The sequence below is a fragment of the Nicotiana tabacum genome, chromosome 3, assembly GCF_000715075.1.
Source record: "Nicotiana tabacum cultivar K326 chromosome 3, ASM71507v2, whole genome shotgun sequence".
Lineage (NCBI taxonomy): Eukaryota > Viridiplantae > Streptophyta > Magnoliopsida > Solanales > Solanaceae > Nicotiana > Nicotiana tabacum.
The window spans coordinates 122,320,411-122,392,499 of record NC_134082.1 but is presented as its reverse complement, the minus strand read 5'-3'; the positions used below and the strand labels follow the sequence as shown (position 1 = coordinate 122,392,499).

The 72,089-nt window shown below is 37.7% G+C and overlaps 1 protein-coding gene across 2 annotated transcripts; it reads right to left on the bottom strand.

Moving 5' to 3' along the window:
• Nucleotides 1-27,727: 27,727 nt before the first annotated feature.
• Nucleotides 27,728-50,654, bottom strand: LOC107810941 (protease Do-like 7). Of its 2 annotated transcripts, XM_075249834.1 has the most exons (24): nucleotides 50,140-50,654; nucleotides 49,980-50,050; nucleotides 45,776-45,910; nucleotides 44,426-44,484; nucleotides 43,839-43,875; nucleotides 42,647-42,772; nucleotides 41,595-41,684; nucleotides 40,531-40,596; nucleotides 40,394-40,450; nucleotides 40,246-40,311; nucleotides 39,702-39,809; nucleotides 37,437-37,517; nucleotides 35,499-35,548; nucleotides 35,108-35,273; nucleotides 33,615-34,130; nucleotides 32,504-32,686; nucleotides 32,322-32,427; nucleotides 31,348-31,518; nucleotides 31,168-31,247; nucleotides 30,836-31,063; nucleotides 29,488-29,703; nucleotides 29,175-29,332; nucleotides 28,493-28,604; nucleotides 27,728-28,338 (listed from the first exon to the last, which is right to left on the bottom strand). In XM_075249834.1, exons 1-24 carry the CDS (start codon nucleotides 50,426-50,428, stop codon nucleotides 28,162-28,164), a joined length of 3,348 nt encoding a protein of 1,115 aa, XP_075105935.1. In that variant the 5' UTR covers nucleotides 50,429-50,654; the 3' UTR covers nucleotides 27,728-28,161. The 2 variants fall into 2 exon arrangements, with proteins under 2 accessions (XP_075105935.1, XP_075105936.1); XM_075249835.1 differs by lacking the exon at nucleotides 37,437-37,517 and having other exon boundaries at nucleotides 50,140-50,653.
• Nucleotides 50,655-72,089: the final 21,435 nt, after the last annotated feature.

Sequence of the window (72,089 nt, the reverse complement as noted above, 5' to 3'; positions counted from 1 at the left end):
TTTAATTCATGATTTTACATGTTATTTTGATGATGTGATCGCACGAGTAGGTCCATATGATGTTTTTGAGTTAGTATGACATTTGGTTTGGAGCCCCGAGGGCTCGGGTGAGTTTCGGGATGTTTTTACAATAGTGAAAAAGTTGCAGACTCAGAGAAGTTGCAGGTCTCTGAAGCCAGGTCTCGCGGTCCGTGGTGGGAGCTTCGCAGCCGCGGTGGGTACTCCGTGACTGCGGTGGCATATGTACGGTCTGCGGTGAGCAAGGCCAAGCCTCCGCATCTGCGCTCGATTTATTGCGGTCCGCGGTGGAGCTCCGCGGTCGCAGTCCTTTTTATGCGGTCCGCGGAGAGGGTCTGAGAGGAGTATATTTAAACGGACATTTCAGTTATTTTTCACCTTTCAAACCCCAAAAACATAAGAGGCGATTTTCAAATAACCTTTCTTCTCCAAATTAATTGTGAGTCATTTTTAACTAGTTTTCTTCAATCATTAACATCTTTTAACATGATTTCAACTTCAAATCAATTATTTTCACGGGGGAAATTGGGTGTTTTGGGTAGAACCTAGGTTTTTCAAAAAAAATGGGGATTTGGACCTCGATTTGAGGTCCGATCTCAAAATAAATTACATATTTGAGCTCGTGGGGGATGAGTAATCGGGTTTTGGTCCGAATTTCGGATTTAGACCAAGCGGTCCCGGGGTCGATTTTTGACTTTTTGGGGAAATCTTTTTAAAACTTATTTTCATGCATTAGAATTGATTCATTTAGCATTTATTGATATCGTTAAGCAAATTGTGGCTAGATACAAGTGATTTGGTGGTGGAAACAAGAGGGAAAGCGGTAGTTGAGGCTTGAATTGTGTTCATTACATCGAGATAAGTGTTTGGTCTAACCTTAGCTTGAGGGATTAGGAATTGAGTCTTATTTGCTACGTGATAATTGTTGAGTACGACGTATAGGCATGGTGACGAGTATCTATACGTTGGTGTCTAGCATGACCGTGAGTCTTTAAATTTTGAAGATCTTGATTTCGTTGTATCTTACATGCCTTGGTGATGATTTCTAATTGTTGTGGAAAGTTTGTGGAAGGAATTGTAAACTTTGAATATCGAGGAGCATTGGCTCAAGTTATATTATGAATTGTGAAAGTATATGAGATGATTGAACCCTTTGAAGTACTGGCTCAAGTTATATTATGAATTGTGAAAGTATATGAGATGATTGAACCCTTTGGAACATTGGCTCAAGTGGTAAAGTGAGTTATGAAATAAAAGTGAAAGAAAGATAAAGAGTTAATAAATTGTCCCCTTTCCCGGATATTGTTGCTTTGTTGATTATCTCCCTTGTCGGGATGTTGAGATTATTGATGTTTTTCCCTTGCCGGGATTTAATTATTTAACTGTTGTTCCCTTGTCGGGATCTCTATTACTATTTTGTTTATTCCCTTGACCCTTTGTTTGTGATTGTTGTTTGGGTGAGGAAGAGAGTTAAAGCACGAAGGGTGATGCCGACATTATTTGTTTTGTGAGGAAAGAGTGTAAAGCACGAAAGGTGATGTCGTACCGCACAATTTACCATAACGTGCCTATTATATTGATTCTTATGGTGTGGGAGAGAGTAAAAGCATGAAGGGTGATGCCGTGCATTTGTCCTTGATTTCCCCGATTCTTACTGATAATTGAGTTATGTAGTCCTTTACGTTTATTTATTGATTTTCTGTTGTTGCTTGATTTTATTTCGAGATTATAGATTCCCTTACCCTATTTGCCTTGTGATTGTTGTTTGGGTGAGGAAGAGCGTAAAGCACGAAGGGTGATGTTGTGTATTGTTTTGGTGAGAGAGTGTTAAAGCACCAAGGGTGATGTCGTCTATTGTTTTGGTGAGAGAGAGTAAAAGCACAAAGGGTGATGTCGTGCACTTGTCTTTGATTTCTTAATTTTATTGATAACTATGTTACGATTCTCTACACTAAATTGTTGGTTTCATGTTGATACTTGTTGTACCCCGCAGCATGATTTCCCCTTCATATTTTCCACTTAACTGTGGTGATCCTCATATTTATTTGTTGCTCTTCTGTTACTATTCGATGTTTCCCCGCAGCATGATTTCCCCCTCCCATACTTGACTGTATATGACTGTTTCTTTCTGTACTTCTTTTCCGATGTATATAGTTAAATTGCACAGGTTTATTTGGTAGTCTGGTCCTAGCCTCGTCAGTACTTCGCCGAGGTTAGGCTAGGAAGTTACCAACACATAGGGTCGGTTATGCTGATACTACACTCTGCACTTTTTTGTGCAGACCCCAGTGTTGTAGACTTCGGACCGTAGTGGGATTGTTGATTCTTGCTCATCAAGCGACCCGAGGTAGTCCTGCAGGCATCCGCAGGCCTTGGCGTCTCCTTCTATCTACTATTCCTATTTCTTTCATGTATTTCTAGAGACAGTGTTGTATTTATTTCTTTCAGATCTTTAATTATAGTATTCTTAGACCGTCTGTGAAACTGTGATACCAGTTCTGAGTAGTCGAGACTCAAACAGTTGTATTGGATTCATGTTTAGCTATCTTATTACTTTTTCTTCCGCTTATGTTAAATTCCGCTATTTAAATGTTATTATTTCGCAATTGTTAACGAATATAAAATGGGTAAAAAAAGGGTAAATTGTTCACATAATTGGCTTGCCTAGCTCACCTTAGTAGGTGTCATCACGACTCCCGAGGGTGGAAAATTCGGGTCGTGACAAGTTGGTATCAGAGCTCTAGGTTACATGGGTCTCACAGGTCACAGACAAACTTAGTAGAGTCTGAGGGATCGGTACGGAGACGTCTGTATTTATCCCCCAGAGGCTACAGAGTTAGGAAAAACTTCACATTCATTCGTTCCTGTCGTGCGATTTTGTTCTCTCAGTGATAAATTGAAACCCCTACTTTTGTCCTTTCGCGAATGGCGAGGTCATGTACCGCTTCTTCAGTCGAGCAGCAGCACAGACTGGTGATAGATCAGCTACGTCTTCGGAGGCTTTGTGAAGGTTGGATAAGTTTCACCAAGCTCTTCACCATTACTTTCAGCGGTGCATCTTCTAAGGATCCCCGAGATTATCTAGGCCTCTATCACGAGGTTCTCAGGAACATGGGGATCATGGAGACTAACGGGGTTGATTTTGCTACTTTTCGCTCGTCTGGATCTGCCAAGACTTGGTGGAGGGATTACTGTTTGGCTAGACCAGCCGGATCGCCAGCTTTGACTTGGGAGCAGTTTACTAAGCTATTTCTGGAGGAGTTTCTCCACATCACTCAGAGAGAGGTCTATTGGAGGCAGTTTGAGCGTCTCTAGCAGGGTTCTATGACTATTATTCAGTACGAGATCAGATTCATCGACTTGGCACGTCATGCTCTTATCACACTTCCCACTATGAGAGAGAGTGAGGAGGTTCATTAAGGGACTCGTCCAGCCCACTCAGTTTGCTGGAGGTGGAGGTAGAGGTATTAGAGGTGGAGGTAGAGATGCTAGAGGTAGAGGTAAAGGTATTAGAGGTGGAGGTGCAGGTATTGTTCTGGTTTGTGGTAGGGAAGCTTCGGTTTTATTTTGCACCATATCTAGTCATGCCTAGTGATTCATTGAGTGCTTCTGTTTATGTGTTTACACCGGTGAGTGATTCTATTATGGCAGATCGAGTCCATCGCTCTTGTATAGTTGTGATTGGGGCTCTTGAGACTCGTGAATATTTGTCGTTTCTAGACATGGTCGATTTCGATGATATATTAGGGATGGATTGGTTATCACCTTACCACGCGATCTTGGACTGTCATGCCAAGACTGTGACCTTAGCTTTACCGGGTTTGACTCGTTTAGAGTGGAGAGGGACTCCTAGTCATTCTACCCGTAGTGTTATCTCTTATGTGAAGGCTCGACGTATGGTCAAGAAGGGGTGTTTGGCTTATTTGGCATATGTACATAATTCTAGTGCTGAGGTTCCTTCTATTAATTTTGTGCCCGTTGTTCGTGAGTTCTCTGAGGTTTTTCCTTCAGACCTGCTAGGTATGCCACCCGATAGGGATATTGACTTTTGCATTGATTTGGCTCCGGGCACTCAGCCCATTTCTATTCCGCCGTATCGTATGGCTCCGCCGGAGTTGAAAGAGTTGAAGGAATAGTTGAAAGACTTGCTTGAGAAGGGTTTCCTTAGGCTGAGTGTTTCGTCTTGGGGTGCGCCGGTGTTGTTTGTTAAGAAGAAGGACGGATCGATGAGAGTGTGTATTGATTACCGGTAGTTGAACAAGGTTACAATCAAGAATAAGTATCCATTGCCGAGGATTGATGATTTGTTTGATCAGCTTCAGGGTGACAAGGTATTTTCGAAGATTGACTTGAGATCTGGCTACCATCAGTTGAGGATTAGGGCATCTGATGTCCCTGAGATAGCTTTTCGCACTCGGTACAGGCATTATGAGTTCTTGGTGATATCATTCGGGTTGACAAATGCCCCAATAGATTTTATGGATTTGATGAACCGAGTGTTCAGGCCTTATTTGGATTCATTCGTGATAGTTTTCATTAATGATATTTTGATTAATTTCCGTAGCTGGGAGGATCACGAGCAACATCTTAGAGTGGTTCTTCAAACCTTGAGGGATAGTTATATGCTAAGTTCTCGAAGTGTGAGTTCTGGTTGAGTTCAGTTGCATTCATAGGTCATGCTGCATCAGCAGAGGGTATTCGGGTTGATCCGAATCAGATTGAGGCAGTCAAGAACTGGTCTAAACCAGCATCAGCTATAGAGATTCGGAGTTTCTTAGGATTTGGCAGGCTACTATCGTCGGTTCGTGGAGGGGTTCTCAACTATCGTAGCCCCGATGACCAGGTTGACCCAGAAGGATGCCCAGTTCAGATAGTCGGATGAGTGTGAGGCGAGCTTTCAGAAACTCAAGATAGCTCTAACTAGGGCACCGGTGTTAGTGTTGCCCACAGGTTCAGGGCCTTATACAGTTTATTGTGATGCATCTCGTATTGGACTTGGTGCAGTGTTGATACCGGATGGCAAGGTCATTGCCAATGCTTCGCAGCAGTTGGAGATTCATGAGAAGAACTATCCGGTTCATGACTTGGAGTTGGCAACCATTGTTCACGCGTTGAAGATTTGGAGGCATTATCTGTATGGCGTGGCATATGAGGTGTTCACGGATCACAAGAGTCTTCAGTATTTGTTCAAGCAAAGAGTTGAATTTGAGGCAGAGAAGGTGGTTGGAGTTGTTGAAAGATTATGATATCACTATCTTATATCATCCGGGGAAGGCCAATATGGTGGCCAAAGCTTTGAGTAGGAAGTCAGCCAGTATGGGCAGTTTTGCCTATATTCCGGTCGTGAGAGGCCGATTGCTTTGGATGTTCAGGCTTTGGCCAATCAGTTCACGAGGTTGGATGTTTCTGAGCCCAGTCGTGTGTTAGCTTGCATACTCGCTCGTTCTTCATTATTGGAGCGTATCCATGATCGGCAGTATGATGATCCCCATTTGTGTGTCCTTAGAGACACGGTGCAGCGCGGAGGTGCCAAGCGGGTTACCTTAGATGATGATGGAGTTTTGAGATGCAGGGTCGCGTTTGTGTGCCTAATGTGGATGGGCTCCGAGAGTTGATTTTAGAGGAGGCTCATAGCTCCCGGTACTCTATTCATCCAGGCGCCGCGAAGATGTATCAAGATTTGCGGTAGCATTATTGGTGGCGGAGAATGAAGAAGGATATCGTTGCATATGTAGCTCGGTGTTTGAATTGTTAGCAGGTTGAGTACGAGCATCAGAGGCCTGGTGGTTTATTTTAGAGAATTGAGCTTCTCGAGTGGAAGTGGCAGCGGATCACTATGGATTTCGTTGTTGGACTCCCGCAGACTCGGAGGAAGTTCGACGCAGTATGGGTCATTGTTGATAGGTTGACCAAGTCAGCGCATTTCATTCCTGTGGCAGCCTCCTTTTCATCTGAGAGGTTAGCTGAGATCTATATCTGGGAGATTGTTCGTCTTCATGGTGTGCCTATATCTATCATTTCGGACTGAGGTACGCAGTTTACCTCACGTTTCTAGGGACCAGTTCAGCGAGATTTGGGCACCCAGGTTGAGTTGAGTACAGCATTTCATCCTCAGAAGGACGGGCAGCCCGAGTGGACTATTCAGATTTTGGAGGATATGCTTCGAGCTTGTGTCATTGACTTTGGAGGCTCGTGGGATCAGTTTTTGCCTTTAGCAGAGTTTGCCTACAACAACATTTACCAGTCGAGTATCCAGATGGCTCCTTATGAGGCTTTATATGGTAGGAGGTGTCGATCTCCGGTTGGATGGTTTGAGCCAGGAGACGCTCGATTGTTGGGTACGGATCTGGTTCAGGATGCCTTAGACAAGGTCAGGATTATTCAGGATAGGCTTCGTACAGCTCAGTCCAGGCAAAAGAGTTATGCCGACCGCAAAGTTCGAGATTTGGCATTCATGGTAGGTGAGCGGATATTGCTTTGAGTGTCACCTATGAAGGGTGTGATGAGATTAGGGAAGAAGGGCAAGCTTAGCCCTAGTTTATTCGCCCGTTTGAGATTCTTAATCGAGTGGGGGAGGTGGCTTATAGACTTGCGTTGCCGCCGAGCTTATCAGCCGTGCATCCAGTGTTTCATGTGTCCATGCTTCAGAAATATCACGGCGATCCATCCCACGTGTTAGATTTCAGCACTGTCCAGTTGGACAAGGACTTGTCTTACGAGGAGGAGCCGGTAGCTAATCTAGACCGGCAAGTTTGTCAATTGAGATCGAAGAGTTTTCCTTTTGTTTATATTCAGTGGAGAGGCCAGCCCGCTGAGGCATCGACCTGGGAGTCCGAGTCCGATATGCAGAGCCGTTATCCCCATCTTTTTCCCGACTCAGGTACTTCCTTCTTATGTCTGTTCGAGGACGAACGGTTGTTTTAGAGGTGGAGAATGTGATGACCCAAAAGGTTATCACTTGTGTTGCAAGTGCATTCAGTATTCCGAGGCCTAAAAACCTCCCTTTTTACCCCAACTTGATTTATGTGTGTGGTCCAGACCTATATTCGGAAAGCCTTCTATGTGAAAATATGAGAAATAGAAATTTTAGAGTTAAAACTTTGATTATGGTTGACTTTGGTCAACATTCTTAGCAAATGGACCCGGATCCGTGTTCCGACAATCTTGGGCGGTCCGCAATAAAATATGGGACTTGGGCATATGCCCGGAAATGAATTATGAGGTTCCAAGCCTTAGAAATCAATTTTTGAAAGAAATTGTTTTACTGAATTATCTAAGGAATAAAGAAAAGAATTAATATTTGAAACCATTGTTATCGGGCTCGTATTTTGATTTTGGAGCCCGGTACAAACTTATTATAGTATTTGAAAGATAACTGTGAAATTTGGTGAAAACGGAGTTTATTTGACGTGAGTTGGACTTCCGGTGGAAGAGTTATGAACTTTGAGAGATCTTGATGAAAATGTTGAGTTTTGAGGTTTAATTCATGATTTTACATGTTATTTTGATGATGTGATCGCACGAGTAGGTCCATATGATGTTTTTGAGTTAGTATGACATTTGGTTTGGAGCCCCGAGGGCTTGGGTGAGGTTCGGGATATTTTTACACTGAGGAAAAAGTTACAGATTCAGAGAAGTTGCAGGTCTGTGAAGCCAGGTCTCGCGGTCCGTGGTGGAAGCTTCGCGGCCGCAGTGGGGACTCCGCGACCGCGGTGGGATTTGTGCGGTCCGCGGTGAGCAAGGCCAAGCCTCCACAGTCGCGCTCGATTTCTTGCGGTCCGCGGTGGAGCTCCGCGGCCACAGTCCTTTTTATGCGGTCCGCGGAGAGGGTCTGAGAGGAGTATATTTAAACGGACATTTCAGTTATTTTTCACTTTTCAAAACCCCAAAAACAGAAGAGGCGATTTTTCAAATAATATTTCTTCTCCAAATCAATTGTGAGTCATTTTTAACTAGTTTTCTTCAATTATTAACATCTTTTAACATGATTTCAACTTCAAATCAATTATTTTCATGAGGAAAATTGGGTGTTTTGGGTAGAACCTAGGTTTTTCAAAAAATGGGGATTTGGACCTCGATTTGAGGTCCGATTTCAAAACAAATTACCTATTTGAGCTCGTGGGGGAATGAGTAATCGGGTTTTGGTCCGAATTTCGGTTTGGACCAAGCGGACCCGGGATCGATTTTTGACTTTTTGGAAAAATCTTTTTAAAACTTATTTTCATGCATTAGAATTGATTCATTTAGCATTTATTGATATCGTTAAGCAAAATTGTGGCTAGATACAAGTGAGTTGGTGGTGGAAACAAGAGGTAAAGCGGTAGTTGATGCTTGAATTGTGTTCATTGCGTCGAGGTAAGTGTTTGGTCTAACCTTAGCTTGAGGGATTAGGAATTGAGTCTTATTTGCTACGTGATAATTGTTGAGTAGGACGTATAGTCATGGTGACGAGTATCTATACGTTGGTGTCTAGCATGACCGTGAGTCTTTAAATTTTAAAGATCTTGATTTCCTTGTATCTTTCATGCCTTGGTGATGATTTCTAATTGTTGTGGAAAGTTTGTGGAAGGAATTGTAACCTTTGAATATCGAGGAGCATTGGCTCAAGTTATATTATGAATTGTGAAAGTATATGAGATGATTGAACCCTTTGAAGCACTGGCTCAAGTTATATTATGAATTGTGAAAGTATATGAGATGATTGAACCCTTTGGAGCATTGGCTCAAGTGGTAAAGTGAGTTATGAAATAAAAGTGAAAGAAAGATAAAGAGTTAATAAATTGTCCCCTTGCCGGGATATTGTTGCTTTGTTGATTATCTCCCTTGCCGGGATGTTGACATTATTGATGTTGTTCCCTTGTCGGAATTTAATTGTTTAACTGTTGTTCCCTTGTCGGGATCTCTATTACTATTTTGTTTATTCCATTGCCCCTTTGTTTGTGATTGTTGTTTGGGTTAGGAAGAGAGTTAAAGCACGAAGGGTGATGTCGTGTATTATTTGTTTTGTGAGGAAAGAGTGTAAAGCACGAAAGGTGATGTCGTGCCGCACAATTTATCATTCTGTGATTATTATATTGATTCTTATGGTGTGGGCGAGAGTAAAAGCATGAAGGTTAATGCCGTGCATTTGTCCTTGATTTCCCTGATTCTTACTGATAATTGAGTTGTGTTGTCCTTTACGTTTATTTACTGATTTTCTGTTGTTGCTTGATTTTATTTCGAGATTATAGATTCCCTTACCCTATTTGCTTTGTGATTGTTGTTTAGGTGAGGAAGAGCGTAAAGCACGAAGGGTGATGTCGTGTATTGTTTTGGTGAGAGAGTGTTAAAACACCAAGGGTAATGTCGTCTATTGTTTTGGTGAGAGAGAGTAAAAGCACGAAGGATGATGTCGTGCACTTGTCTTTGATTTCTTAATTTTTATTGATAACTGTGTTACGATTCTCTACACTAAATTGTTGGTTTCCTGTTGATACTTGTTGTACCCCGCAGCATGATTTCCCCTTCATATTTTCCGTTGAATTGTGGTGATCCTCATATTTATTTGTTGCTCTTCTGTTACTACTCGATGTTTCCCCGCATCATGATTTCCCCCTCCCATACTTGACTGTATATGACTGTTTCTTTCTGTACTTCTTTTCCGCTGTATATCGTTAAATTGCACGGGTTTATTTGGTAGTCTGGTCCTAGCCTTGTCACTACTTCGTCGAGGTTAGGCTAGGCGCTTACCAGCACATGGGGTCGGTTGTGCTGATACTACACTCTGCACTCTTTTGTGCAGACCCTAGTGTTGTAGACTTCGGACCGCAGTGGGATTGTTGATTCTTGCTCATTAGGCGACCCGAGGTAGTCCTGCAGGCATCCGCAGGTCTTGGCGTCTCCTTCTATCTACTATTCATGTTTCTTTCATGTATTTCCAGAGACAATGTTGTATTTATTTCTTTCAGACCTTTAATTGTAGTATTCTTAGACCGTCTGTGAAACTATGACACCAGTTTCATGTTCAGCTAGCTTATTGCTTTTTCTTCCGCTTATGTTAAATTCCGTTGTTTAAATGTTATTAATTTGCAATTGTTAACGAATATAAAATGGGTAAAAAAAGGGTAAATTGTTCACATAATTGGCTTGCCTAGCTCACATTAGTAGGCGTCATCACGACTTTCAAGGGTGGAAAATTCGGGTCGTGACATGCAACAAGAGTTGTGGTTAAGGCAGAGCAACCAAAGTATTCGGGGGAAACATATACGGGAAAAAAGAAATTATCCACAAAGAAGTATTCGTTAATATGCAATCACGTTAAATAGTTTTAAACTATAATACATAATTATCTAACTAGCGTGACAAAATTGATTATTTGTGCAAGTTTTGATGATGTTCTTTTATTTTAAATTCATGTATTATGCTAATGTAATACGTAATATTTTTTGGCATTTGATGATTGTTGTGTTATTAAACATAAAATTTCTCTCATTATTAAATTTTATTATTCCTTCATATAAATAAATGTTTAAATCATCACGTGTCATTATTAATGTGCAACGCACGTTTATAGATACTAGTTATTATAAAAGCATGAATACGATGTTGGTTGACCAAAATAGCCCTATACATAAAATTATAGATTATTTTGGTAAAAACAGAATAGAAATAGAGTTTTAATCAAGTACTGCTTCTTGTTTTCGGTACCTAAAGATGTGCTACTAATCATCTAATTAGAAAAGCACATCCTAATTTTACGAAACTTATATATTCTCCCATTACATCTTTCACCCAAGTTGATTTGTATTTTCATTAAAAATTAGAATTTAAGGTCGATACAAATTTATCATGTTGTCCCGCGCTATTGTAAGCTCTTATGATATTAATGAACTTTTGTGAAGATTAAGTTTTGGTTATGCATAAGTTACCATTTTTCTCCTTTGCTTTATTTTCTTTTTTTCGGTCGATCATATTAATGGATTTTACGGAAAAAGTCTAGAACTATCAGGTGAAAATTTCTTAATTTGGTTTTATATTTCATTCTTTTAAAGCTCGAGTGATTTTGACTTAGACACGGGCGATTTTGTGGAGGAAGATACTATATAAGGAAAAGGGCTAAAATTACCCATCTACTTTGGTATATTGTTCACATCTATGCTTTGTTATACTATTGAGTCATATCTACCCTTACCGTTAATCAAACTTTTTAAAAATACCCTCCACCTAATGGAAAGCTACAAAATTAAAAAAATGATCGTTTTCTTTTTCAAAAAACCCATTAACCTGAATGACTTGAATCAACACCATTTTTGTGAAACTTCGGCAAGAGATAGAAAATACTACATTTGCAAGAACAAAGTCGAAAGAATCAGCCCCATAATTGATAAATCCACACATTAGAAATCAATCATAATTATAGATGGTTTCTTCTAATTCAGATTTGTGTATTATATTAAAATTTTTAGTAACAATGAGAAAATGCTACAAGCACCTAAACTTCCTACGTCATGTTAAGGTGGCAACCAGAGCCAGAGAGGAACTTATTTCTACATTTGAATATTGAATCTGAAGAATCCTTAGCCCTCATGGATAAGATAATAAGAAGTCCATATACAATTAGTTGAGTCGTGATTCAACACCATTTACAAAATGAAAATAATTTCTAATCTCCCCATATGATAATGCCCTCAATTTACTAATATATATAGAAATCCAGTACCACCATGCGTTGAGCTTTAATTTTCAACATTATGATTTGGGAATGCCTATCTTCAGGTCGAGCGCAATGTCCATTCCATTGTATGCAATGGAAGCATATATTCATAAACCATCAGAGCATGAGTTAATGAGCTTTTAAAAAAAGAAAGTGGGTCCTTTTTTTAATCTAGTAACTTTTCGTTAGGTGAAGGGTATTTTTACAAAATGTTTGGTTAACGGTAAAAGTAGATTTGACCCAATAGTATAAAGGAGGATAGATACGAATGGTATACTAAAGCAGAAGAGTATATTTGGCCATTTTCCCTACTATATATTATCATCATTGGCATAGGTCCTCGCCCCTTATGTTTGTTTGTGATGGCAGTGATGATAATTGTGGTCTAGCTGGCATTATTTTTTTTCCATTATGCAGTTAGGCTTTACCCAACGCTTTTTTTTTTAATCTGCCATGTTCCTCTTAAGTTTACTTTTATCTTATCTTTTTTTCCTCTTTGTTATTTAGCATCGATTTAAATCTAATAACTAACTTTAAATTGGCTAAATTGTGAAAATGATGAATTTGAATCAAATTTCAATATGAATTGCTTTCAGGGATGTCATCGATTACTACTACGAATCTAGCATTTTTAATGTAATAGTGATAATAAAACGTTTATATTATGAATTATCTACAAATATGATTTTTTTTATATCTTCATAAGCTATAAGTCGCATGAAATTAAAATAGTTCACTATTAATCTAAGTGTAATTGTATTGTACACTTCTAATTTTATTCTCTTACTTTACATATTTCTCTTCTTAGTTGGGTGCTACGTGTGAAACACGTACATAGAAACTAGTAGCAACAATATTAAGAAACATAAACAGCTGCCGCCTATTTATTTATTTTTATTAGTTTATTTTTTATTGTGGACATAAAAAGTCATGAACGTGGCAAAAAGTGACGCACGTGCATCGAATATTTGAATCTCCACAACCAGAGCTCTAATAATGCTGGTTCAGCCATTAATATAATAGCATGTTTGGCCAAATTGGAGTAATCAGTTTATTTTGAAAAGTACTTTTTCTAAAAGTGCTTTTGAAAAAAGTATTTTTGTAGAGAAATAATTTGTATTTGGCTAATCACTCTGAAAAACACTTTTGAGCAATAATTTGTGTTTGGTCAAGCTTTTCAGAAAGTATTTTTAAGTATCAAATTACGAATAAGGACATGAATAGATTTACTTAATAGTTAATATTATAAGTAAATAAATAATCTCAAAAATTTATTATTACAGGCAATAATTTAAAAAAATTATCTTATTTAAGTAAAATATGAAAATAAAATTAAAAAGTATTTAATTCTTTTAATATAAGTTAAATATATTAAAATTCATTCAACAAACATAAAAGCATTCACCACTAAAGACATTATATATTAGAAAGCTATCCTAAAAATAAGAAGAAATACTTATACATTAATATCCTAAGTATTGGGTTTAACGGTTATTTTGGTATATCCTATATTTTGTTAAGAGTATTTTAGGTAAGAAGAAAAGTCAAAACTGCTTCTGCTTCTGCTTATGAGAAGAAATTATTTTTTTCTGCTTCTCATAAACTGCTTCTGTTTCTTCCCAAAAACACTTTTTCCCCCAAAAAAGCTTGTCAAACACCTCAAGTTAGGGGGGAAAAGTGTTTTTAGGAGAAAAAAAAAATATTTTTGATCTCTTGAGAAGCTTGGCCAAACGGACTCTAAAAATCTGCTTATTTTGAAAAGTACTTTTTTTAGAAGTACTTTTTTTAAAAGTACTTTTGGAAAAAAATAATTGTGTTTGGCTAATTCATTTAAGAAATACTTTTTGAAACATTTGGTAAATAATTTGTGTTTGGCCAATCATTTCAAAAAGTACTTTTGAGTGTCAAATTATCAAAAAGGATAGTATCGAGGTCGTACAATTCTTTTAAACATAAATATGAACTTAAATATTTATCGTAAGAGACTTTTATTATTTTTTATTTTATTTAACTAAAATATAAAACATAAAGTAAAAAAATATATTAAAGATTTAAATCAATTTTACATATATAGTTATACTAAAGTATATGATATTATCTAGGATAATTACTTATTTTTATATGATGATTTGAATCATTAAAATAACATCATTCAGTATAAATTAGAAGTCTATCACAAATTACTATATATTGATAATCCATCATGAAATAATAAGTAAAGTCACTTACACATCATAATACTTCTCAACAATTTCATTTCTACTTCTATCACACAACGCTTCAATATTAGTAGAAGACTTGCTTCGCATTTCTAAAGGAATATAGAAGGTTGATCTCCTTCATCAATCTTTGCAATAATATCTTCGTTAGCATAATAGTTAAATTCTTTATCGGTAAAAGAATGTTGTCGGATGAAATTATGTATAGCCATGGTAGTTGTAACTAGACGATTTTGAGTGTCAAACTTTAAAGATGGCATTAAGCATAAAATAAAAATAATTTTAAATATATAAAAAATCGTAAAAGAAATAGTTAAGTATGTTTAAATTCTAATTCAAAAAGAGTAACTAATATTAACAACACATAATGTATAATTTATTTATTTTTAAATTTAAATTCAAAAAGAAACTAGTTATTACCTAACCTTACTAACTTTGTCCTAAAATGTCAAGTGGTCTATTGCGAGGCTGTCACTTGACTAAATATGGATGTATTTTATTCTTCTTTATAATATATAGATAGATTATGCAATGCAATTGTAAATTTATTACCTATTTGCAGGTCATTTTCACAAATCAGATTTGATAACTATTTTAAAGATTCGGGAACTAATAGCTTATAATAGAAGAAATTATAAATAATTATTTGTAGGAAGAGAATCAATAATCCAAAGAAGATGCAGATAATTTACTTTAGTGTGAAAAAAAAAGAAGATAATTTGGAAAGTTACGAGACATTACACAAAGAAAAGATAAAAAAAAAGTCAATAAAAATTTAAAAAAGTTACAATATCATTCATATATATGATATCTTTAATTTTAAAAGGATGGTAAAAACTAGAAACAAAAATGAAAAGAAAAAACTTAAATTAATAAGGAAAGTTCGAATTTCTATCGTTGTCTTTTTACTTTTTTTGTATTAACCGTAAGCTATTTTTTCTTTCTTGTATTCGGCATTGATTTGAGTCTGATTTGGTTCATGAAGGAACCGGACTTTTGACGGGCTAGCCCTTTTTTATGCGCTGCTTTACCCTGAAAGGAAAATGAGCTTTGCTCCTCAGCAAAGTGTTCCCTTCTTTTTCACCAGGTTTCATTCGATTTGTTGTGGATTGGATGATGGAAAAACCAGCAAGCTACGGCTTGAAAGCTTACCTTATTTAGAAAAGGCATACGGTCTTGGACACTTAACCAAGCTCTTGATGAGCGGTATCCACCTTCACCTTATTTTGCTCTCCTTAGCCGCCGGCTTGGGTGTGGTGAAGCAAAGGGTCAGTGAGATCGAGCCCGATCGATATGCCTCGGTTCTCTTCTTGAGGTACATCATGCACCTCTATCTGGTGTACATGGGGTGCATACTTATCGGCTTCTGATAGAGCCTTGACACTTGTCGGATGTTAGGTGACAAACTCAACACTCGATAAGAAGCTTTTTTTTTATCTGGGTTAATCTCGTCTTCTTGAAAAATTACGGATTCCTAAACCTAGTAAGGGAAAAGCAATTCTACTCTAATTGCATTCATCAATCGGATGAGAGTGAGAATAGAAAGGAAGCCGGGAGGAAGAATGGAGTATAGCATTACCTCTAGAGTTCAAAAGCAATGAGAAAATTCTTGCACATTTTTAGGATGGACATATCATAAAAAGGTATGGTTGATGCTAAACATAAAAAAGATAGTAGTAGCTTCATTCCCACACGTCTGTTAGGGTAGCCTAAGAATTCTCTAAAATGAAGATTCATTTATGAAATTTTACTTTGTACTATTTATTTCTATTTTAAAACACTTGTACTTAGAGATTTTTTACTAAACTCAGTAGAGCTTATGACTTGTACTACCAGAAATAATCTACTGCCTTAATGAAATCAGTATAATAGTAACAAGACAGCTGAAGAGAGGATGATGTAGACAAGAATCAACCTTTTTTCCGGTGAGGTTTTGCTTATGTAAAGATGGGGTGAGTCTCTTATAAGATCTTCCTTTCTTCTCTTTTCTCCTATTAGTTAGCTTGGATTAAGAAAACCTGGCTGGATCCGGGCTGGGATAGTGTCGCGCATTCTTAACCAGTTCCGAAAGGGTTCGCTCATGCTGGAGGGAGCATCCCCACTTAGTGATCGGTTCGCTAGTTCACACAAATCCGAAAAAGTTATCATGGACGAGCCACATGCAGGGAAACTTGCACGTGCGGTTCTGGTCGGGCTTTCTTGAGGTATCTAATAACCTTGCTTCTGTAGCGACTACCTTACTTAAGCAATTCTTCTTATTCTTATTCTTTCTTCCCGAAAGCACTATGCATAGTCAGTCTAGGGCATCGTTCTACTCTTTTTCTTCTTCCGTTTTGAATTTCTCTTTATTTTATATAAGCCCTTTCCTTAAGGTTATTTTTGAATTGTGTCCACTGCAGTACTCTAACTCTCTTACAGTGTACTACATTACATCAAACGTAGTTCATGATTTCCCCTTCGCTCTCTTTAGCATTTTGGTTTAATACCATGTAGGCATAGAGAAGGAAGAAGTTATCTCAATATCCTTCACACAGATGACATTTATCTTTCCCATGACTACTTAGTGTGTCTCAACAACTGTGTCGGCTCCCTGGGTGAGAGTCTCTGGGTTTGTAGGCGCTGTCGTACGAATTCTACCCATTCTGGATCCTTATCCGGTTTATTCATATAGTGAAATAGTAGCCCCAGCTCATATGGGAGAATACCAAAGAGGGAATGAAGTAAAACAGCATCAAACAAGTTCGAATAGATCCTATTTCTTTTCTGAAAAAAAAAAGAACCTAATGGATCGAACTTGAACTCCGGGTGACTGGATCGCCCCGGCGGGGTCACTCTGACGCAGAGGGCCTTGAGAAGCGCAGTACTTCTGTAACTGATCTTTTGTAGGTGATGGGAAAGTTAGGGATTCACTATCGCTTTCCACTTGGAGCGGCTTACCCTTTTGTCACTTAGAGGGCGAAGTCGCCGAAGCGAGTCTAAAGGCCAAGGAGTCATCTTTGAAGGCATCAATGCACGGTGTTCTTCGACTCATTGTTACTCTAGATGGTAAAGATGTTGTCGACTACGCGTCCATGTCATAGAACCTTTCTGTAGCCAAGAATCTCATTATTGATCGACTCGGGGCGGATCCAATTGATTGGCAAAAGAAAAATCTATCGGAGGGCCCTTAGGAGAAAGAAGGAAGGTCTTAAGAAATGGAGCTCGGATCAGTTTCCCCCGCCCCCAATACTAGCTGATCAACCCAGTTGCAATCCTCCCCGCCAATGCCTATTTGACCTCTCCTATTCCTTCGACACATTTCCATGGAAACAGGGGAAAATGGCTTATTCCACATCAACCTAAGCCTGTTTATTCCGACTAAGTGATCCATTGGCAAAAAGAGGGCATTCCTCCTTCTTGCTTGAAGCTGTCTGGATTGAGTGGTCCTTTCTTGGGCAGCTACTGAGACATAGGTTGGCCCGAGCTTCCCTTGGCATACCTTCGTTACCATCACTAAGAAAAGTAAGTAGGAATTTACTTTTGGTGTTCTATGATTCACCTCCGAATAATGAGTAGGTAGTTCGATCTTTTTTATTTTGATCTCTTCAGTAAACTGATGGGGGGTTTGATTCTTTTAGTGTGGGCTAAGACTTTTTGCTTTTCTTTCTATTGATTGAGACCTAGCCTCTCTCCTTTGGTTCGTAGCCTTGGGGTTATACACTTGTCCTTAAGGCTTGTTGTATTTAGTATACAACATCAAGCAGTTCCGCTTTCCCTATCGATGATGTGCCGAGAAGTGCATTGTTGGAACTGGGTTGGAACCTCATTTTGATTTCTGGTCTACTGGAAATTTAGTTGATAGTATAGCTTCAAAGTGGAATTGATGTGCACCCAATTCCACGGACACTGTTGATATAGTTTGCTATTACTTGTGTAGCTTGTTTTTTTAGTGCCACTTACTCTACTCTATTGGGTAATTTTAGAGTGTCTTTATTGATGTCCGCTGAGAAAGACGGTAAGGCAAAGAGAAAGTACCACTTTTCTTAAGTTAAGATGAATCTAATCTATTGAAGAGTCAAGGTTTCCAAAGAGCACGGATGAGGCGAAGCTTCGATCCAACTACATAACAACAGAAAGACATTACGGGCGGTCGTATCCCATCGTACCTTACATCAGTGCCTAGGGCCTACTGAAACGCTGTAGATCCTAGCAGAGTATCATGATGAAGGCCTAAGTGATGCTCATCAGCGTCGGGACAACGCCAAAAAACGAAAGAAGGGCTCTTTGAACGACTCTGGTGCTATAGAATCTATTTCCAGAAAAGGGCTAGTCTAAAGGCCTTGCCTTATGAAAGAAAGGAAGGATAAGAGGAGGGGAGCGTAGAGAGTAGGCTGCACGTGACAAACTATAATTTGGAAAATATAAATTTTTAGTGAGGATAGTTTTGTCTTGAATAAATTAATTTTCTACCTGCTTCTGCTTCTTGGAAGAAGCTAAAATTTTCTACTTCTTCCCAAAGTAAAAAAATTGCTTCTGCTGCTGGCAAAAAGTACTTTTCTGTATTGGCCAAACAACTCAAATTTTTTTAAAAGTATTTTTTTAGGGGAAAAAAAGTACTTTTGGCCTCCCATGAGCTTGGCCAACAGGCTCTAAGCTTGGCCAAGCTTATGGGCGGCCAAAAGCTTATGAAAAAATTTTCAATCACTAACCAAATAATGCCCTGAAAATTATTCCTATGACATTCCCAATCATGATTTTTCATAAATTTTTTGTAAATTGTGATCTGTGTACCTTCTTCAAAAGGAAACGCTTAGGTTTTAACCAAAAATACTAGAAAATCAAAGCCCAAATAAATCCAGGAAGAAAAAAAAACAAATAAATTAAGAACATATACGTTTCTCATTGCTCGTTCTTTCGATTCTACATGTATCCCTACAAAATCTTCTATTTTCCGTCTTTATCTTTTCGGCGTACGCATAAACCCAGGGGCGGATCCACCCCTTCAAGAAGGAGGTGGCATGGCACAAGGTAAGATGATAAAAATTTTATATACTTATGTTAAGGTTTTCTTAAATTAGGTCAATTATCTGATCTTGTCACCCACAACCGTAAACTAGACAAAGGTATCATGGCTGATAGACCTTTTTGAAAGCTTTTCTTGTGTGTAAAATTCAAGTTGAATTTATCTTAAATCTTGTCTGACTTTCTTTTTTCTTTGTGCTTTTATTTCCTTTTGCCCTAGTCATTTCCCTTTTCGGCTATCGCCAAATTTTCTGTTTGTCGTTTTATTATTTTTTTTATATTTTTCTTTTCTCTATTCTATTATTTTATATGTGATCTCTAGCAAGAACACTCAAAAAAGAGACTCTTAAACTTTAAAATTATATAAAATAAGCAATCCTCTTAATTAAATTTATGAGTTTTCTTCTTTCAAATCCGAAAAACTTGGGTCTTAATGAGAATTCTGGATTGAGATCAATTTTTTTCCATTTTTTTTGTTATATCATAAAAATTTGTATTATGCGATGGTTGTTAGATATAATTTAAATCACTTTATTATAATTTCGTAACCATTGCTTAAAAAATATGTGATTTATGATAAATTGTAATTTATCTAATTTATGCTTATGGAGTATAATTTATCTATGAAAAATATTTTTTAAAATTTTCTTATTCTGATTGATGTAATTCTCTTTCAGATGTTATCTTACTTGCGTAAATTAATTTTTAATATACAGAAAAGATGTAATTTCCCAGTGAAAATATTAATTTTAGCTATATTGTTATAATAAAGGTGTGATCCTATTTTAAAATTCTAATCACGCTTGCTTTTTCACATTTGAAATGTAATTTTAAATTTTCAAATAAAAAAATACCTATTAGGTTAACCCAAATCAATTCAAAAAAATCGATTAAACGTTTCTAACAAATTTTGTATTAGTCATTACAAATTATACATTAAGCAGTTCACTTTTTAACTAGTACTATATTTCGGGCAAATGCAATATATAAGAACTCGACCATAATAAAGATCAACTCTTATCTTAATCATAGAGACGGATTTAGAATTTATAAATTCAATCTGTAACATTTTTAGCATTGAACTTTTAATTTAAATATTAAAATATTAATAAACTTTTATATATAAATTTATGCACTGCGCCAAAAGTATTGTGTTCGGGTGAAACCGATACCTTGCATCGGAATCATCTGGCCAAACAAGCCGAACGCTCAAAATTAGTGGATATATGACGGGGATTTGTTCATTTTAGTTTCTCGCAGGGAAACCAATTGACCGTGGTATGTCTTCACGTAGTCCAAAAACACGAAGCCTTTTAATTCCTATGCCCATATATCATAGTGCATTAATATCACCCAAGACAAATAGCGCATTAAAAAAGCAACGCACTTATTTATTGTGCTGCAACAAAGTAAAAACAAGTGACACAAGGACCTGGAGAACAGGAGGAACAGAAGACAAGACAACCACTACCGTATGTGATTCACAAACAAAGCATACATTATCTTTTATTTACTAGGTAGTATTAGTTAAAAACTGACAAACGTACAACATGAAAATACAGGTTATGGTGGGGAAAAAAACAAAGTCAAATGCAGGCAACATTTCGCACATCATTATTAAAGGTGGGAAAAAAAAAAGATAAAGTTAATCTATATCTATTTATATATATACTATATTAAAAGCACAAAGGTCTTTAGCGAAATGTCGTTAGCCTTTTTTACCTCTTAACAATAGAATTCATATTGAATAAAATTATAATTTAAATTATTTTTCTAATATTTAGAAACTAAAATCTTTATCATTAAATCATTCCTTATTTGAATATAGTAAAAGGTTTCTAGGACACTAAAGTTAGATTAAAATTTTACTTTAGAAGGAAGTTTCGTTTTTCAAGAAAACTCCGCGATAATATTTGCGTTTCTTGTCATTGAGTTATAATCTACAAGGTCAATTTGGTCTCAATATTTACTTTCACACCAAATTATTTGTAATTCTTAAGCTTCAATCCATAAGTATTTACATATTTAAAAACTTGGTTATTAAATTATAGGGATAATTTTAGAGATACTATTATGTTTGCTCTGATACACTGACCTGTCTCATATCATATAATGTTACATTTATCTCTCTTATTTTTTTCGTAATAATTTGTTTACTTATTTTTCTTTAATGTAAATAAAACAAAATTTGAAAAATATGCATTTTTTCAGTATTAGCTCTTAGAATTAATTGATTTTATGAATATTCTCTTTAACAAATAGGCAAATATTTCTACAAATGATATTTATAAAATAGTCTTCACAATAGACAAAATTATAAGTTAGTTTTTATTTTTCTAATAGTTAGGACTTTAAAGTCAACAAAAATTTTCGATATTAAATCTTTACTTATTTTGAATTATAATTATTGTCTTATTATATTTGAACTACTATCCTTTTATGTATGCACTACGTATTATGTATGAACTACGTATTATGTAAGACTTTTTCGTTTCCTTATAGTTTTTCACGGCAATTTTTTTGTTGCCTTATAGTTTCTCACGGCAATTCCCATAAAAAATTTGTTTAGACATTCATTCTTTTTATATGGAACTTATTCCTATAGGAGGAGACTTCTATAGAATGTAACTATTAAAAGTAAGAGTTTTGTACTTAATTAAATACTTTTAAATATTGTATGTAATTTTGAGGTATTATTCAAAAATTAATTAAGAAAAAATTTCTTGTTCAAGTAGGAATGGAGTTAAAAATAATTATCTATATTTAACAGCACAAAGCCCCAATGCAAAAAAAAAAAAAAAAAAAAATCTTTGAATTAATTAATTAGCAAAAGAATCTAATTCAATTATTTTTCAAAATCTTCATGTAAGTAAAATTATTTTTAAGTTGATAAAACTCCTGAGTTACATAAATTTATTTTCACAAGCGCACTAACGGTGAAAGAAATTAGAAAATAGAGCAAAATTAGCTATTTCATAATATTATTTGTTACTTATTTTCAGTATTAGGTAACAAAAATAGCAATACTCTTCATCATATATTCCTACATAAGTCATCAAAAATCACAATAAAGTATAAAATGAATTTTATAGGGCAGTATTCTTTATTTATTGAACTAGCTATTGGATCAACGTTTATCAATTTTAAGAGCTTTTATTTTCTTTTAACTTTTGTTCAATAGCTCAAACACATTATGTAATAATAATTATTTAATTTTTTTAAGATCGTATATTCACTTATATAAGGTACACGCGCAAAGCGCGTACCCGAAGACTAGTATATAAAATAAATGAGTACATATATTTTAGAATTCTTTGTCATTATTTTTTGCAAATTAGTACTACCGTATGTGTTTTAATCTTCCACATGATATTGGCTAGTAGAAATTCACCCAACCTCCTTTAGCAAGTCGCAGGGATTTTTTCTACAAAACTATCGAGCAAGTTTAATTTTATTGAAGCTATTAATTTGCAGATATTTCGAGCAATAGCTTTGATAAAAGCCGTAAAATACTGCTTGTATAGTAAAACGTGAAAAACCCTTTTGCCCGCAGAGATAGTTAAATCTGAAAATTAATTGCTTTTTACCTGATGTATTATTTATGCCAAAGTTTGAGAATTGGGTTTACATCCCACTTCGGCGCGAGAGCGCCCGACTAGTGAGCTATTATGCACTTTTTTTAACGGTGGCTGCTTCTCGACAGATTTCTTGGTTGTCTCTGCATCCCTACCTCCTTTATCTAAACGATCATTTAAAGCCTTAGCTGATGATCCGGGCTATTTCCGTGATAAAGCTTATCCCCTATCGTCTCACGAGCCAACCTTGACCCGTGTTATTTTGAGTTGGAAATAGCATTATTAACGGGAACAAAAACAACTGCCAAGAATATTATTAGCATCATCTAGCTAGGAGCCTTTCTCTTAAATTTCTCCGATCCCTGACTCGCTAAACCAACTTAAGTTACCTTTAATTAAAGAGTGATGTTACTGTTGGAGCCAATATTATAGTACAGTTTGTGTATTACAAGTGTTGTATGAAGTACAATTTGAACCCAAACCCATCTAATTCGTCCAATTCGTCCAAAGATTAATGGTTTGGGCTACAAATATTTTAGCATATGGGTCTATTTGGGCTGAACCCGACCCATTATTTTTTAGGAATTTTTACCTCCTTTGCTAAAGGTTAACACCATATTTATTTTAAATAAATACCATTTAAAAAAATTATATTTTATAGATATCTTTTAACGTTTATAGCAAAATATTTAATTTTGGTTACCTCCTAGCCCTAAGCCACTAAATACGCTAATCAGTTACACTATTTTTTTTCTCTCTCTACTTTGATACATCTCATTCTCTTCCCCCATCCCACTAAAATTTCAAATCTCTTCCTCCGATCAACTTTCACCAATGGCCGCAACAAAGAGTCCCCTCAATCCAGAGCTGATTCGTGGAGTGGGAAAACTTTCCCATTCCAAGTTGTACCACAAAAAGGTTCTATGGGTAATCAAGAAGAAAAATGGTCGCCGACACTAAACTTATTTGTGTGCAAAGCCCCCATCCTGTTATAACAGATGCACTGATTCTTGAAGATTACTTTGTTCAAGATTCTCACCAACAATCTTTATGCTAATAAAATTGATTTTCTCCTCTCTCCCTTTCTCTGTCCCTTATTTCCTTGATTTGTAGATATATTAATTATCAGTCAAAACTAATTCTTGTGCAAAGCCCCCATCCCATTATAATAGATGCACTGATTCTTGAAGATTGCTATGTTCAAGATTCTCACCAACAACAGTAGTCGCCGACATTAAATTGATTCTTGAACAGCAGCCGCCGACATATAATCCGATTAGTTTGTTCTTGAATAAAGACGATGGAGTTTAGGGCTGAGCAACTTGATTTTCTATTAATATATTTCAATGTTTTTTCATGTATTTCATTGTATTCATTGTCTTTTTTTTCATTGTAATTCGATGTGTCTCGTTGTATTCCATGTATTTCATTGTATTCACTATTTTTTTCTCATTGTATTTCAATGTATACCGCTATATTCTATGTATTTCATTGTATTCACTGTCTCGTTATATGCCATGAATGTATTCATAAGTTTTTTTTAATTAATATAATTTATGTATTCAGATGTATTATATAATTTCTCTGAAGATTGCTATGTTTTTGGGGTGTTTTTCGGTTGAGAATCTTTTTTATAACTAAAAATACAAAATTTGTGTGTTATAATTGAGTTTGTTGAGTTATATTAGGAGTCTATTATGTTAATTGATTCACTTTCCGTTTTAAAAACAGTGTAATCCCCTGTTTCATGCCGTGAATACAGTCGAATACAATAATCTATCCAGTTGTAATCTCATGTTTCACTCCATGAATACAATCGAATACACTCGAATACAACAACTGATTAACTGGACTTCCCTGATTCACGCCTATTTTTGCAACTGTATTCATGAATACAATAGCTTAAATATATTAAATACATCTTATAACCACATAAAAGGTATCTATAATCCGTAATATAGTAAATGGTATCTATAGATGGCTAATTACTACTAAAAGATAGTGCTTTATGAAAATTTCCCTATTTTTTATAGCATATTCTGACTCATTAAGCAACCTAAATACAACACATGAAACTCACTCAAAACAAAGGGATTCCAACCCAACTTATCTAGAAATTTACTTAGCTACTATAATTTTACCTTCTTTTTTTTTTGTTTTTGTATTTTCAATTTTCTGTTTTTTTTTTATTTTCCTGCACCACCCACCCTACCACCTACCCCTGTGCTAACCCCCTCAAGATTTTTATTTTATTTTTTTTATTTGTGTTTTTAATTTTCCGTTTTTTTTATTTTTCTGCACCACCTATCCCCGCGCAAACCCCCTTAAAAAATTTATATTTTAATTTTCTGTTTTTTGTTTTTTCGTTTACTACACCACCCACCCACCCCCACCCGCAAAATATTTTTCAACTTACATATTTTAAGGTAAAAGGCTTTTTTATGCAAGATGAGCATAGTTCTAAAACATGAGTCAAGTTTGATGGGTTGGTCTATGACCCATTGTTTAGCCCATCTTAGCCCAAGTACACTTTGGACTGGGTTGGGCAATGAACCATTTATTGACACAACTCATCTTGACCCGCCCAAATTCAGCCCAACCCGTCCATTTGTCACCCCTAATTACAAGTTACAAAGCACTTTACACAAAAATTTTTCCAACATTGCCAACTTTACTTTCACATTATATACCGAACTAGTCCTACTTATTAATCGGTCACTGCAGTTCAATAAAATAGTTATATACACGAAATGCATGGTGTAATTTAATTTATGGAGTGGTACGTTCAAATGAAGCAACTTTTGCGTTGATATAGGCTGAAATAGACAATACATGAATTTTAATTTGATAAAGAGCAAACTATCTTTTGAGCAGGAAACTATATTTTAAACCCAAAAGTAAATCCAGAAGCTGTAGATCAATCTTTACAAGCTAATAGTACTTCTTCATTTACTAATTACTACACAAAGAAGTAGCTTTTTTTCTTGATAATACGAACTTATTACTCAATTCAAATTAAGCATCCCACTCTCAAATGATTACATATATAAGCCAGGATTAATCAACTCAAACAGTTTAGAATTACAGGTGAGGATAAGGAAGTGATTTTCTACTTTTGTACATGGAAATTGACATATCACCTAAAGGTAGATTCGATTCTCGTGAATTTTTTACGTGCATGCGTATATAACTATAATATATACCAACTTGATGAACTTGAGAAATTCAAGGATATATGAAGATTATAATAAAACTAAAGAGATGGACCCCATACGGCCATACATGTGGCAATCTGATTATAAAGGGAGTCTTGCGGTTTCAAGTGACAACTAATTGAGTCAATAATTCCTTCTTTGTTTCGTTATAACAAACAAAGAAAGTCTCATTAACACTTTAAGAAAGTCCCTTCTCAAAAAGAAGTCTATAAAGATTCAATCATTGTTTGCCTTGGGTTCCAAAGGCAGACTAATACACAAATTCGAAGCACTTTTCAGCCACATGCAGCCAAGCTCGCATTGATGCCCATGAACTTTATCTGTTATCTCTTCGCCTTTTTTTTCCTTTGAATATTCATCTTGATATAAATTTATGAAATAGAATGTACACGTATTTTATATTTTACGGTGTTAAGAATATTAATTTCAAATCTAGAGCTACATATCATTTTTCATGGTTTTGTATTATTTAAACGAAAACGAATTGTTTTTATGACTTTGGAATATAATCGAAAGCTAGCGATATAGGGGAAAAGAGTTTTCATCAAGATCAACATGATAATTCTTGCTTTGGGGTCTAAATAGTAGAATGAATAAATTAAATACGGTTGAGGGGATAGCTAGAACGACATTTACGTTTGCATCAATTCATACGTTGTCACATTGGCGAGTGCAACCTAGAAGTACTAGTACTATGATAGAACAGGAATAAAACTGCTATAAAAAGGACTCAAGGATGCATTAACAGTGTTTTTGACGCTATCAATGTAGTTAGCATGTAATAGCGAAGTTAGTTATCATATTTACAAGGTTATCAGTTAATTTATTATACAATTTACATAAAATGACCCTATAAGTCACATGATACAGTAAATTTTCACATTGATAATGCATGTAATTTTAACTCAGAAAGGGAAAAAGGGAAGCCGCTGATTGCATTTTTACGTAGATGCTTCAAAAGTAAGAGATTCAATCAAATATTTACTCAAAGTTGCTTTCAAAATTTCCAATAATAACTCACTTATTCCAACCAACTATATCGCTGACAAAAAAGGTACCCTCCTTATATTCCATTACAAAGGCCACCATCTCGAATGGATCCCTTCTCCTTTTTGTATATATATCTACCCAATTGTCATCCATTACTCCATTTCTGAAAACACCATGGTCTCAAAATTCTGCCTTTTTCCTCCACTAATGATCCTAACATTAACTTTCAGTTATTCTTTTGGAAAGGCTCAGTCTGAAGTAAAAAGTTCTAATGAAGGCATTCTCTATGCTTCACCACCACCACCAAATGAATGTCCCTATTCTTGCCTTCCTCCACCCACCCCTACCGACTGCCCACCTCCACCACCTTCACCGCAGCTACCAACTCTCCCTGCTGCATCACCGCCGCCACCTTCAGGGCCAGTTTACTACCCTCCACCATCGGGGTATTATTTGCCGCCGGGTGGATACTTTTTCCCTCCACCAGTGTATGAGTATGGCCCTCCACCTCCTAATCCAATTTTGCCTTACTTGCCATTCTACTACAAGAATCCACCACCACCATTCGATTACTCATCGGCTGCCAGTCATTATGGGACAATCAAAAGGATGAACAGCAAGTTATTGATACTAGTTACACTTTTCCTTGGTTAGTTTCAGTAATGCACCAAATGAAGGTACGATTTTGTTTCAGCACACTAATTTTCTTTTAGCATTTGGCTTTCGTTAGAAGGAAGTTCATCTGTAGTGCAATGTAGTACAAATGACTTTTTTCCAGACACTATCTTTTACCTGTATCTTCTCCGAGGGCAACAGTACAAGTGATAAGTACTCAAATTCTCAATTTCAATAATTGTCTATTATTGAGAGTAGTAAATTGAAAGAAAGAACATCACATTCCTTCCAACTGTTTTCTTCTCATACAATTTTTTTCACCTCTAAACAAGTTCAAGGGTTTTCTACAACGAGTTAGTACGTTAGTCATAACCGGCCAAAATTCTGGAAATGTCAGAAAGAAGGAATACAACTCTAAAATATTATAGCAATGGCATAAATGGGATCTAACACTGTCAGCTAAATTGACACAATGATTTCAAAAGGAAAAAAATGGATTTAGCCTAGAGGGCAAAAAGGGGTATAACCAAGAATCTGGTGGCAAAAAGTCCCCTCCTAGTTTATGGTTTACATACTCTGATTCACAAAGACATGTATAGCGCTAGCACTTATAACTTGTCTAAAATTCTACCACTTATTAATTTCATCTGATAAATGGTCATTTACAACAAATAGTATATAAAGCCAGATACCTGCTTTATATGATTTTGCATATATTGATGTATGGCGACTTTCAACTCCAATAAGTTAGAGTAACTACCAACGCAGCCGGTGAACTTTCTACACGTTCCCCAATTTTGCACTCCCCACAGGAAAACCTAATCAGCCAAGTAAGTTCACAAAACACCAGAGTCCAAAGCTTTGATTGTTTTGCGTCGCCACATAGCAGTTCCTGGATCAAACCTCAGCTCCCATGTTGGCCAGTAATGTAAATCCTGCTTCAATGTAAGTACTCGAGGCTTCCCATTCAGGTGGACTGTTCGTACCCGGACAAACTCTCCGTGCTCTATTGTCTGTGAAAAGTTAAATAGCTAAGCATAAGAACCCGGATAGTAACAAGATCTCAACCAAAAACTATAAGATCAGTTAGGATTATTTTATGCTGATATTCATAGCTTTCCATACACATACAATGTTTACAAATCATCTCAGAATAACAAGTCATACCTTCGCCACGTCAACAAAGGCATCCAAAGTGGGAGTTGGTTTTCCATTGACTTCAACTATCCATTGAAGTGCATAAAGACCATATCGATGTACTGGACTTCCATGACACCACCTGAGAGTTACTTTAGGCATTAATAATAGTGGACAAATAGCTAATAGCTAACTCAACAAAAGATGCCCAACTGCCCTCTCTTTCTTTTACATTAGAAGCATTACCAAATGCATGCATCATGAAATTCAGAAAGGCTCAACGAGCTTTGTCTGAAACAAAAAATCCTTGCTACATGCTGATCAGTGATTTCTCTTTGCCCAACAAAGAGTTTTTCAGCACATCTAATAATTTTACTAACTAGTAACAATTATTCTCTCTATCTTGTCCTTTCTCTTTTTAATAATAACAAGGAATAATTATAATAAACTCTATTTTTCAGTTGATAAGTTATGAGGAAATTGGTTAACACAAGAATATTTCTGGTTTCTTTCAAATAAAGTCTACCCATAGGTGTAGGAAACTTGAAAAAGATATATTTTAGCCTTAATTTCGACTTTGCTCTTCATTTTAACACAAATGCGTAAAAGAAAATTATTTCCTTTTTCAATTATTTTGCTGCAATTTTCTCAAGAAACATGCTTCCAACTTTCTTAACATCTAAACGAGCCTTCCAGCCTAGCAACTACTCACCTTGCTACATATACTCCGTGTCCTTCCTCGGGAAGAAATCCAAGTGCACGTACAGCTGGATGAGGATCTTGGACAATAGAACCACACCAATTTATAGCACGAGTTGTTCCATTTCCATCCCTCACATCTGTTCCCACAAGTAGTTCAATTTCATGGCCCTGAGAATTCATCAAATAACTTAAAAGAATCTAAGAGAATGAAGAACTGAGTCAAGCAGGACAGCAAGGAAGTTTAACAGTAGTGAAGTCCTTTTGGCCAAATACATGAAAAAGTTTGGGGAAGAAAATGAAAAAGAAATGCACCAGAGGCTCACCTGACGAAAAATTGTCAAGTTAAGCCTTCCTTCGCTGTCATCAGACCTGTCTAATGATTGACATGCATCTTCGATGTCACGAAAGCATGTAACTGGCTCTTTATTAATTGCTAAGACCATGTCCCCTTGTTCCAATAAATTTTCAGCTTTTGATCCAGCAAAGCAACCTTTAACTCGCAAAACTTGGCGTCTCATAGGGTCCTTCTTTACGAGGGCCTAGAAGATATGCCAAATGTTAAGAAAATGCTTACATAATAATACGCATATGGTGCACCCATTTCAAACATCTACTGATGATTATCCAAGTATGTTTTATGCTCACTAATCATAAAACATAGTCTTGATTATAAGATATATAACATCCAAAAAAAGAAGGTTAAATGGGGCTGAAGCAGACAACAAGAGGCATACACAGGAACATAAACCATACATATTTTTTAATAACAAAAACTAGGGCAAACAATTCAAGCAATCAGAGATGCTCATGATCATGTGCAGATCCACGGATCTCCCATCCAACCAAATTCCAAACATAGAAGGAACACTAGATTGTGATAGATACAATATGGAACTAACTGGGTTCAACGTCACTTTTTTACCTGTAAACTTTAGAAGACTAAAGTCAGGGTAGGAAGTGCACAGTTAAACATAATAGTACCTTATTTGCGTGACACAGCCATTTTAACATATCAATGTATTTTAAAATTAATTGTTATCACAATAAGTAAATTTAAGAAAAGCTACACGATAAAATTAGTAAATTGTATCTTCAAAAACATAAGATTCAGATCTTACCATTTGAGTGCACATGTTTTTTCACATTTAACGAGCATAAAAAGGGTAGCCCGGTGAACAAGGCATCCCGCGTTCACGCAGGGTCGGGGGAAAGGCCGCACCCAAGGGGTGTGATGTAGAAAACCTACCCTAGTGCAAGCATTAGTAGTTGCTTCCCTGGGTCGAACCCGTGACCTACACGGAGACAACTTTACCGTTGTCCAAGGCTCCCCTTCCACATTTAACTAGCATATACAAACATTACCATTCCAGAACTGTTCAGGATCACAAACATGGGGCACGCCTATATATACACACACAAATCTAGAATACGAAGACACCTGGTCACCATCAAATAATCCTCGCCTAGTTCTCTACGAGGGTAGCCTAAGTTGTTAGAAAAAGCTTTAAAGGATATACATTTCAAAGAAATACATCTAGTTTCTACAGGTGCATTGGCTAAGTAAATCTTTTTAAATCAGATAACATTAAAAAGAAAAATATCACACTCGAAGTAAGATATGGCTAAAAGGAAAAGCAAACCAAACAGATATCTTCAGAAGTAGCGGCTTACCTGGATCCAAGTATCATTGAGTCCGAAACTCCGAGCTTTGGAAAGCAAAGTTGGGTAAAGTTCAACTTCTAATATTCTTAATCGTGGCATAGGCCTTTGCAAACAATTTATAAGACGAGGAGGTCCGTCGGCACTGGAAATAATCTTGCCAAGGACTTGGCTTAAGGTATAAATTGGAATACCCCGGACAAATTGGTGATCTTCTGATGAACTACAACCATATTTGAGCTGAGAAAATGGAAGAAGTAAACCCAGTTATTTTATCAAAAAAGAAGCTATAAAACTAGTTTCATCCAATTAACAAGAGAGAAGTGCCAGATGGGAGTACAAACCTGTGTTGAAAAGCTTCCCCATAAAGCTTGAACCCTACCGCGCTCATCAGTCAGCACACCAGAAAACGTACCTCCAAAATCTGAAAACGAGAATCATGATAGCATCAAAGAAATGCCTAAAACAAAATGCCAAGCTACTATAGGATTATAGAATCAGGAAGACAAGTGGGACAGTTTTACCCGTGTCAAGCTCAATCACTTCCATGTTTGTGGCTCTGTATCGTGAACAATCAGCAGATCCAATATTCACAGCAGCAGAAGGGTTGGTCACAATTGATTTCCTGGAAGTTGCCTGCAGACTTCTGCTCAATCCCACAAGATATACTGAATCTCCACGACGAAGAGCGGGATCTGTTGGCAACAAAATAGTTTTAAAAACAATAGCAGATAATACTACGGATAAGATAGCATCTTTCCTATGCTTTCTAGGAGTCTGTAGACATAAGTCTAGTAATCATACTTTTTTATTTTGTAAAATGTTGACCTGAGATGAATTTAAATGGGGAACATGGTCAGTGAGGATTCATATATCCGACCCCAACTTGTTTGGAACTGAGGCATAGTAGTTGTATAAGACAACATTTTCTGGAAGACATATAAGCACATCAAGTTAAATAGGACCTGCATGGGTTCCACTTCAATAATCATTCAAAGGTATCCCACTCATCATAAGATCGTCATTACATTCAAAGAAGGGTCTTCTTTTTAATATACATCATTGGCACGGTACATTAAGCTTGTATAACAGATCCATTTTGGCAAGAGTATATCAATAAGGAGCGGGAGACAACTGTTATCAAAACTCAACTAGGTTACAAGACCACTAAACATACAATAATATTAAACGATGATATAGTAAAAAGAGAAGAGATAACAGATGGTGCTAAAGCGGGATTATGTTCTAAAAAAACTAAAGCACATTATGATCAGAGCTGGATGTCTAAAACACCATCCAACAAGTAGGAGCTTTTCTAATTTCGACTGCAGTCACATTCTTGACCCAGAAGTGTATCAACAATGCACGAAAAGCAACTAGAATAGAGACAAATCACTTCGTCAATCCATCAGCATCAACAATAAAAAGAAAGGCATCTTTTTGGTGAAGTCTAAGAAAGGCAATGCATAAAGAATCAAGAGAGGAAGTTTGCACTCACCAGGAAGAAGTTCAGCAGCACGAACAGCCGAAGCAGCAGCAGCTCCAAGAGCAGAAGGATCATATGCGACTAGAGCAAAATTATGGACAGGATGGAGGAAAACTACCTGAAAATATTACCGAGCTGCTCAACACAAATTAGCTGATATAGCAAGTAAGAGTGTTAACAACAATAGGTTTTACCTCTCCAGGAATCTCGATAGGAAAAGCAGCAAAAGATAGCATTATATCAGAAACTGATACTGCAACAGTGTTTTTGTCAACTGCAACCAAGCCCATGTTTTGGGAATGATATATGATTACACCAGTTCCAAAAAAATGCTGTGAGTGAACTCCATCAAGCATACATAATGATGGTACGTGGACCTGCAATTTTCAAATCATTTTTATAAGTTAAAGATAATTTATTAATAGATACCAATACCAAGCCAGTACTGGGGCATAATACAAGGATATTGCAGGGTATGAATCATTTAAAATGTAAGGACTCCGAACTCTAGCAATACATCAATTCCAGTAGAAAAATATAGCATTACACCACATTTTCAAACATTGGATATATCTTTTTTTTCACAATTCAAACATTTTCTTCCTTTCCCTCAAAACATCTTTTGTTCCTCTCGAGCCCAGTATTCCAGATTATGAACTTTTTTATTTTTATGAGGTAAATAATCATGAGAGAAACTTATAACCAAGAAGATGGATATAGGAATAACCAGAGCACCATACATGTCTAGATATACCTCCCAATTACAGCTGCCAAAAAACAAAGAGGAGATGTGCTCTATACACACATACACCTGCACTGATTCTTCCACTTAGATGATAAAATTAACCTTCCAGGAATCACAAAGAAAGGAGAAGGGGTTGCGGTTAGCAAACAAGTTATACAATATACATGCATTACAATATAGAGATTGTCATATGATATAGTGAATGAGTGAATCACGTAATTGCTATCAGATGTTTGATTCAACGTTATTAGAATCTGATGAGTAATTTATTTTTTGGATATACACGTATAAATCTAAGATGTGTAATGTTATTGCACGTCGAATCAGAATAAATTAATACACCTTTACAGTATTACTAATGTTGAGATCATTAATACAGAAGCACAACGAAATGGCAACAGAACAGCTGATAATCAGAGCATAATTTAATACAGGGATTACTTCTCGATACTGGTAACAAAAATAACCCCAAAGACCAATGCTCAGTAAGTGAAACTGCTTTGGAAACAAAACCCAACTCCAGTAACGCGAGAAACAGACGTAGGAGTAACAAAAGCTACCTCAAACATCACAAGAGTAGGCTCTATCGCACGCTCAGCAACGGAGGCATTAGCTGCCGCAGGTGCAGCACCTTGATCTCTTAGAGCTGCATCCTCTAGGGAGCCGGAGTCGTCGAACCTTTCCTCTCTATGTCCATTTAAAGAGCGGTCAGTTATTAAACTGCCTTCTGCAGAAAAGTTTTCTTCCACCCTGCGTTTCTTAGTTCCAGCATCAGAATCATCCTGACTGTTTGGTCCCTCTGTAACATCGTCACAACTAGTTTCCATATTGGTTACACCGTCCATTGATTCTTGGCTGACTTGTTGAGGCTTATTATCCTTTGGACTACCCTCATTAGCACAAGAAGAAACAGTATGATTTGATAAATCTTGTTTGCCTGGATGGATGCCAGAGAATAGAAGTGGGGACTCAGGTGGCAAAGCAAGTTTCACCGTCCATAAGCCAGAGCTGTCATCACGTTTATATAACTGAGGAGGTGCATACCATTCATGGCGGTCAATTGTGACCAGGACTGACTGCAGCAAAAGAAGTTCCTATGAGAGGGCCTTGGTACAAGGAGATAATAAAAGCGCCAGAGGAATTTTTCTACATCTACTAACAGGCTGAGTTAAATTAGCAGACAATTGATTTCCAGAAGCACAAGGGAGAATCTGTGAAAACATGGTCTTTCACATTCTTTATAGAAACAGAAACCAGGCTAATTTTTTTCATACCGGGGAACTTTTTGAAATATATTTCTGACAGCAGCTCACCTTCATAACTCAGTAAATCATTGGTTCACGAGGCTTCATGTTCAAATGGTTAACTACACTAGAAGACTAAACAACAAGACAAAAAAAAAACAAGACTAACGGCGTCTACATGCAGGTAAAATTTGCGATCATCTATATCACCCCCCTCCAAAAACGCCAAAACTGTCAAAGAGGACAAAATACAATTCTTCTGATGTTTTCTGGGGTTCAAAGACCATTTAGACAACCATAAAACTGATGCACATATTCACATTTTCCCGCCATGATCCCAAAATGTAGGGTGACAACACAACTCCACATGCTATTAATTTTTCTTTTTATTTCATCGACCCTCTCAAATACCAACTCCAGGTAGGGATAAGGCTGCGGACACATTACCCTCCCCAGACCCCACTTGTGGGAATTATGTTGTTGTTGTTGTCGACGCTCTCAAATAAGATTGATACTCTACTTTCACCCTGACATATCAGTAGTAATAGCAGACTGCAGACCCACTAGGATCCATATCTTTTGCCCGTGGTTTGTGCAAAAAAAATAAAACCAACAGAGACTGGCACTTGTGACTTCGCAACCCAAAATTAGTAGATGAACAAATTATCATGTTTTGCCAAGAAACAGAAGGAAAGGGCAGTTGAAAGCAGGAACTAGATGTAGCTGTTAAAGAGGCAATGATTGTTGTCTGAAAGATAGCAGAGCACAAGTGGTGAAAATCAACATCAGCAAAGAGGCACCACTAATACCTTTTTCCGGTGACGATCACTGTAGCTTATATACTCCAACGGTACTCGTGCACCCCTAGACAACTTAGATAAAACAGAAATTAAATCTTCAAGAGTTGATATATCTTCTCCTGCAAATTTCTTGATGATGGCATGGCGAGGAACTCCTGCTCTAAATAGCATATATCTACAATAGCAAAGTAGTGCATAACTGTCAAAAATTCTTTTTCCAGTCAAAAACTTTTAAAGACTGCATCAACAGAATTTTAAACTTAAAACTACAAACCTCCTTATAGAAAAACACACTTAAACCAGAAACCTCAGAATATTATCTGTTAGGTAAAGCTAAACAACTTAAGCCAAAGATTGCGGCATAGCGATCATCTAAACATGGAAATGAAAATGTACAAACCCTGTTTCTGCCACGTAGACAAGACCACAGTGAAAGCGGAAATTTCTAGCCTGCATTAAGAAAGAGAGAATAAAAGCAGAAATGAGAGCTCCAATCACACGTTACAGAGAAGGGAAGAGAAATCAATATGAGCATAACAGGTCACTTAATGTGCAAAAGAAAGAGACTCCATCTAAAAGTTCAAAGAAAACATATGTCTGCCCCTCAAATACAAACAACACGATTAGAACTGACAAAAAGGGATAAGGCATTAATTTTCTTCAAGAAGCGGGGAACATATCCAGAGCTCCAACCCTCATAAAGTATCTGCAATAATATGGAAAGACAGGAAAATATCCGTGATAAACCGTTCCTTGCTCGCCAGATATGAACCACCTTCTGACACCAAACAGACGGAAATGCAAGCAGAGCAACAAGACAATGTTCCAAGTTCAACATGGAAAAAAAGTAACTAAGAGGGTTCCCAATCAAGTTACTTTGGGATAAATGGAGAAGTTTGAGAACTGTTAGAACCAAATAATTAACCACAAGAACCTAACGGACGACAAATCCTGAACCATCCAAAGTCAAATGGTATTCTAGACACGTATTACTATTTAGCTATCAGATGTCTGGCGACAAACCCCACATAATGAACTCTGTTCTGCATCTTCATGTAGTTGATTGGGAGCTTTATTGAGTTTAATAGTCTAAGGAAGCTGCGCTCGAAATGGACATGAGTCATGTGCAAGGACAATGCAGAAGAATAATAAAAGAACTGCAAATTGATAAAATAGAGAAAGAAAAGGTATACGTGCTTTCAATTTTCATGAACCAAAATTCAGACGATGACAGCATTTCAGATGCCATCTGAAGAAAATTTGTTTTCATGGTAGTTGTAAACAAGATTAAATCCAATGTACTGAATTATCAGATTGTGATTCTCATAAGTCAGAGTGCTGTACTTGAAACTTCCATAAATCCTTCACATTAACAATATGGAAAAAAAAACACTTGAAAACTCGCAATCGCCTAAGCCCCAAGGCACCAAATGTACATACCAAGAAATTTACTACTTTGTTTTTGATATGCCTCCATCTGAACCCTCCTAAGCTTGTTATGCTTCAGATAGCAGCAAAACAAAAGACATCCAGAAAGGCATGGGCGAAACAGATAAAACCCACTATCCAATTCTACAATTGGAGTCTTACTGTCTTTCAGAATAAAATGAGTATGAACAATTGGCAAGATCAGCAATATCTTGCATAAACCAGAAACAGATTGCTAAATTTCTTCTAAAACTGTAAAACAAGTATGTTAGGCAAGCCAAACAGACAGCAAGTCATAAAACAGAGCATCCTAGCACCAATTCTTCCCTTGCGACTAGTTAAATATTCATTTCACATAAGAATGGGCAAAGTTGTGCGGACTCTTCGATTTTGGTGCCGTCCTCGTCCGAATGCGAGATGAGGACGGGAGCGGGAGCGAGATACGTCCCGGAGTCGGTCAACTGACTTCGGACACTTTGACCGGAGTCCATCGACAAATTTGGGAGAAAAATTGAGATTTTGATTTCTCAAAATCTAAAATAAAACAGATTTAGGAGAATGAAAGAATAATGTCCATCTAGGAGAATGAAAGATTGAATTCTACAATATTCATGTAAGTTTTCACAGAATCTCTCTCAAAATTTACAATATTTTTATAGCTCTATTTTTTATTAGCCGAATCCCCGCACCCGTATCCATATCCGGATCCGCACCCCCTGAATCTTAAAATTTAGATTTTGCCGAATCCGATACTCGGATTCATCCCTGTATCGGATATCCGCACCCGAGTCCGAGCAACTTAGGAAATGGGTATAATATGGAGAACTCATTTTAACAGGATTCATAGATAACCAACGTTGCTAGAGACGCATCAAAGATAGTGAGGCACTTGCAGCAAAATCTCACAAACCTGTTGATATGAAAGGGGGTGTATAACTGCACCACTGACTTCCAAGAAGCGGTCAGGAGTAATTGAATGCAAATCCTGAACCTGAAGGGAAAAAAAGCCGGGGAGTCAAATGTGGGCTTTATCCCTTTCTTCTAATAAGATTTGTTACTCATGAAAAAAAAAAAGCCTTAGAGCTTTCAGAAGACCATGTTTTGCAACTGATTGTCATGCTTAAGGTCAACCACCATAGATAAAAGCTAAAAGTCCACTTTGCAACTGAGTTTTACAACAAAGCTAAATTGCCATAGTAAGAAGCTGCTGTTAGTAGAGGTTAAGCAGGATCATATTATCCCCCTTCCGTATCTTCTCGACTATTTAAAATTACTAAATCTCTCCCATTGTGTTCAAATAAAGTCTTCTCAGGTTTGTTTTAAGCATATTTTGAGGGTAGCCTTTCCCCAGAGTGCACACACAGATCCCCTGCTTTTGATATTACAGTTTACTCTCCAAACCAGTAAAATTGGTTATTTGAGGAAGTCAAAATTCACCTTATTGACGAGACTGTAGGCGTTAATATTCAGTAGCATTGTTCTTTTTCATTCAGACAAAGGAAGAAAATGCTGCAACAAACTAAGCTAACCACAAAGACAACTTCTCCTTACGAGTGAATAGCTATAGAAAAAGCAAAGGGAGGGAAGCATATTCACACATAAAAATATAATGTCATCTCTATCATTCCTTCTGATTCCTTCGACCAGAGCAAAGCCTGACGGAAAACTACCATTGTAGCTTCTTTTCCTCTTTTTGAGTTGAACTACCACTGAATCCCATGAAATATTTCCCCAACTTTCTGCTAAAAAGAAACTCTTAACAAATACTCAACCCAAATATTAAGAAACTTAGAACGGACTAGTGTTCACACAACAACCAACTGCTAACATAGTACTTCCAGGTATCCAACAGTAATGTGCATCATGTACATGGAAATAGACATGCAAAAGTGAAAAGACCCAGTTAGAATATGACAAATAATAAAAGAAAAATGAAAAACAAAATCACAAACAATAACCCACTCGTTTGTGTTGCAGACCTACAATAAATAAACAAATCTGTCCCCTCTAACAGCTTAAACTTTTAGACGAAGTGGTCACACAACTCAACATGGTAGCAAAGCAATCTAGCAGAGGTCTTGAATCAAGTCTAACTGTCGCCCATAATCAAAATAAATTGCCCCGAGGAAGATAGTCAAGCCCGCACATGAGTGGGCGTGTTGCAAAACTACAGGAAACAAATAAATGTGTCCCCTCTCTAATAGCTTAAACTTTTGGACGAGGTGGTCACACAATTCAACAAACTGAAACTGCAACAAAATTTAACTTCTAATATTCAACTGAGCAATACCATACAAATTTTGCTTTACTCCCCAAACTTTAATACAAAACTACTACGCCTCAGTCCCAAACAAGTTTGGGCCAACTATATGAATCCCCACTGACCATATTACTCCATATAAACTCATCGCAAGCTAATATTATCCAAACTTTAATATATCCAAAATTCATTCTAGTCACAGTTTTTAGTATCTTACGGCATACATCACATGATACCATGCAATAAGGTGCCCCATAGTAAGTGTCTCATGAATAAGCGATTGTGTGCGAATAACATCTGTACTTACAATCCCAAAGCATATACTATGATGCTGGTACTTATCATGTCGATGCTTGTCCTCCGTGATACTCATGTGATTCTTAATTTTCTTTAGTCACATCATATTGGATAGGGTCATGGCGGTAATAATATCAATATAGATATTGGAGATGATAAATTTTCCTCAAAGGTCTACAAGTTTATTTTCAATATGCCTTCTGTTATTGCTGTTCTGGGCTATTCGTAATTCATTGTCTACATTATCTTGAAAAATGGGATTCTAGCATATTTTTTGTAAGATATGCATGGGAATGCTCAGTCATTAGTAGAAACCTTTTGTGTGTATTTATGATTATCTCTTGTGTGTTATCAAGGATTAGTAATGTGATCGGGCAGTTCAATAAGCAATACCTATATTCAACGAAATATTCAGAGATATCCATTCAAATCACAAAATTATTGACTGAGATCTCCCCTACACTTAGCATGATAAAGTATATTGGAACCTGGATGAATTAACAAATTAAGTTAACTGAGATGAACCAAAATCCTAATCTTTTTATAACAGTGTTGTAACAGAACATAAATGCAAAAAAAATAATGCAAAGGAATTTCAACATCAAAGACAACACTCACCACCAATTCCACTGTCAAAGGGGTTCCACCCCTTTCAATTTGAAGCTCAACTTTATGTTCGACACTGTCATCAAGTAAAGTCTCCATCTTCAGGAACTGGGTGATCACCTGAATGAAGCTTACAGGAGGCAAATTAGTGCTATGAAACATCAAATGAATGATGTGCCAACTATCTAAGGTAACAATTGCAAACAATGTAAATTTTCTGGATTCGTGTTGGTCTGAGAGGAAAGAAATTGGAGAACTAGAACTATCTTTTGCCCATGTAGAACACCATAAAGGGGAAGGACTGACAAGTGCATGACTTTGTCAAATTAGGTCTCTCATTTGACCCGGTTCAATTGTTGGTTTGTGACAATTGAAGAAGCTCTGCATAATCTAGATGCAGTGATAGAGGGGAAAAAAAGCGGACAACGAGCCCCAGATATGAGCCAAATAGATGTTCTTACATAAAAAAAATTAAGAAGTTATACCGAGAAACAGAGCACAGTGAGGGCAGAGAAAATCAATATAAGATGTCCTAAAACGTCAAAGCCAGACTAACCTCCCCATTCATACGAATAAGTACATCACCAGGCTCTAAATGATTATGAGCTGGGCCACCAGGCACCTGTAACAATCCAAGAGAGAGGATAAGCGTTGATACACAGAACACAACTGTGGCAAGATCACTTGAAAAGAAGTGCACTTACCACCGAATCGACGACAAGCATTCCAGTTTCACTAGGTGGAGTGGAATTGCGCACCAACTATATAAGTCCAATTTCAAAAGTTAATTGTATGGATATATTTTTAATAGAGCATGCAACAAAAAAAAATTGGTGCTTACCTGTTCCGTAGTACTTTGGAGGCCAAGCCGGCGAGTTTCATCATATCCTTTGTGGATAAAAGTTACCTATATCATAAATATATTTTAGAATTAAACGTGTCTGCATATGAGTTTCAAGTTTACGTTATGATATCACGAGAGACTCCGATGAGTAGCACGTTAAGCTGTCAGAATGAAGTAAGACATGCTAAAGGGTCAGTATCTTTGTTTGTGAAGGTCACCAGCTTGAAAGTCTGAATTCTGACAATTTTTTCATTACTTGACCATCACAAAAAGGAAAAGAGGAATAAATTTCCCCTTAATAGGTAGCTGAGCCTTGGAGGACAAGCATGTTTGAAGTAAAACATATTGAAGACAGAATTCCCCTCCAAAAACTTACAATTAGAATATAGTACTAATATTTATCGTGGAAGAAAAGGTCAAACAAAAAGATATATTATCTGATAGACCAAAAGTTAACACATATATCAGATACCTATGAAGATCATATCGAGGATTATCTCACATGAATGATCAAATTATTAAAATACATATAAAAAAAATGTCTGACCATGCCTGTGGCCACAAAAGATACAGAACATGACATCAAAATAAATATTCTAACACCCGTTGTTTCTAAAATCAATTCTGTCATATGAAGAGGGCAGATGCAAGAGTAGATACATTTGGTAGAAAAACACTCCTTATATTTTTAGTACATCAGACAATGTACTCTGGTCACACCTTATTAAAAGAATCAGTTACATCATGTTATCAAAAAGAAAAACCAACCAGGAGACTATAAGTTAAAATACTTCTGGAAGGCAGTACGACAATTATCATTTCCAGTTTAAGGAAGCGTGAATATCAGAAGAGAGATTATTTCTGCACCAAGTTACTTTCTTGACAAAGACTAAAGCTAGATGTAAATGAATGGATTAAAATAGTGTTTTACAACTAACAAATCGAGAAAGCCAGCAACAAAAGGAGCAATATCACTTCAGAAGAAATAAGGTATAAAAATAAATCCTAAAGGAGAGAGCGGAGGTTGGGGAATGAGTTCCAGAAGAAAAGAACTAACAAACCTGAAGCGTACCACGAGGAATAGTGACAGCCTCCCATTTATTTGTAGAAAGATCTCTTCCTTCCTGTAAGAATTTTAGTGCCCTGACAATCTAGATAGAAAAAAAAAATATACAAAATGATTGTCTGTTAATTAATCGAGTAATTAATTAACATAATAACGGAGGAAGTTCAGACTTTCTCCACCAATATGGGGGAAGAAAGGTTTCAGGGAAACAGAAAATATGAAATGCCACCAAATAAGGCACCAACATGAGTCTCATACAGACAATAAAAATTGAGATGGTAACAAACAATTAAATGTAAACGCTTATGAAATAAAATAGAAATAAACATGCAGAATATGGAAAGCTCATAACTCTCTGTACTCCCATTTTCGTAAGAAAATAATTCTAAAAGGAAAAAGGATAGTTATTTGATAGTAGATGGAGTATGGAATAGGCCATAAAATAATGAAGAAGAAAAAAATTGAGTGGAAGTCATATGAAGAAACTTTAGATATCAAATCCCCTCCCATATATGAACCCATTCAAGGATGATGCATGAGCAATAACAGGCTAAGACCAAATATGAAAAAGAAATCACTTTATCTGTTGTTTCAGGAAATAAAGAAATTGGATCCTATATCCCATAGATTACAGGAGTGTAATTCAAATGATGGAGAATACCTACTCGCCGTCATGCATAACAGGGGCTAGTGCACAGTGACAACAGAAAACCCAGAATAAAGAAAAAAAAGGATGATCAAATGAAGGATATGGTTTCCCGATATAATAAAAAAATTGAAGAATTAGCAGAATATAAATCAAAACGCAAATAGCCAATTTCGAAGAAGTATAAAATGTGTACTGTTTGCCCATTCAAGGAATCAAGAAGGACTTGCAATGCTATAGTATTGTTGGAAAGCACTTGTCTCTGACAATACTTTTCGCTAGTTAAATTTAAAAAAATTCTAGTTTATCTTAGAGTCAAGTGAAAACGCACTTTCCACAGTTCAGAAATAGAGCATTAGAAAGGTCTTTAACAAAGAGAAGATCAAAGAACGTGTACAAACTCGTTCTAAAGGCAAGAAAAATGCAGAAGCACTTGATGACTTGCTCCCAGCATTCAATGCGACAGCTCTCCCTTGCCAATTTATTACAGGGGAGCCACTTGAACCACCTTTAGTCCCAGAGGCAGCCTGTAGGCAAAGAACAAAAATGTAAATCAACTACTAGAGTTCCCGAAAAGTTGGCGTGGACATATAAAGACCTAAAATAAGAAACTAGAAGTTTCCTGGAATGCATTAAGCAACCCCACCTATGAGCCGAATTCTTTTTTCTCGGATCAAGCACATGAAAATTTTGTTTAAGGATAACATTTGAATTAACATTTGGTATCTATGATATACAATGCCCAACCTAATCGTCAGCAATCTCCTTTCTTAAGTTGCTACTCAGAAATACTAAATGTAGGCATAAGAAGGATCATTAAACTGTACAGAAACCGTCTGGTCTAACAGCTAAACTCTTATCTGGACCAACCACCCAAAATCTCTAGACTGCAGTAAGGCAATGAAATGTCTCTTAGATGCAACAACCAAAAACCCAGTGTAATCCCACAAGTGGGGTCTGCGGAAATGTCTCTTAGATGCGTAAACGTTAAACAAGTTCACAACCATCTCATCCCTGGACTCAGAACCACACTGACATCTTTCTTGATATAGTAATAATTTATTGATGTGGGAAGTCTTCCCCTGTATAATTGGTGTATAAAAAGTAGAAAACTTGGACAAAAGTAATGTCTTTAAGGAAGGACCTCAAAGCATCTGCCCTAACAGGCACTTCATGGGTTCACCAAAATTAACTAAGAACAACATATTAGCTCTCAGTTATACCAGATCATTTCTACTCCCTTAAAAGCTCTTATGCCTCTTGCCCCAGGATACCCATAAAAGAGCCAGAGGAGCCACATCCTATTTTGCCATGCCTTTTTCTCTTGGCTCTCGTCCTATTAGGGAACTAGTCCATGAATAAACTTTGTATAAGATTTCAACCAGTGTCTTAGATTTTTGTCCACACAGGCTCCTTAAAGTTCTAAGCCACATTTGCTTCTCTCTCACGCATAGATTAATGGTCCTTGACAAGTTACATGTTTAACATATATATGATAATAGCGCACTCTGAACAAATAAATAGAGCAAATTTTCAAGGGCTAAAAAGCCGAAATTTTCTACTGCTAGATCGAATAACACAAGATCTGCTTACTTGCATGTAGAATGTGTTGAAGTCATTGTATCCATCCCTGCACCAAAAATTGGAGTTATCAAAAGGAATATGGTGTACTATGAAACATTTGCAGTACCAAAATCAAAGTGGATTCCATCACAAACACTACGAAGATTGGCTCATCGCATAAAAGATATCCCATAGCATTACAAACCCGGCTTTATACTCTAATGATAGTTCATAGTTTAGTTATTTAATCTAAGAGGGATCATTTTAATATTCAAAAGCTTTAATTGGCTCATTGTGTTTGGACAGAACGGAACTCCTCGACATGCAATAAAACAAACAACAATATTCACTAGATTGATTTTGAGGCAGGGCAGTCAACATGTGACATAATTGCACAACCCAAAATCAATCAGAGGAAAAGGAACAGCTTAAAACAACAGACGCCTACAATTTGTGCTTAGTACTTAAAACACAAGAACTTACTGCTAATAATAAGGTCCACCAAAGAAATTTTGAAGGATATCGTAAACACTAATGAGATTCTTATGGCTCATAACATTTAGTGAAATACATTAGATCTCCAGGTTAATGGACATTTTAGGTAAACTAGCACATACTTTTTATAATGCGGAGCATCTCTGTCAAGACGAGCAAGCGTTCCTGCTAAAATAGACACCTGCAGAATCCAGAATAAAGCAAAATGGAATAGGATGTGAAATATTTTATAGATTATATAGCCCCTCAAAAACAATCAAAAGGATGCAAGGAAAACAACGAGAGCCTAAGAAAGGTCATGTAACACAACAAAGCTGAGAACCATTGTAGCAAGCTAAACCATAAATTAGCTGCATCAATATGTCAGTAAAGGAACAAGAGCCTAAAAAAGAAAGGTCATGTAACACACCAAATCTGAGAGCCGTGCAAGAAAAACAATAAACTATAGCAGTAACACAATGTTGGTAACAGGAAAAGATGATGGACAACTTAGTAATAGACTAATAGTGGCACCAAATTCCTAAAAAACCTCAAGAATCCAAAATTTCAAACTGCTCGTGCAGAAAGACAAGCAAAACCTCCTAACACCCATCAAAATGACTAGAAAAGACCTGCGTACAACTATAGATCAAGTAATCTAAAATCACCGCTATTAGGTCAAGTAAATTTAAGTGAACTCTTGAATGGTCTTAGCGTTGCAACATACCCCTTAATCCAAAAATCCGTGGCCTCAAACGATTAAAAGTGGCCTCAAAGGCACTCCAAAATAACATAAATGCATCAGCATAAACAACATAATCATTGTATTTAAAAGGCAACCTTGACTGCTCACGCCAGCTCACATGCAGGATCAGAGAGTACAAATTTGGTTAATAAAGGTAAAGACTCGTGACAGTTAGCTTGTCTTCAGTGCTTTGGATGAAAAAAGACATTGTTTCATGCTGCCAAGCTACAGCAACATATAGGTCAAAATTGAACAACCTATGCATTCTAATGCTTGACCTTGAAGACCAAGCATATACCATATATGCATTCAACATCACATGATTATTTTACAAACAAAACAACACATCAGGAGTTTTTTGAGAAGGAATAACACATGAAGAGTTATGTACCCCCTCTACAAGTTTTGAATGATATCAGGCCTCCAAAGTTTTTTTTTTTTGAGCCATCATCCCTCCATTATGTGAATTTTTCTACAGGTATGACACAGCCATCTAAATTACAACGAGTCGAAACACTCATTCCTGAAAGTTTTAACCCATTTACTGATTCTTATAACGAGTAGGCAAGGTTTCACTTCATTCCCTTCTGATCAATTACAGGATACATTAATCGTAATATGACAGAATACGACAAGTTTAATAGAACAAAAACATAACGAATTCCTTTCAAGTAAAGAAGTACACAGCTTGGATGCATCAATTTACAAAATAAAGTAAGGCACTGGGATAAAATCTTGATCCACATACCTTCTCTCCACTGTCATTACCAACAACCCTGATTTCTAGCCCTACACAAGCATCCTCCGGAGCAAGAGGAATCTCTTCATAGCTCAAAAATTGTATTGCATCAGGATCATAACGGAAGAATCCGAAGTCATGAACCTAGAAGATGGATAAACAAGGTTTATTCATGATAAAATAAGTATGGAATATGATTGTAAAGTATTCTTCAGCAATTTTCATTATAAACCTATATATAGCATCAAATTGAAGTCAACATAGGCCCACTCAGTTCCATTTTATATAACACTCTTTTCTATTTGGTTTGTTACACATTTCTGCGTTTGAAAACTCTTTTGACTTTAAATTTTCTATTTTGCCTTAATGAAATATTTTTATAGCCATGGCACTTTGGCATGTATATCTTTCTTTTGCTCTTAAACTCCGTCCCCAATCAGACATCAACATCTAAAATAAAACCTAGGGAGTATCATTTATTGTTTTTGTTTGTGATGGAGGCCCTTAGTAGACTAATGGATTGGGCCTTTGTCACATGGATACGGGTGTGAGTACGCGATATGGGCATGAAATAAGTGTCTGACCCGTCATCGCTTTCATTTAAGATTCGAGGACAGAATAAGAGTAAGGGTGGGAGTGCCTGGTTACAGCTAAAAATATTACAAATTTAATATACAATACAATAACAACAACAACCACCAGTAAAATCTCATAAGTGGGATCTGGGGAGGGTAGAGTATACACAGACCTTACCCCTACTCAAAGGGGTAGAGAGGCTGTTTCCGATAGACCCTCGGCTCAAGCAGACGAAAAAGACAATATATTGGTACCAACAGCAGAAAGCATAGAAATACTAACAAAATCAAAAGTACCAGAAAATAGATGAAAAACAATAACAGTAACAAGTAAGAAAGTCTCAGTACTATGAAAAATGAAAGAGAAGTGTGTACACAACAATAACCACTAGCACTCTAGGACACAACCCTGTCAGACTAGCCTCTCACCCGGTACGGAGTAGCAAAGAGCTCCGCTACCCCCTATCCTACAACCTTAATGCTAGACCTCAACACTTTCCTATCAAGGGCCATCTGAAGTCTCATCATGTCCTGCATGATCACCTCTCCCCAATACTTCTTGGGTCGCCCTCTACCTCATCTTATACTTATCAAAGTCAACCGCTCACATCTCCTTACTGGGGCGTTTGGACTTCTCCTCCGCACGTGCCCGAACCATCTGAGCCTAACTTCCCGCATCTTGTCATCCATCGGGGTCATGCCTACTTTCTCCCGAATATCTTTATTCCTAATCTTATTCATCCTGGTGTGCCCCCACACCCACCTCATCATCCTCATTTTTGTTACTTTCATCTTCTGGATATGCAAGTTCTTAACCGGCCAACACTCTGCCCCATACAACATGGCTGGTCTAACCACCGCTTTATAGAACTTACTTTTAAGCCTCAGTGGCACCTTCTTGTCACATAGGACTCCAGATGCTAACATCCACTTCATCCACCCCACCCCTATACGGTGCGCGACATCTTCGTAGATCCCCCATCCCCTGAATAACTGACTCAAGGTACTTAAAACTGCTTCTCTTGGGGATGACCTGTGATTCAAGCGTCACGTCCACGCCCACTTCCCTCGACTCGGCGCTGAACTTGCATTCTAGGTATTCTGTCTTAGTTCTGCTAAACTTGAAACCCTTAGACTCAAGAGCAAGTCTCCAAACCTCCAACCTCTCGCTAACACCGCCTCGCATCTCATCTATCAGAACTATGTCGTCAGCGAATAACATACACCATGGCACCTCCCTTTGAATATGGTGCGTCAATGCGTCCATAACCAGGGCAAATAAAAATGGGCTAAGCGCAGATCCTTGGTGCAACCCCATAACAACCGAAAAATGCTTCGAGTCGCCTCCCACCGTCCTAACCCGGGTCTTAGCTCCCTCATACATGTCTTTAATCGCCCTAATGTAAGCAACCGGCACGCTTTTCGCCTCCGAGCATCTCTAAAGAACCTCCCTAGGTACCTTGCCATACGCTTTCTCTAGGTCAATGACACCATGTGCAGATCCTTCTTCATATCCCTGTAATGTTCCACTAACCTCCTAATAAGGTGGATAGCCTCCATAGTTGAACGACCCGGCATGAACCCGAACTGGTTATCAGATATAGACACAGTTCTCCTCACCCTCTTTTCCACCACCCTCTCCCAAAATTTCATGGTATGACTTAGTAACTTGATGCCCCTATAGTTGTTACAATTCTGGATATCGCCTTAATTCTTGTACAACGGTACCATCGTGCTCCACCTCCACTCATCCGGCATCCTTTTCGTCCTGAAAATAATATTGAACAGCCTAATCAGTCACTCCAAACCTGCTCAACCCACACTCCTCCAAAATTCAACCGGAATTTCGTCTGGTCGTTCTACCCTTACTCATCTTACACATAGCCCCCACGACCTCCTCAACCTTAATGCGTCTACAGTACCCAAAGTCTCGATGACTCTCGGAATGCCCCAAATCACCTAGCACTATATCCGTGTCTCCATCTTCGTTCAGAAGTCTATAAAAGTAAGTCTGTCATCTCCTCTTAATTTGTGCCTCTCCCATCAATACTTTGCCGTCCTCATCTCTGATGCACCTCACTTGATCCAGATCCCGAGCCTTTCTCTCTCTTGCCTTGGCCAATCGGAAGAGCTTTTTATCCCCGCCTTTGTCCCCCAGTTCCTCGTACATACGAGCAAACGCAATAGTCTTAACCTCTGTGACCGCCAACTTCGCCTCCCTCCTACCTCTCTATGTTCGTTCTCCTCTCCTCCTCGTTTGTGCTCCCTACTAACCTCAGGTACGCCACCTTCTTCTCTTCCACTTTGCCTCGGACCAATTCATTCCACCACCAGTCATCGGCGTGCCTGTCAGTGTATCCCTTCGAGACCACTAACACCTCATTCGTCGTCGTCGCCCACATAGCATCCACGTCCTCACTACTCCTCCAGGCTCCTAATGTCCATAACCTCCTCTCCAATTCCTAAGCTTTATCCTTAGACAAGGCTCCCCACCTGATACTCGGTCGTCGTTGTCGTGCCGACCTCTTCTTTCTCTTTATCATGATACCGACGTCCATCACCAAGAGCATATGCTATGTCACGAGGGTCTCCCCGGAATAACCTTGCAGTCCTTACACAACCTCTATCACATCTCCTGAGGAGTATGTAGTCAATCCGGGTCCTCGCCACCGTACTTTGGAAAGTAACTAAGTGCTCCTCCCTCTTTGGAAAACTAGAGTTCGCAATCACCAGCTCAAATGCCTCCGCAAAATCCAACAACGAAGCAGTGTTATCAAAGGCGCGCTTAAGCCCTAAAGCAAGGCTCAAAACACGTAGAGCGTTTCGCCTCGCTTAACGGGCGCTTCAATGTTGTCATCAAGGCGCTAAAGCATGCTTTTCTTTGCCAATAAGTGTAATCCTGAAGAGGCGACACTAAGCAATTGATATTTCACTTTATCGTAAATTCTCTTCAATTTTTTTGTCTATATATTTGGTATTCATGCTTATAGATATTAGTCTTGGACTACACATACATATTTGTGGTTTTACTCTATTTGCGCGTTTCTTCCTTAAAGCCCACCCTTTATTTGCGCTTAAACCCCCAACAAACCTTAGAGCTTTTTTGCGCTTTTCGCCTTTGATAACACTGCAACGAAGTACCTCCTCCACTCCTAACCCCAAAGCCAAAACCAAAACCACCATAGCCAAAATTTAATATACAATACTATATAAATATATGCTTAGCAAAAAATATAAATATATGACAATTAATCGCTCAGAATTGTTGAAGAACCTCATTTTCAGTTAACAACATGACTTAGCTTCATTGTTATTTGATTAAGTTAAATGATTGACAATTGTTCCATAATTGTGAATCGATGTCTTTTTATTATTAATTAATAAATCTATATGCTAAAGATAGAATGTAAGTATCATTCCTTTTGGGACAGATTAAAATGAAAAGTGCATCACATAAATTGGGATGGAGTAAAATAAAAAACTTCACAGCAAAGTGTGTGCAAGTTGTATACAATTATTTTGTTAATGGAATTTGGAAACGTCCCAAAAATGAAAAGAGTGCATTACAGATAGGGACAAAGAACATAAAACCGAAGTGCCACAGAGATACCAAAGATGGAGCTTGGAAATGAACTCACAGGGTCTCTATATATCGGATAGATTGGTATCTCTTCACGGTTCACAAACATAGCTTCCGCCACCACAGGTCCTACAAAGCAAATAACAGTCAACACTTCCATCACACAAAAAATTGAACTTGAAAAGATTAACATTTTAGGTAAAGAAATGGTTATTAACCAGGTTTTACGACATGTCGATTTGTGAGTATAATTCCACGATGCTTATCAACAACAAAGCCCGTAGCATAACTGGCACCAGCGGACTCAGTGTCAAATGCTCGGCAAGCAGTGGTCCGGAGAACGACGACGGCAGGAACCACCTTGTTAAGCGCCTTGCGCCAATCTTCAGCAGTAGCGAGGTTCTCTTTGAAGGGAGGATCTATATCCATACACAAATCCTCCTTCATTATACTCGATTCCGGTCCCATTGCTCCTTCGGATCCCAAACGCTCCAGCGAATCCCCCATTCTCAAAACCCTAATTCCCTCTCCAAGTATCAAAACGCAAAGTCGATATCCAAACCTGTAGCAAAGTATTTAATACTTGCGTTGCAAAGAAATGTCGCGGCGATAGAATATCCCGGCGAGGGTAACGGATATTCTTTGTATTGAGGAACGGGGAGAGACGAGTATTAGAAGATCGACGGCGAGTGCGTAGTTGAGTTGGCGCTGACAGCTGCCTTCATTCAAGTCATTTATCGCTTTCATTTCTTCAATGGCTTTTGTACAGACGATCCAATTACGAAAATGCCCCTGTACTTTGTTTATCACGTGGGCTTATCGCGTGAGTGTCTGTACTTGCATGGTATATCCTGAGAAGATAAAGGATCCCTCTGTGAATCTCCTTCTATTTTTTATTAATAGAATAATCAACCTAAATGACTGCTCACAACCGGAACCCGAAATTGGATTTTTTTCGGAACTCAAAATACTTTTTTAGACGTAAACCGCATTTTATTTGTAAGTTGATAAGATAACTATATAAAGTGCGGTTCATTATCGCGCTTTATATAAAACGCAATAATAAACCGCATTTTACATATATAAAACGTGTCCCCTTTCCTTTCCCCGGACAGAATCCCTTCCCCCTTACAGCGGTCCCCCCTCCATTAACGACCCAAAAGGCTCGTTTGGACCCCACCCGTCCCACAAAAACTAATCAAAGTTGGTCTCACATTCTAATAAAGCCTTCTATTGTTGTGCATTGCTTGTTTCGGAGTCAAATTTTCAATTCTTCAAATTTTCGAAAATCATAAATCGAAGTATTCCAATTTAGTTTATGTCGAAACTCATATAAGTAATGCATATTAGTTATTTTGAATGTGTTCCATATTGTTTTGTATTTTTTTGTGAATAAATTGGTATGTTATTTTTATCCGGACTAAGATATTAATGTTCTAAAAAAATATGTAAAAACTGCGAAATCGTTATTATTTGTTAATAAAAATGTTAATAAATTACTATTACTGTTTTATATGTATTTTTGTGAATATTTTGTGATTAAAATGTATTTTTTGTGTTTTATCTGGTTTATATTATTTTTGCTTAAAGACTAGTAATATAATGCCCTTTTAGGGTAGTAAAATGTAGTGCTTTTTAGCATAGTATAATGTAGTGTCTTTTAGCGTAGTAAAATGTAGCGCCTTTTAGCGTAGTTTCCATGTAATTTAAGTATCTCTTATACTCAAAAATACGTCAAAATAACTGATAGATCAAACACAAACTAAACTCTGTCCAATTATAGTCAACATATATTTAGTGCTACTGGCCGCAAATATCGAGCTTGGAACCCGTATATGAATATTTAATTATTAAATATTATATAATTATAAAAATTAATCATTTAATGTACAAACAAACATATAAAATTATAAAACTAACATATAAAATAATAAAACTAACAAATAGAAGAATTCAGGATAAATTGGTGCTACTGGGCTCCAAATATCGAGCTTGGAACCTATTTGTGAATATTTAATTATAAAAATTAATTATTTAATTTACAAACTAACATATAAAATTGTAATATAACTAAGACATAGAAGAATTCAGGATAAATTGGTGCTACTGGACTCCAAATATCAAGCCTGGAACCCATTTATGAATATTTAATTATAAAAATTAATTATTTAATGTACAAACTAACATATAAAATTATAATAAAACTAACACATACAAGAATTCACGATAAATTGGTGCTGTTGGGCTCCAAATATGGAGCCTGGAACCCATATGTGAATATTTATTTATAAAAATTTATTATTTAATTTACAAACTAACATATAAAATTATAAAACTAACACATAGAAGAATTCAGGATAAATTGGCGCTACTAGGCTAAAAATATCGAGCCTAGAACCCATATGTGAATATTTATTTATAAAAATTAATTATTTAATTTATAAACTAACATATTAAATTATAAAACTAACACATAGGAGAATTCAGGATAAATTGGTGCTACTAGGCTCCAAATATCGAGCCTAGAGCCCATTTGTGAATATTTATTTATAAAACTTTAATTATTTAATTTAAAACTAACATATAAAATTATAATAAAACTAACACATAGAAGAATTTAGGATATCTTGGTGCTACTGGCCTCAAATATCGAGCCTGTAATCCTTATGTGAATACATCATAATTAAATATTGTATAATTATAAAAAGTAATTATTTAATTTACAAATAAAAATATAAAATTATAAAACTAACATGTAATTCATGTTGTTTAATTTACATTAGACGACATGGAGGTGCCGCCTATTCATCCCGGACCTTCTAGCGAAGAGCTACTCTCGTTTCAGGGCGATCATTGGTCCGCCCACATATGGGAGGGTGAGTTACTGACTCAGACTCTCCGCGCCAGGAGAGTGGACAACATGTGGGACTTTCTGCATGACAGAGTTCCCATGCTCGTGTAGTCACATGCCTGCGGGAGACGGATTTCTATAGGATTTTGGAGATTGGGTGGCTGCAACTCGATTGGTCTTTGGTCACGGCCCTGATAGAGCGGTGGAGATCGGAGACGCACACATTCCACCCGCCCATTGGCGAGACCATTGTCACACTACGGGACGTGGAGGTTTTATATGGGCTGCCCGTTGATGGACTGCCCGTTGCCCTGCCGTCTGGCATGACAGAGATGACACGTGTGCAGTACCTGGACATATTGCAGCGACTTACTGCTTTCCGGCTAGAGGATGAGAATGTACTTCATGGGACCAGTCGTTTTCCGTTGACGACTATTCGACAGTGGTTGGAGGCATTGCATCCTCAGATCGATGGCGATACACCAGATTATCATGTTGACCAGTATACGAGGTTGTTGCTACTTCTTATGTTTAGAGGGGTCTTGTTCCCGAACACTTCGGGAAACCTAGTTAGCTTGAGATTTCTTCATCATCTTGAGCAGCTAGATGATTTACCCCAGTACAGCTGGGGCTCTATTGTTCTCGCCTACTTGTAAATGCATATGTGTCGGGCGAGCATGGGCACCCAGCATGACGTTGTTGGATTTTTGCCGCTACTACAAGTGACAACATATTCGAATACTCTATTCATTTTATCATACCTAGTAAAAATATATCTTAAATTTTACGTTAACTTTTTATGTTAGGTTCGGGCCTGGGAGCGGTTCCTGCAGTTGCAGCCACCTCTACCACCATTAGATCTGGATGTACCACCGGAGTTCCTCCCTCTAGCTAGGAGGTGGGTTCACCGGCGGGGACATACGCGCGAGTATAAGGCTCGGCATAATCTCTCCTTGTGTAGGGATATATTGGATTTGTTGGATGGCATACAGGTAAATGTATATCTAAGTTTGCTTGTCATTGCTTCAAACACAAGTTGCGTATACTGACATTTTCTGTTCTTCCTTAATAGTTCATCTGGACGCCATACAACAACGCGATGTTATCTGGCTTGCCCTATTATTGCTCGGTCGGCCGACTTATGCGAGACTCTTATATCCCGTTGTTCTGCCTTGATATTGTGGATCATCATGCCACCGAGCGGGTACTTCGTCAGTTTGGCAGGCCGCAACTCGTACCGACACTTCCCACCTGGCAGACCACGCATTACCAGCGGGATGATCGTACAAGGGTGGACGACTCATATTTGGCATGGCTACAGGATCAGATTTTACTTGGGACTAGTGATTTCACCTGATTCTGCCCCCTCCCCCCCCCCACCAAGTCGGCAGGATACTGAGCATGATTATATGCCCTGGTACCGCGGCGTTACCTGACTTTTCGTCGGGAATCCCATTCATCGAGCTGGCGGTCGATACATTTCATATACCGGGAGGCACGAGGCACATGAATGTTATTTGGTATTCTAACTTATAAATGTGTTATAGCATTCCTTAATTTATATTTTACATGTTGTGCAGGTTATTGACCTACATTTAGTCCACCAGTTGGGACTGCAGATGTAGCAGCATGCCGGCGATCCTGTGGTCGCTTTGCAGGAGTATGGCCGACAGGTTACAGAGCTGGCTGCCCGGATACTGCATAGAGCCAGAGAGGATGAGTGCCAGAGCACTACCATCAAGGTAGGCATGTCCCACGAGCGAGGGGAGCACGAGGCAGGGTTGTCCCACGGGGTTATGGGGGGCGGAGAGGAGGTGGTCCCCAACAAGGGGGAGTTGAGGCACCTGTTCAGGCACCTGATGAGGATGTTGGATTTGATCTGTCGGGTGACCTCCATCAGCCAGAGAGCATCCCAGCAGCATGTCGTCGTACAGCCTTCAACTAGCGCTGACTCCAGCAACATCGCAAGTGACCCCGTCAGGTCCATTGTTGATCACGGGCACGAGCATTACCGGAGTTTGGGAGCAGTTCTTTTTAGGCCCATCGACCACTTCTGAGGATCCGCCGACCCGAGATGTGGATGGTGGGCGCCGGCTGAGTTATGGCTCATCGTCGACAGGTGTTGTGGATCTTTCACAGGCGCAGATATGTTTGTATTACTATTAAATTTAAATTTGTTTTTATCTCATTGATTCGTCATAAATAACTTTATAATTTTCTTATTAAGGCTTCATCCCAACTCGTCACGGAGGCCACTTTGTGCGATGCTAAGCAGGATGCGATGGATGCTTATATTCAAGAGGCCGACGAGACCAAGGTAAGAATTTTTTTTGACTTAACACGTAAATTACTAATATATACTTTCATATACTAAGCTGATTTATTCTTTTGTAGGTTGTTGATGGACCGACGACCCCTTCTACCGATCCTGCCAGCACTACTGACGATTATGCTGCAGCGCATCCTCCGATAAAGAGGCGACGTGATGAGGATAATCCAATACTATTTTTTATTACATGAACGGGAGGGAGAAATTTATTGATTTACTCAACTGAAAAGTGTTAAATATCAATAAGATGTAACAAGGATGTGGAAACAAAATTTTATTTGATACATCTTGCAACATAAACAACTACATACACTTATTACAAAAAACATTACAAAAACAAAAAACTACGTGTATCCTTGATAGTTGAGAATATTAGATGAACTTGCACCAACAGCTGGATTACCACCGCCACCCAAACCAGCTGAAGGACATTTACGACGGTCGTGTCCTGTTTGCGAGCATATGGCATATTTACGCACATAAATGGTATCACCAACATCCATTTGGTTCTGTATATGCATTCTTTTTTGCATTTGTAGCTTATGCAAATAGTCCTTGTTACATGGCATTTTAAATTATTCCGACAGCCAATAATGCTCATCACACACTAGCTGCAACTGGCCACTATATATGTTTAAGTATGCAACAATACTATATTGACTATCAATATAGTTGGTTGGCCCTAAACGTGTATGTTGAAAGCACTTCATGGCATGTGAGCACGACATGTGGTAGATGGATCATTTTCTACAAGAACACAACATGCTGGCTTCATTTATGGTGTATACATTATTCCCCCGGTGTTGATGGATAACGGTGCGAACTTCAAAAATACCCTCGTCGTGATCATATTGTAAAAATAAATGCCAATATTCTCGCCTCCTATATTTCTCAAATCTTTTCATCTGTATTGGCATAAATTCAACACCCCTGTCCATCAAATTCGATGCACATCTATGTCTTTCAACAAACCTCTCCGCCATCTATTTGAATATCATCTGGACTATGGCAGTGACAGGCTATCCACGTGCAGACTTCAATAACCCATTGAAAGACTTCGACACATTTGTAGTCAGGGTTCCTCATCGTCTGCCACCATCAACATGCAATGTCCACTTGTGAAGTTCATGTCGCATCAACCAATGATAGGCTCTTTCGTCTAACTGCCAGATCGATTCCATGCGCCTCCTGAATTTGTGCTATCGGTAATCAGGTGCCCATTCACATTAAATCATGCAAATCCTTGGTGGGATATTTCTTTTGGAAATTGGCCTTCAAGTTGCCTCACACAGTAACGGTGGTATGCATAGGGTTCCTGCCATTCAGGCAAATGCTCTATAGAACTCAATATACCACCATACCGATCATATATTAGACAAATGCCTGAACGTTATTTGACAACGTGCTGCTTCAAGTGGTTCAAAAATAGCGTCCACGTCTCTTCGTTTTCATTGGCACAGATGGCAAAAGCTAGTGGAATATTTTTCCATTGGCATTTACTGCAACGGTGATCAACAACTTAATATCATACTTTCCATAGACATGAGTACCGTATATAGAAATTATCAGACGATAATGCACAAAACCATCAATTGCTGGTTTAAATGCCCAGAACACGTATCTGAATATATATTCCGATATTCCTGTATTCCGCTCAAGCTTTCATTCAACAACAGTCCTGGGGTTAAAGTGTTTCAATGCGGCCATGTACGTGGGTAGAGATGCAAATGACTTATCCCAGTCACCATAAACAATTTCAAATACACGTTTGCACCCGAGATATACCTTTCGTTCGGTAATAGTACACCCATATTCCTGGTGGATGGATGTAATACACTCTTTGATCTTGTACATAATGGACACTTCAATGTGTGGAATCAGTTGAAGAGAAATCAAGTCAACATCCAAGTTGAAGTGATTCCCATTGAATGTGTCCATTTCACAAACATGGGTGCCAATATATCTACCCACTTTTCATAACCCTGTTTCCTTCTTGGTCGCACGCAACATCCAGTGACAACCCGTAAACCATCTACGGCAAACAACCTTTTATACCTCCGGACTTGACTCTCATACTATCATCTCATGACACTCTCTTACGCTGTACATTTTACAAGCCCTGGTTAGGCGAGCTTTATCGGGAAAAAACATGCTCTTTGCCAGCACCGTTGGCCTAGACTTATCCCACATTGCTGACCGAATTTCGTTAAGATCACTTGTGAGGGCATCCACATCCGAAATGCTTGGAAAATTATCAAGGTAGGGAATATGCCTTGAATGAAACGGCACGTGGGACTCGTACACTCTTGGTCTAACGGGAGGTGGAGCATGCTCCCCCGTCTAATCAGGTTCAGCATTCTCTTCCTCCTCATCATCACCCTCGTTAGGGAAGGGTGTGTCATCTCCAGACTCATCGGCATTGTTGTCATAATCGCTATTCTCTTCCTGACTCTGCGTACCTGCCAGATCCCAATTAAAATACGTCGTCTTCGGGCAATTGAGTAAGGACATGACCATCAAGTTACTCGTTTTCACTGCACAACCGAAATAATAAGCTACTCAAATTGATAAATACTTTACAAATAGTTATATCACTTCACTTACAAGTCGAAATATGCTGACATTCCATGATAGACATTATCCTGTTGGCGATGACTCCCGGATCGACCACCGTGATCCAACACACCAAAACTATATTCCAACTAGACGTGGGTTCATCACTTGTAAAATTCATATCTGGACGGTACCCCCTGTGGAATATATGAGTGTTAATATAAATTCAATACGACAAAAATAAACATAGTAACATAGAGAAAAATTGAAGTTTACTAGTCGTCTTGAGAAAAATTTCCTCGTTCCTCGTTCACCCGCCGGCCAAACTCTTTCATCCATAACCTGTTGGGCTAAAACTGCTCCAGAATAACCACCCGATGATTGAGGGTTATCCCTACTTTGTGCAACATCATTATTGCGAACGTCTTCATGCTTCATGTACAGTTCCAATATTTTTATCAAAATAAGTTTCCGGTATTCATCTAGAGTCCCCAAAAAATCTCTCAGAATTTCATCATCCTCGATGTTAAACTCAGCGTAACAAGCAATCTCTTGCGGAGTCACAGAATACAGATATATTCCGGTTATTTTAAGATTCACCGAACGTTTGCTGAACATCATTTTATTGCATAACAACGATATCTGTCTATCGTACTCCATTGTAAGTGGCAACTTAACATGACTATGTGGAGATAAACTATAACTCACTGAGTTATTCGACACCACAACCTCCCCCCCTCCCCCCGCCAATATAATGAAACCCTTACTTTTCGCTCTTTAGACATTATGAAAAAAGCTTGAGAATTTAACAACAAAAATTTATCACGAAGTTGGAGTATTTCTGAATGATTTTTCTTAAAACCCTTAACGCCTTTAAATAAGGCAATGCCCAATCCGGGGGGGGTGTCAAATTTTTGGAAGTAAAATGCAGTTTAAAAGGGAGTTTTATATATTTGAACTATTATTATGTCAGTTAAGCGCAAAAGAGTTATTGATGGGCTCAAAAAATATGCAAAGCGCAGCTTATTACTGCATTTTATATAAAATGCAGTAATGAATCGCGTTTTATATAGTCGTCTTATTAGCTTCCAAGTAAAGTGCAGTATGAAATTACGTTTTATATAAAATGCAGTTATAAACCGCGTTTTACCTTAACGTCCCATACGGTCGTTAAGGTAAAACGTGGTTTATGACCGCATTTTATATTAAATGGCAACTATTTTTTTTTCCACCTAAAAAAGTATTTTGAGTCCAAAAGAATCACATTTTGGTTCCGTACTCGTGGTTTTAGCATATGCGGCTGCAGGCAAGTTGAAATAAATATTTCTTAAGTATTTGCGGGTGGTGTGGGTTTAAAATTATCAAAGAAAGAAACTCATTTTTTTGCCTTTTTGGAGATGAAATTGGCCAACGTACAGAGGCAGAACGAGCATTTCAACTTTATGGGTTCAAACTTTTAGAACGATAATTTTAAGAGCTACTAACTAGTTTCTGAATTTAATATTTATATATATTTAGTAAATTTTTTAACACACTATATTATCTAATGTAAGCTTGAATACAGGAAAAATAACATATACTCTTCTTCAAATATAAAAAGTTAAAAATTAAAAGTTATTATGATATCAAAGATTGTTGTTAAGTAACTTTTATTTTATATGTGCAAGATGTAATATTATAATTGTCATAATTATCTTATCATATTTTTTCCTTAGATGAAGCCACCCGTAATCTTTAAGGTTAATAAAATATATGAGAAAACATCATACAAGTATGACTAGTTCCAACCAAAACATAAAAAATAAAAAAAATGAAATAGCTGGTGTGGGTGTGGAGTGAGTGAACGCTGGTGCAATTGCTATGTGAGATGGGGCGAGGCTAGCTGAAATTTTATGGGTTAAAATAAAATCTGCCCCCTCGCACATTATTTGTACATCATGCCGCTTTATAATTTTGAATTTAAGAAAATGACTTTTTAAGATCTTTTATGTGTAAAAGACAAATCTCTTACGTGTAAAAATAAATTTCTCGTGTGTAAAAAACGAGGTAGGATCATAAAACTAAAAACAAGTTTGTAAAGAGCCAAAAAACCAATTGACTCCCCTCCCCCTCCTTCCCGCACCGCCCCATTGCCATCCCTTTTTAAAATAGCTAACGAATATATAATCCATGTATAATATGTGTATATTATACATGTGAATATTATATATGTGAACTAGATTGCGCTAAATGGCATCGTTCTTTGGGGAATGTGTAGAGCCATCAATATGTGTTTGGCCCTTGGGCCAGCCCAGTCCAGCCCGTGATTTAGTGAAGTTGGGCTAGAATTTTTAGAGCTCATTTAAAAACGAGGCTTTTATGCCTGCCCCGAGTTAGCCCGTGGCCCGTGAGGCTTGACTGGGGCTGGACCGGGCCGCAGGCCTAATAAAAATATTTATTTAAAATATATAAAATATAAAAACTATACTGCCTCTGGCGATGGAAAGTCAGAATTGGATCTTTACTTAGATGAACCAAATCTTGATCTTGATAAATTTCAAGAGATGGATGTTGCATGTATTAAAAGGACCAGTCTAGAAAATATCCCGATCATTCAGTGATGGCGCGTGATGTACTAAGTATTTCTATTACCACTGTAGCATCGGAATCAACATATAGCATTGGTGGGCGTGTTCTTACAAAGTATAGAAGTTGCATCCATTTTGAAAATGTCCAAACACTTGTTACTACTCGAAATTGGATGGACGACTTTTCCCAAACTCAAACTGGTATCACACCTCCTTTATACGCACTCGCGAGGGTACAAGGGAGTTTTTTCCAATTAAAGGACAATCGAAACGAGATTTATTTATTTATTTCAGAGTCGCCACTTGAGAGATTTAGGGTGTCCCAAGTCACCAATTTTAATCCCGAATCGAGGAAAAGAATGACTCCATACTACAGTTTGCGTACCAGAAATACGGATAAGGAATTCTGTTAACCCAGGAGAAGGTGTTAGGCATTCCCGAGTTCCGTGGTTCTAGCACGGTCGCTCAACTGTTATATTTGGCTTGATTATCTGATTTTATACGAATATGAACTTATGTGCAAATTTTAACTTTTAACCGCTTTTATCATTTACTGTTATTTTTGTCAAGAATTGCAACGTTGTGAAAATGTATCTCGAATCACGTTACAATCAATGTACCTGTGGTCGTCGATACACTTTGACTCCGTTGAGATTTGGATTTGGGTCACATCAATGTGCACCCGAGTTTAAGGAAATTAAATTATTAAAGGCGCGCCTAAAGCGACTAGCGTATTTATTTTGGGTAGGACCGTGGAATTTTGCTAAACGGTCCATCCCGAAAGCTAAGCAATTTGAAAACAAATATTTACTGAGGGCCCCGCAATTTTGTATTTTTTTTGGCGAGACTCGTCTCATTCTTATTTTTTTAAAAGGAATTTGCAACGTCATGGACACGCATCTCGAACCACGTCACAATCAATGTACCCGTGATTAGAAACACATTTCGACTCCGTTGAGATTTGGATTTGGGTCACATAAACGCGCACCCGAGTTTAAGAAGGTAAGATTTATTAAGGCGCGTCCTAAAGAGTCTAACGTATTGTTATTTTAGGAAGATGCCGTGAAGGTTCATTAAACGGCCAAATCCAAAGTCTAGTCAATGGTTATGTATTTTATTGAGGGCCCCGGCGATTTGTGATTTATTTGGCGAGGCTCGTCTCATTTTTATTTTAAAGGATAAACCTATAGTGACTACATTTTTCTATTAAGTTTGTCTCTAAAAATAAAAGAAAACTCTTAATTAATTACATGCTGAAAAATGTAACTTATTAGTTATTAGTTTACGGCTAATGCGAATGAAAAATTGCGATCGAGTTTGTACAAAGAAAAACTGCTTTTATTTTTATATTCTGTTATTCGATAATACTAGAACATGAGATTGACCATGATATCAAAACAGATTAATTATTCTCCGATTAATTTAAACTAACATTATTAGATGAAGAAAGTATACATATGCAACCTCATTATTCATTAATCATTCGACTACATCTTTATAAAAAGAAAGACAAATTATATTCAACCACAAATCTAAACAGGAGGAATTCAACAGGAACAAAGCCTGATTAATATTTTATTTTTTGCTTCAAGCCGAGATTGTACAAATGTGTACCTAGAAACAGCAGTACAAAAACAAAAGAAGGAGAAGACAACAGCAATAATACCACAGCAACAGCAGATTCAGCAACACCGCAAATCAGTAACAACCAGTAGAATAACCCAGTAACAGATTAAAAATTCAGCAATACCAAAGTGCAATCACAGTCCAAGCAGAAGAGAGAACAGATACAAGAGGCAGTAGTTTCGAATTTTTGAATAACACTTGAGAAAAGCAAACGGAAATTATTCGAGTGAAAGTTCAAATTGCATTTTCCTCTTTTACTCTCAAAATGATTCAAGTATGTCCGCTCTCCAGTGTAGAAATCTGTTTTATGTTCAACCTCAAGTATTAAACTCTCTCCCCAAAAATCCTCTCAATAATATTCTCCCAATAATAACCTCTAAGTCTTCCTCCTCTCTCATTCAAGTCCTCTAAAATGTATCAAATGACCCTATATATATAGCAGGACAAGTCTTGAACCCCTAACCCAAAATATTCCCCCAATGGCATACTTTGTCCCCACTATTTAATATTTTCTTTATTTTAAACCTTGTCCCCCATGCCTACATTAAATAAATACGATATTTCCTCCCATTATAATTTGTCTCTCATGCCTACATTAAATAAGTACAATATTCCCTCCCATTATAATTTGTCTTGTCCCCCATTATATTAAACAAGTACATCAAAAACCACCTCATTATATTTTGTCCCTCATGCTTAACATAAAAAATCAAAATAATGTTCAATTACCAAAATACCCCTCCGACCTTATTGCAATTACAAATCTACCCCCGAATGCAATGCAATTTACCAAACTACCCCCTCAGCTCTAAACAATCAATTAATCATAACTTAACCAAAATATAGTCAAGATGACCAATTTCTCAACAATCTTCAACAATAACTCACATGAACACGATGAACAACACAACTCAAAATTAACGGAATGAATTAACCATATCGGGAACCAATCTTGGTTAATTTAGACCATGAATGTATGAGCAAGGATACAACAATACAAACAATAAAATACATGATTCAAACTAAATCAAACAAATCAACACAAACATAAAACTCACATTAAATCACTAGATTAAACATGAACTTCAAGCAAAGATGAACATGAACTAAATCTATTCTTTAAACAACAAACATGACAGATTAAATGATTCAAACAACATTAATAATTTCTGGAAAATGCATAACAACACATGAAACAAATTGAAGAAATAATTAATTAAATTTCAATTTGAATCTAACAAACATTAAACTAACAAATATTTACCTAAACAATAATACAAACATGAAATAAACATGAAAAACAACTAATTAATCCTTCATTTGAAATCTGAAAAATTAATTTAACAAAGCACATGAACAAACTAAAAAATTAATTCAAACGATAGACATGAACAAACAAACATTTGTCGATTTTAGATTCGAAAATATCAAAACAAAAATACGGACAAAAAAAAAACTCAAAAACTACTAACCGAATCAAACGACATACAACGACCAACTAACGACGAACTCGAACAGTGATCGACGACATCGACCAAAGCTCGTCCATGTGCACGAGGCAGAAGTGAAGAGGACGAAGGCAGCTGGGGGTGCGTCAGGTTCGCCTGCAGCTGAAAGCAGAAGAAACAACTACGGAACAACTTGGCCATGGCGAGCTCAAGCTTGAAGAATATGAAGTGAAAGCAGCAGCGCGGCAGCAACCAACGACGAAGAACACCGCAGCAGCAGCCCGCAGCACGTTTGGAACGGGAAGACGAAGCAGTAGCTGCTGAAACAGTGGCGTTCGCCGGAACAGTAGCAGCGATGAGCTCCGATGAAGCTGGAACGAGGTCGGGGGCAGCTGGGTCTGTTTGGACGTGATGGTGAGTCGACTGTTATGGCATGGATGGTGGTTGACGACGACGACGCAGCAGTGGCGACCATGGATGCCGAGCTCAAGCTTGAGCTCGACGAAGACGCAACAGTCGCGGGGTTTACTTGGATGCGAGGGAGGTGGAGCTTGTGTGTGGTTGATGTGTGTGCGTGTGTTGTCGATAGGGAGGCAGCAGGGCTGCCATGGATGCTTGGGGTGTTTGGTATTTTTTGAGAAGAAAAAAATGGAGGGGGGCGGGTAGGCTTAGGTCTTTTTAGGTTTTTTTTTTTTTGTGTTGGATCAAAAATGAAGAGGGGTTGTTGGGTTAATGGGGCGGACCGGGTCGGCCCGGTTTGAAGTGGACCGGATCATGGGGAAGATTGGGCAATTATTTGGGCCTGCGGTTTGAAATTGAAGAAATGGCCCAATCCGATTTTCCTTTGTATTTTTGCTCTCTTTTCTCCTTTTATTTTTCCAAAACTAAATTATAAAAGTACTTAAATTATTATTAAGAACTAAATTAAGTTATAAAAGCGCAAATTAATTCCCAATAACAATTAACGCACAATTAAGTAATAATTAAGCATAAAATTGTATATTTGGACATTAAATGATAAAAATGCAAAAGATGCCTATTTTGTAATTTTTAATTTTTGTCTAACTACTAACAATTATAGAATTAAATCCTACATGCAAAATGTGACATATTTTTATATTTTTTATTAATTTAACAAGTAAGCAAACACAGACAAATACAAATAATTATCCAAAAATATCACAAAATCTCACAAAATTGCACACCGAGGAAAATCATTTGATTTTGAATTTTTTGGGAGTAATTCTCATATAGGGCAAAAATCACGTGCTTACAGCTGCCCCTCTTTGCCCGGAGACACGAAGGGTTTTCGTGCAAAGATAAAGCGAGCGATTTTTGCCCATCCGAGTACTCCGTGTGAAGCATTTTTTGAAAAAGATTTAACCGAACCTTTGCTTCAAAGGTTTCCTACATATCCTGGGCTAAACAGGAATTAGGTCAATGTAGTTCGGGAAGTTTCGATAGCTGGGACTACCGTGGTACTGCAATGTTACTGCTGTTGCATGTTGTTATCACTGCTTACCGATCTCCTTGTTACACCGTGTTAAAAAGAAAACAAGAAGCTAGGCTAGACTGTAACTTGTTCTTGTTACCTTGCTTTCTTGTCTGCTTGCGTTTCTTCCGGTGCCTTTCTTTCATGGATTTGGGAATGACACTGTCCCTTTGCTTTTCTGAACACCAGTTTTCATTATTTTGCTCGGTCCGCTAGGGACATGACTTTCTTCATCAAGCTTTTCGGCGGTTCCTCTGGTGGGTACGACTCTCTTCATCAGACTTGTTATGCTGGGCATGATTTAATGTTCGCCAACTGCTTCTTTCAAGACGCGTATTTTCTTCCTTTTGACTCATGCGCCTGAATTTGTGCTGGGACCTCCTGTTGCAACCTTTCTGTTTCCCGGTGCTGGGGATTTTATTGTTTACTGCTGGGGATTCCTGTTGTAACCCTCTGTTTTATTGTCTTCTGACTCGATCTCGAAATGTATGCCTCTGTTCTATGGGCGGGCTCCCAACTTCAACACTTGAAAATTAAAGACTGAAATGTATGCCTCTGTTATCTGGGCGGGCTCCCAACTTCAACGCTTGAAAGTAAAGACTGAATGTATTCCTCTGTTATCTGGGCGGGCTCCCAACTTCAACACTTGAAATGAAAAGACTGAAATGTATGCCTCTGTTATTATGGGCGGGCTCCCAACTTTAATACTGGAAATCTAAAGACTGAAATGTATTCCTCTCGTTATGTAGGTGGGCGCCTGACATGAAATTTAAAGACTGAAAAGTATTCCACTCGTTATGCAGGTGGGATCCTGACATGAAATGTAAAGACTGAAAAGTATTCCACTCGTTATGTAGGTTGGCGCCTGACATGAAATGTAAAGACTGAAAAGTATTCCGCTCGTTATGTAGGTGGGCGCCTGACATGAAATGTAAAGACTGAAAAGTATTCCTCTCGTTATGTAGGTGGGCGCCTGACATGAAATGTAAAGACTGAAAAGTATTCCACTCGTTATGTAGGTGGGCGCCTGACATGAAATTTAAAGACTGAAAAGTATTCCACTCGTTATGTAGGTGGGCGCCTGACATGAAATTTAAAGACTGAAATGTATTCCACTCGTTATTACAGGTGGGCGCCTAACATGAAATTTAAAGACTGAAATGTATTCCACTCGTTATTACAGGTGGGCGCCTAACATGAAATTTAAAGACTGAAATGTATTCCTCTCGTTATTACAGGTGGGCGCCTGACATGAAATTTAAAGACTGAAATGTATTCCACTCGTTATTACAGGTGGGCGCCTAACATGAAATTTAAAGACTGAAATGTATTCCTCTCGTTATTACAGGTGGGCGCCTGACATGAAATTTAAAGACTGAAATGTATTCCACTCGTTATTACAGGTGGGCGCCTAACATGAAATTTAAAGACTGAAATGTATTCCTCTCGTTATTACAGGTGGGCGCCTGACTTGAAATTTAAAGACTGAAATGTATTCCTCTCGTTATTACAGGTGGGCGCCTGACTTTAAATAAACAACTTTTAAAATAAAATGCAATTCCTTTCTTTAGGTTGGCGAGATTTCAATAATTTTTAAAATAAAACGCCTTTCCTTTCTTCAGGCGGGCTCCTGATTTAAACAATAACTTAGGAGGAAATGCGTCTCCTATGGGTAAAACTAAAACAAACTTAGGAGGAAATGTCTCTCCTATTGGTAAAATAAACTTTAGGAGAAAATGCGTCTCCTATGGGTGAAACCAAACTTTAGGAGGAAATGCGTCTCCTATGGGTGAAACTAACTTAGGAAGTGCGTCTCCTATTGGCAAAACTAGACTTAGGAAGTGCGTCTCCTATTGGTAAAACTAGGCTTAGGAAGTGCGTTTCCTATTGGAAAAGACGTGGAATGTATTCCCTTGTTATACAGGTGGGCGCCTGATGGTAAAGACATGAAATGTATTCCCTTGTTATACAGGTGGGTGCCTGAAAATATGAAATGAACAGACAAAAAGTATTCCTCTCGTTATTCAGGTGGGCGCCTGTCTTCAACAACATTTTTAGAAAATAAAATCCTATTCGAGGGCGGATGAACCCAAAATATCCTATTTGAGGGCGGATGAACCCAAAATATCCTATTCGAGGGCGGATGAACCCGACATATCCTGTTCGAGGGCGGATGAACCCGACATATCCTGTTCGAGGGCGGATGAACCCAAAATATCCTTAAGACTTGAAAATGTCTTACCTCGAATACTTGCTGGGGATTATTTTGCTTGGGATGAATTTTCCCTTTCTACCTTCCCCATTATGGGTTGTCCGACCCTCTTGAAATTTGGTCGAAAAATCCGTCGAAGATGCTTCTACATCTCGATGATCCGCTGGGGATAACTCTGCTGAAGATAACTCTGCTGAGTAAATATGTTATCTTACTCCTTCCAGAACTACTTCCTTTTGAGTAGGATGTTTCATTAGGATGTTTCATTCCCCTGCAAACTACTTCCCCTTTTTATTATTTTTTATTATTTTTATTATTATTATTATTAGTTTTTTTTTATTATTATTAGCTTCTTCCTTTGAAGACTAACTCCCTTGAGACTCGTTTTGCCTTTCCCCGAAAGGAACCGCTGAGGATACCGATTTTCACAAACTTGTGTTGGACTCCTCGAAACTGCTAGGGATAACACTGTTGGGGAATTACTTACTTACCTGTTGGGGGTAAAATGTTATCAGCTGGGGATAACGCTGTCATGGATAACATTGCTGGGGGATTCTGATTCCTTTGCTGGGGAACAACTTCCTCCATTGAAACTTATTATGTTGGGGGCACACTAGTTTAAAGACCACTTCCCTTGAGACTGGTGTTATCTTTACTTTTCCCCAACTGGGTACCTGACTTCCAGAAAATTTTCTAAATGAAAGGAAAATTTTCTGCCCCAGTTTGATAATATCCCTTGCGGCATGCATTTTGGCATCAATGCCATTTCCCTTACCTGTTTCAAATCAAACAAAATTTGTTAGTTTAAAACATGGTGGTTGGTTGTGATACTCTTACTGGGATGGCTTTTCCCTTTCTCCTTCCTTGCTCTGCGTTCCACAACTTGTTGGGGATGATATTATTTGCTGGGGATAATCCCATTCTGCTGGGGATATCTCTCCTCTTTTGTGGCATAGACGGAAACTTGCATTTTCCCGACCTTTTAGTCTCGCATGAATTTCCCAAATCATGCTCATTGCTCTCCTTAATTTGTCCACATGCCTTGGCCTTGAGGTTTATAACTTTTGATTTCGGCAAGGATATCCCTCTTGACATTCGTCACCCCTTTTGTCAATTCCCTTTTGCTGGGGATATCTTCCTTGACACTGGCCTCGCACTTGTTCCTTGCCGACTATACCATTTGGATGTAATAGTCAGATCTCATCTTGTATAATAGGAAAGGTGATGGCATATTTTGAAGTCAATTCTCACTTGTTCTGACCAAACAGACTCTATTGGGGAATTTTTCTATGAAAGGAAAAAGATAAAAGGGAACAGAATAAAAAGACACAGGAAAAAGATGACTCTTTAACAAAAGAAACTATAAACAAAAACCTATCAAACGCAGATACCGACTTTAATGGTCATGACATGCACATGTGGCCTATCCTTCACCGTCAATCGTCTTTCAAGACCTTCAACTGGCAATCTGATTCTCAATCTTATTCGATTTGTAGTGCCCGAAGGGTTTTCACTATCAAGCCTCTCTCATTTTGGTTTTCTCTCAGCTTTCATCGCCTTATGGTGTCCGTGCATATTTTCACCGATAAGACTCTCTCATTTGTATCACTTTCCAGCCGGGGATTTGGAGTGTTGCCGGTATGACTCTCTCTGCTGGAGATTAGAGTCCTTTCTGCTGTGGAACAAAACGTTATGTTCGCCGGTAAGACTCTCATTTGTCTGACTTGGCATCTTTTGAAGACTGATCAGAAGGTCTTTCTGTGGACCGTAATGTGGGTTTTGGATAGGGCTATAAAGAAAGGGTATTAAAGGCTCAAAAGTGCATCGATTCTGGGTTATTAATTACAACCTTCGAAACCATATTTATTTACAACGAACGCAACATTTGCCCTAGTTTCTTGCTTGGGGACATTTTAATTGATTTTTTTTTTCGAAACTATGACCGAGCCGTGAAGCGCCTACGTATCCTCTTTGAGGAATCAGGTCGAACGTAGTTCTCAATTCCTCTTTTTCATCTTTCTTTTTTTCTTTGTTATCATTTTCTTTTCTTTTCTTTTTTTTCTCTTTTTTTTTCGTTTTGTTGTTTTCTTTCTTTCTCTTTTTTTTTTCGTTGCTACTGATTCCGAACGAGGGGTATGAAAGAAAAATAAATAAGGCTCAAAAAAGGGGTAACGAAGTATAAAGTATTTAGGTAGCATAACAAAATGCCTTCGTCATTCCAGTCTTCAAAACATGCCAAGTGCAAACAACACAATTTAAATTCGTAGCCTCTTCTGATGGTGCTGGACTTAACAATTATATTCAACATCTGTTTGTTCATTTGTCACTTCTAAAGCACCGTTGGGCGACACTCTCATTCTCATTATTATGAACGACCCTCATGCCAATTTGGCGAATCTTTGCTTTTAACGGTTTTCTTTTTGTTTAACTTGCCCTAGTTCCACATGACTCAAGCTCCGAATAATCTCAAACCGTACTTATTTCCTTTAAATGCTTTGATCGCCTTTCCGAGGTTTTATGATTAACTTTTAAGATTAGGCCCAAACTGTGTGCGCATGTCATGTCACTAGAATCGACGCTGAACAAAAATGATAGAAGGACTAAACAAAAAGATGACTGTAAATAATAAAAGACCGGATTTTGCATTAGACTGCCGGTAAAACAAACAAAACAAACCGGAATAAAATCCTAAAACAAACTGGACAAAATTTAAACAAACGTTATGACAAAACGGAAAGTTAAGACAGTCTGACACAAGACAATCCGAATTATAACCCTAAAAGTCCAAACAATAGAATGACCACAAAATAAGCCACCACAAGCTTCTCTCTTGCTGACCAAGGAACGAAGCGTCCTCCCACTTTATCAAAAATTGGCATCTTAGCCACTGAGCTTTGCATCAACACTGCCAAGACCATTGCCAGCTTCAACATCATCAACCTCCGTCAACAAATTCTCGATAGGGTTCGAGTGCTCCATGTCACTATCATTGATCACAATCCGCCCTTCTTGGATCATTTTCTCTACTTCCCTTTTCAAAGTACGACAACTCTCAATGTTGTGCCCTATGACATTGGAGTGGTATGCGCATCGCGCTGCCGGATCAAAGTTCCTTGCAAGTGGATCCGGAGTACATGCGGGGAGTGGCTCAATCAAGCCAGCATGCCTTAGCCTTCCAAACAGACTGGCATAAGATACTCCGATAGGGGTGGAGCTTTTCCTCGTTTCAACAACCTCTTCATTCTTGCATGTTGACAGGGCCGGAAACCTGATCCAGGTGGCTTTTGGTAGGCTTGTGTGGGTGGGTAAGCATTTCGTGGAGCCGGGTACCAGGAAAGTGAAGTATGGCTTTTAAGGTCACGGGGAAAGAAGTGGTGTTGGGGAGCGGAGAAGCATTGAGGAGTGATGGAGCTACTCGGGTAGCTGGGAAAGCTGCCATATGTGGGTTGGGATGGAGAGTATGGGGGATCTTTCATTATGGCGTTGGGTGCTTGGGAAATGACAGAGTTCAAGAGGCTTGGCGGTGGAGGGGGTGGTGCTTTTCCAGTTATCCATGCCTGATACATGTCTGCCACATGCTGTCTCAGCATTTTCACTTTTTCTACCAACCCGTTGTTCCGTTCGACCAATTGTTGTCGGTCATCAGCACCGTCCCACTCGGTTTTGCGGTTCTGAGCCATTGTCTTTTGACTCTGCTTTGCAGGGAAGAGTTACCACAACCAACCACTTTTCTATATATGAACACAGCAAAGGGAAGCCATCACGTTAGCGTTAGGGCATTTGACAGACAATCGTGTATCAGAGATACAATGCACCTAAGCAGTTAGACAATTGTGCCCCTCTGAAAATCTCCCACACTTTCCTTTATTTATTTATTTTTTATTATTGATTATTATATTTTTTATTTTTGTTTTATGGTGGCGGTCGAATCTTATGGAGATTGCCTACGTATCACGTCCCCGCACGAATCAGACCTTGCGTAGTTCGGACCACTAAAATATAAACAATACTAAACATTTTTTCATATTAGAACAAACTGGGTTTCAAAGGTTTGAAGATGACCTACAAACTCGAAAATCAAACAACCCACATATCCTAATCAAAAGCTTTACAAAACTCAAAAATAAAAGGTCAGCTCCCTTTCTCTGTTTGATAAATGCAACCAAACGGTTATTTTTGCAATGTGGCCCCTTCTAAATTTCACATGAATTTCGAGGCCGGGGAGGATTATTTTATGACACTTTACACACTTGTCCATTCTTTTACGAAAATAGCCTTTCGACAATTGAAAGATACTCTAAGGCTATTTCGGCAAGAACGGCTTAAAACGCGGTCGAAGATGGCTCGACTTATTTTGACCTAAACCCAAACGACATTCACCTGACCGTTGACTCTTTTTTTTTTCAAATTACAATAAAAACCTAGTGTTGCAAACACGGCCCTTCAATGCCTCGGGGAAGAAGATTTTTTAAGGCTGTGTGGGTCAACTGGACCAAAAATCCTAAACATGACCCAAAAGGTGGCTGTTTATGCAAAGTCAGCCTTCCGGCGTCTCTTTCGGGAACATTCGGCTATGTCTTGATAAAACAGTGTCACCTGACTTCTTTATGACTATTTTTATCATTTTTCAAATTAGAAAACTCAATATTGCAAGCACGGCCTTTCAACGTCACGGGGACGAAGATTTTTAAGGTTGTGTGGGTCAACTGGGCCAAATCTTAAAAAAATGACCCCAAAGGTGGCTGTTTATGCAAAGTCAGCCTTCCGGCGTCCCTTTCGGGAACATTCGGCTATTTATGACAAAACAGCATCACATGACTTCTTTATGACAATATTAAATTTTGACATATATTTTTTGTCATTTATTTGTATTTGGCTTTTTTAGCAAAAGGGGGGTTGGACCCGATGAGGATTGCCTACGTATCTCACATCCGGTGAGAATCAAACCCGCGTAGTTCGGGTAGATCATGAATAAGTAAATGAACTAACATTTTTTTTTAATTGGAATTTGTGAAAGAACTACTTCAAAAGAAGAAAGGAAGTATATTTTTTTGATTGATTTTCTTTTGAAAGAAAGACTTGTAAGAATT

Coding starts and splice junctions, on each gene's coding strand:
- LOC107810941 (XM_075249834.1), bottom strand. CDS start 50,428: ATGGGGGATTCGCTGGAGCGTTTGGGATCCGAAGGAGCAATGGGACCG. Junction 42,773..43,838: donor TCAACACATTCTACATGCAA/GTAAGCAGATCT, acceptor CTTTGCCTACAG/GCTGCCTCTGGGACTAAAGG. Junction 32,428..32,503: donor CTATCGAGATTCCTGGAGAG/GTAAAACCTATT, acceptor TAATATTTTCAG/GTAGTTTTCCTCCATCCTGT.